Below are 60,948 nucleotides of genomic sequence, written 5' to 3' on the forward strand. Positions count from 1 at the left end.
TAACAAAGGGGATCATCTCATAACTCATCTAGGAACTCATCTGATAACTTATCCTGGCCACCATGGCTACAACCTACATACTTGTGCCCAGAGCACATCTTATCCACCGCAAGTGACTCACACACACACCCCTTGTTCATACCATCGGACTTTGGCCTAAGGTGCAGGACTTCTCATTACCTGTCATCTTTACCATAAGCTCCGTAGATACAAATACTAGCTATCCTGCTAGACAATTAATGTTCACTCCAGAACATTACTAATACTAATTAAGTGACCCCGCAAAGAAGACAAAAAAAAGGACTTAAAAGAAATGTGTGGGTCGTTGCTGAATAATTAAAAATCTGTTTAATTGAGAGAGAGCAAGTACAGGTGATTGTTTTCTGGTGGAAAGAGAAACAAGGTTTTGTTTTGTGGGGCTAATTCTTCAAAGAATCTAAATATCTAAAAAGGGAGCGGAGCCTTTGTTGAATCATGATCTCTTTGCTTCACGCGATGTATAAGATGGTGCGATGATCACTTTGTCCCATTTAAGTGTTTTGATACATCCCATATTGCCATGCATAAGATTTAAATTCAGCTATTCGTACAGTTGGATACGTATAGATCTTTAATTATATATAAATGTATACAGCCAGCAGTGATAGAGTGAGGGAGGAGAAAGACCGTCCAATACAAGTTGGTAATTGATGTGTAGTTGTGATGGGATTTGCTATTTTGTCACGCGAGATGTTATTAGCAGGATGATCCTAATGTTGTTGAGAGTGCTTAATTTGGAACAGTTGCAGATAGGCACATGCAAGATACTTCAACATTCAAATCAATATTTGAATGATGAGTTTATGTAATTGTGATAAGATGATCATACTTGGAATTTGAGCTTCTCTTTTATAGTAGTGACATGACTGCATGTTGCCTTGCTATTTCACCTTAGTATGGCAACATGTGCTCTAATGGATAGATATGGTGGTTTTGTTGGTCTATTTCGTCTGTGGGATGCCATTTGATAAGTTACATTATATAACCTTAGTTGGAGATTCGTGTCTATCCTTTAGCTATTGGCTATTAAGGAGACTTATAAGCTCTCGGTCATGGTAAGACTAATTGTGTCCTCCTAGGATCATATAATATAACAATATGTATGGATCATATTTTGTCTTTTTCTTTTTTTCTCCTCGTAATAGGTTAATATGTATTTCATATATTTTTGTGTCTGTATAAATTTAGCTCTTATGATATGATAAACATTAAATTCTTTATTTTGGTAGGAAAAGATATCCAATCTTTTTGATTGATACCATTAAAATAAAAAATCTAACAAAAAATATTTAAAGATGTTATCAATGTTAAACGAGATGATATACAAGCAATAAAAAATAATTTACAAAAACGGTTTCGTCTCCCATGGAAAAACGTGCTAGTTACGATTTACGAAATACTCAGACAAGTGAAATTCATTGTCATAGTGGAGGATATCTTTGCTGGAGTATGTACTCCTTTATTAAAAGTAAAAGAGATGATGATTTTGAGAAAAATAATTATATAAGAAAAGGTAAAATAATAAAATATATATATTTTTTCAAATTAAGTAAATGATGCATTAGTCTTTAGTACTCTCGCATTACTAAAGATATTTCTGTCATAGTGATGTGAGAGTGTTGCATTGAACTTAAAAATGATATAGAATTGCGTCATTTTAAATAAAAAAAACACATAAGCAATTGAAATCATAGAAGAGAAAGTAATTATTTTTAAATTTAATTTTTAAATAAGATATATTAATTAATATCTTTTTTTTACTTAAATTGACACAATTCTATATATCTTAAAAAAATAAATATTTCTTCCATAAATTAATAATCAAATTAATCAATGTTCTTAGTGAAGACTTGAATATAAAATGAACGTTCACTCAAATACAAAACAAAAAACAAAATTTTCACTCCAATTTAGGAAAAAGAATCACATTCCCTTGCAGTAACATTTCTTTCTTGTTAATTGGTGCTCAAAATAAGTATTTCATATTTTTTTTAAACCATTTTATTTTAACAATAAAAGATATCTAATATTTTTTTATTAATAACTGAGAAAATATTAATACAATAATGGTCAAGGGTGTTTGAATGATATTTTTATCCATTTGGCACTTCCTTAAAATTATTTTCCGGTGAGGTGCATTTAGTTTTGTCCCTGGAGAATATATATATATATGTATATATATATATATATATGGAAAAGTGTATATTATTTTAAAAGACATAAAATTATGTTATTTTAGGTTAGAGAAATAGATATTTCATAGGAAAAAGAGTAGGTGAAAAAAGTTTTAAAGGTGTGGGTCTCACTTCTTTGTGAAAGTGAAAGGGCACAAGATGTATCATTTAAAATGAAATACCTCCCCCCCCCCCCACACACACACATATATGAAAATATTTTCTTATGTTACGCATACAATACAAAAGTGGGGTCACAAAAAAATGAAAAGATAAAAAAATAAAGATGGGACTAGTTTTACTACTTAATTGGTTACTGATAGATCAATTAGATTACTAATCAGGTAGTAAAAATAGTAAGCTTAAAATGATAGAAGTATTGTTGGAATTCGATATATACACACAAAAACAAATCGCAAAATAGAAAAGAGGTAGAGGAAGAGAAAATATATATATATTTTTTGGCAGAGCTTAGACTTGATGGTCATAATGCTTCAGTTCTAGTGATATTAAGTTTCAAGTCATGTCCTAATGGGTTGCATCATTTTCTGTAGTTTTAGTGAAATAAGTGATCTTGTTATTAATTTTTTGGGAAAATTACCAGTAAGGTACACTTGAAAAAAAACAATTTCAGCTACTTATTAACTAACCATCATATTGGTGGTTAATTGAAAATTATTTCTGAACTGGAAATATTTTTACCATTAAATTCTTTTAGTAATTTTTAACCAAAAAAGTTTTTGAACATTGGTTCTTGGCACTTGATATATTAACTTTTAATCGAAGTGTACCTGTGAATTTGAATGGACTCAATTGCAGATATAAAGGTGCATCTTCTTTTTAATGGTATTATAGTGTCATCGAGGGCGAGCCTTGGGGCAATGGTTAGATTGCTCTGTGATCTGAAGGTCACGGGTTTGAGTTTGAGAAACAGCCTCTTTGCAAAATTGCAAGAGTAAGACTACATAAAATTGACCCTTCCCCCTTCCCTCATGAATTCAGGGAGGCTTATGCACTGGGATTAGCCCTATTAAAGAGTGTTATCCGATTTTTGTTAGAATCTGTAAGTTCAGTATCTTAAATTAAAACTTAGTCGTCTAACTCCTTCAGAATATATTTATGTTTGGTTATTGGATACTCTAGATTGTTTAACCAAGCAAAAATAAAGTTTGCATCTTCAAGTTTGAAATGGTATCATGATTTATTTGTAAGCATCATCATCCATGCATCTTCCCAGTCGCATTCTGTACATTTAATTGATTGATATTACCATTGTTGAATTTTCTATGGAGCTATAGCTGTCTGCAACCAACATGACATGAGAGGAGTGATGATAAGAATTTTAATATACAAATGCTACCAGCCTACCGAGCTTTTCTTGTATGGGTTTTGACATATAATAGAGCTGAAATTAAGTTAGTACTTCCCAATGAGTGTATGTTTTTTTTGGTGTTGTGGTAATTTGTTGGGAATGGAAGTGGGAGCTCAAAACTCTTTGTAAATGGTACATCCACCAATAGGCCAAATAACAAATCATAATAAGTGGGCCGACACCACATCTCAACCCAAAACCTTAAGATTGTAGGTTTATGAGTCTTTTTGCACTTATATAGTCATCACTTGGTCTATGTCTAGACTATGTGGAACTTACTTCACCACCACTCACCCACACTTGATTATTTCCAACATCGTGTGAGGCCCAATATCATTCTTACTCTAAGGTCAACTTCTGCGGAAGTTTTTTTTTCTCTTCAAATATTAGGGTCACACTACCCACACTTGATTATTTCCAACATCGTGTGAGGCCCAACATCATTCTTACTCTAAGGTCAACTTCTGCGGAAGTCTTTTTTTCTCTTCAAATATTAGGGTCACACTAGTCTTCTGCAGAGGCCTTCCAAACACTTGGCCCAGATCGTTAGCTCTGATACCACTGTTGAGAATGGAACGAGGGAGCCCAAAACCCTTTGCAAATGGTACATCCACCAATGGGCGAAATAACAAACCATAATAAGTGGGCCGACACCACATCTCAACCCAAAACCTTAAGGCTGTAGGTTTATGGATCTTTTTGCACTTATATAGTCATCACTTGATCTATGTTTAGACTATGAAAAACTTACTTCACCACCACTCATCCACACTTGATTATTTCCAACATAATTTTTGGAATACTACTTGTTCTAAGCATCATCATATTCTTGTAACAGGAGCATATGGAGTTAGAGAAACGATATCGGGAACTGACTGACCTTTTGGTAATTTTGTCATGGTTAAATTTCGTGCAATTACTTGTGATGTTCAATAAATTTATGCGTCATCTTCGTTTCAGTACTACAAACAAACACAATTAGAAACCATGGTCAGTGAAAAAGCTGCCGCAGAGTTTCAATTGGAAAAGGAAATTAAGCGTCTTGAAGAAGCACAGGTATATACTTAGGGTCCTGTGGCTGCTTGATTATGAGTTATGACTTCACCATGGATTTGACATCACTTCACTGTCATGTTGAACAGGCGGAGGCTGAAAGAAGAAGAGTTTCTCGTCGAGCATCATCAATCATCTTGGGAAGATGAGACTGAAATAAAATCCCTTGAGTATGTTTCCTCTTGTTTATTATATTAGAGCATCTATCTTATGTCTTTTATTGCATTTGATTGAAATGACCATAAACTTCAGCCTCAATAAGGTTTTGAATTCTTTGCTAACCGTGAGAAATTGCAACAGGTGTTTGTACATCTCTTCTTGATGTATCTCTTGCATCGGCTTCAGGTAAAGATCCTCAGCTGATTGCAATACAGAATATGTGACAATTAGTGATACATGCAGCCATGTTAACCCTATCCCTATGGATTAGCTTATTGCAATCAAATCTTGTTGACTCTGGGTATATATCTTTATCTCCAATGTAGGAACAAGCTGACAGTATGGCTGCTAGAGAAGTTGCAGAATCTATGGGACTTCCTAGCCAGAATTTACCGTGAATTATTTAAATATTCCTTTTGGGGGCCCTATGTCAGGTGTTAATCTTTTCCTGGCTATATATTTTTAAGTGTACATTACCGATGCAGCTGCTTAGGATGGCTTGATAATGGTTCAGCAAATTATTGAAGTATGCAAACCAAAACAGGAACTTACACACAGGTATCTTAAATATGTCTCGGTTAGACCCCAGTTCGGAATATTGGAATTTGCTTAGCTTAATGATCATTGAACATGTATTTCGGGGTGGAAGAAACAACGTTGTGGATACAAATTTCTTGTGATATATCCTTCTTTTTCTCTCTTATAATGGCAATTGTCAAATCTAAAGTATGTACCACGCTTGTACGAGAAATATTTATACTTGTTAGAACGTATTATTTTGAATGCATAAAGAAGTGTTAACCTTGACAATCTGATTGCGATAATATTTTGTGCTATATCGGATACAAATGGGGACTATCACAGCGTGGCAATTATAACAAACTTCGTTTTGTTATATCTCCTAAAATAGTCCGTGCCAGATCCGTTCTTCTATTTCATTCTTTCAAATAAAACAGTAGAAGGAAACATTGTAATAAAATGAATGGATATATATAACACTACTACTAAAGAAGAATTGAATTAATTGCTCCGCTTGTCTTTTCTGCATTCACTAAAAGCTCCATCTTTTGTTTTTTGTTTTTAATGTAAGTAAAAAGAGAAGAATTAATCCAATACTTAGACATGAAGTTATCCATTTCAATTAGAAAAGAAGATGAAAATATCATATTTGATATAAGATTGCACACAAAAATCAGTTTCTTAATATACTCATACTTCGAATGTCTTTTTATAATTAGTAAAAGGATAATTCATCGACCCAAAAAACAAAAGGATGGTTCATCGGAATTTTTTTTTTCTAATTAACAAATCTTTAGAAATGAAGCAAATCAAGGAGTGTCTTTTTTTCTTCATGTTAATCGCCTTTTTTTTTTTTTGGTATGTCATGTTAATCGTCTTTATTATCTTATTTTACAATTTTTGATATCTCACTATTTGCCCCTTTTAAGGCTTTATTCCTCTTCTATGACGAAATTGGCTAAACTCCTTGCGTCAGTGTTAGCAGATAATTACCATCCATACCAACATACATACAAGGCAATAAAACTAAGGAAACGAAATCCTGAGCAGTATAACTATTGGGTTAAGATTTTTTTTTCTTTTGCATGAAATATTACATTGCCATCGATTGATGGATATTCAAATTGCTCTTATCCTTTAACAAAAACTGTTTCCCTCGAGATATTAAGTAAGCCACAAGTACATTGATGGAGCTCAACAGCTCATAGATTCCAGGGCAAGACAACGGCGTATTAAATCAATTATTTCCCCAAGCTACAAAGATATTGTTTTGTCCAATAGCAAGAAGAGACAGCACCAAGCTACAAAGATGTCACTAAATAACATCTTCAAGCCCATTGATTGTTACCAAGCACTATCACTAAGCAAATGTCTAGCACCTACAATACAATACCCAATGGTTTTTTTATCCTCCCATAATCGAAACCAACAAAAATACTCAACTATCTTTTAGTTCACTTTTTTTTCTTCTTCGTTCACTTCATATTCCTCATCATCGTCGTCTTCGTCCGCATCCTCATCATCAATTCTTCTGCTTTGGGAGAGTTTGCTCAGCTCAATTCTACCTTCATCCCCCATGAAGTCAAGCCCAAAGTTTGTGTCTCGATGTTTAACTAGAAGCCAACGTAGTAGCCGGTCTTCCTTGTTTAGATAATGCAGCTCTTTGTTGATGTTGGGTGTAGCCATCATGCTCAATTGCATCAGTTGCCCCTACATCCATAAAATATAGAAAAAAATGGCAACACATTACATTACAACTGCATAATTTGCATTCAAACTTAAAAGAAGGATATGTTTGTTTTTCTCTTTCACCAAAGGCACGCTCTCAAACTAAAAAAAGTTAACTAAAATTTCATCTGCAGCATGTGGAAAACAGCACATGTAGTAAACATTTCACTGTATGGATTTTTATTCCAAAGTGAATAGGATGTTCCACTTCACTTTTTTGAGCCACGTCCGGTGGAATAGTAATTAATATTCATAATCTTTGTAGCATAAACCAACTTGCATAAAACACCACCTCAAACTAAGAGTTATAAGCAACATTTCTCCAAATTCTTTAACATACCACCAAAGCCATTTTTACATTGAACTATATTACATTAATTTGGTAACTTTTGTGGCATGACTCAGTCCATGACTAATACAACCCACATAACAAAAAACAGTTCAAGCATTATGATTTTGACTTAAAAAGAAAAGAAAGGAACAATTCACCTAAAATATAGTGGTTTGACCACACATTCACAAGTGCATTTTGATTATAACATGATGAGTAATCAATCTCAATCTCACCTGATAAAATCTGCCATCTAGCTTTTTTATACCATAGCCCAACTGAACTGTTCCAAAACTCTTAAGATCAGTGACAACCCCATTTCTTCTGTAGACATGTTTTCCCACCCTTGCAACTAAATCCATGAGGGATTCCTTCCTTGTATGGGGCTTAAACAGAAGCATGCAATCGTAAAGAGGCATCTTTATTCAATTCACCTAGCTACCTTTCTGCAACACATTACAATTAATCAGTAACGTTAAAAGGAATATTGCTAATATCTTCTTTTGAATATGAATGATCACACTATTGAACAAATGTTAGTTTATTCAGACCAAAATCATATACAAGTTTGAATGGGATAAGTTCTAAAAGTTCAATTTAATCATAAATCACACATTGAATCTTGCAAGGTATCATACTAAACGTTCAGCGATATTAACCAATCTTTTAAAGCATTGGTTATACACATATATTTAAAATGTTTACGGTGCAAAATTCAGTCCAGTCCAAGAAAAATAAAGACAGAGACAGTGAGAAAAATTCTAGGGAGAAAAGCAAATAAAACCCAGTGAAAATGTTAGACTAACAATTCACTGAAGCATTGAGATAAATTTAACTATAATATAACAACAGTCGCATCATGTCACGTAGAATCAAAAACCAGTGAGAACAACAAAGTTCAGGTAGTTCCACAACGAAGGATGGCAAACATTCCTCTTCTAATTGCATCCACTACATCTCAATCAGAGTTGAGGAGAAAACTTAATGAGGTAAAAAATGAGGGGATCTGAGTCAAAGCTACTAAAAGAAACAAATATATAAGACATATAAAACCTTCCTTATATTCAAGCTTTGAAATAATAAATACATTATACAGTTGTTGTAAGTAAATATTACAAATACAAAGAGGGTACATAGAAAACCAAGTGGGAAGGATAACACCCGAACTTAACTTCCTTAGATCAGTCTAATAAAATTATTATACATTTTGCCTTCTTAAAAATTAACAATTAACAAGTAATCTTGACCTAATTTATTAAATTCTTGGACTTGCAAGGTCAAGAAAACTTGAACATTATTCATAAAGTTGTAAAAAAGAAAATAAAAATATAATAAGAATAAGCTCAGGAGAGATACCACCATAACAATTACCACATTTCCATTTCTTTCTGAATTTTGTAACCTTCACCTTGAGGGGCCATGACAAAGAGCAATGAAGTCATTTTTCTGCAGCCAACAGGACAGGGTGAAAACCCGTAGACTGGTTGAGGAAAAGTTGAGCTGAGAGGGAGGGCTTCAGCTTTCAACTCAGCTTGAATAGTGCCATTGTGAAGTGGGAGGGAGTGTAGTTAATATATATAGTGAAAACTTATCAATGTCATAAAGAAGTGAGTGGTGAGTGCTTTCTGAAGTGAGCTAGCTAACTTTTCCTTCCATAACCAGAAAAAAAACTCTCTCTTTTGTTTTTCTCATCTTTGATCTGTTAGCTATCACTAGCATTAGCACAGACCCACACGCAGGCACGTTCAAGTTCAAAGTTCAATATCAAAATTATGTTTATGCATGTGAATCGTGAAAACATCACTAAGAGTTTGAGTTAGAGATCAAATTCCTTTCAGCATCAGTTCTAACTTTAGTACCATATCAAGCATGAGCTTAAAAAGTGCAACAAACCTGTGCATAAATAGAAAATATGGAATATGCATCCGATAAAGTTCACGAATAAATCAAAAAAACTGAATCTGTAAATTAAAGAACAAAAAATTGACCAGGAAAATTAATAGGATAACCACACAGGCCTTGCCCGTAACAAGAAAATCACTGTCTCCCTAACGTCTTTCCATTTTCTGCTCTCATGGATTCGGGTAACAGTAGTGGGAGTAAACAATTCACCATCGTCCATCGCTAACCCATCTACTAACCTCCCAAACTCACACCCACACCCACACTCAATTCAGTGTCACAGTTGAAAAACCAAAAAAATATCCTACAAACATCTCAAAAAGCAAAGGATGAGATCACCGATCTGAAAGTAAAAATTGCATAAGGAATAAAATTGAATAAAAAATAAAAACCTCGTCAATTTGTCCAAGAGAGACACCGATCTGAAAGTGTTGAGTGAGTGATTGAAGTCTTTAAGTTGTGTGTACCATGAAGAAGATCACAAAAATGGGACTCTTGGGAGGGAAAGAAAAAGATTAGGAGAAAAAGGAGAGAAAGAGCGTACGCGGCGTACCTAAACGAAGGAGCTCCAAGCAGAGGTGGCACGTAAAAGTTAGGCTTAATATTGCTACTTGTAACATAAAATAAATATTATTATTTTATTTTATTTTAATAAATTAAATAAGTCCGTGCTTTAGGTCAAGTTTAATAAAATTGAAGCTTACGGTCTATTTGTTTAAAAAAATTGTCTTGTAAGCTTAAACCTACTTTATTTTTTTAAAAGATCTAGACTAGACTCAATATAAGCCGGGCTAATCTAGTTCATTTACACCCTCAATCATATGTATGTATTATATCCATGTTCCCTTACTGATTAGGTCTTTATCTTTGAACATTTTGAGCTATTATTTACACCGGACCCTTCTTTGCATTTATTTACTTACACTATCACTTCATCATGTATTATCTTATTAAAAAAGTTTATCTCTCATAATAACTACATTTAAAAAACAATTTTTCAACAATATATCATCATGTAATTGAGTGATGGTATAAATTACACTCTTGCTACATCAAAATTAATATCTATTCCGAAACTATTTTATGTCAAATATTACGCTAATTGACTCAACTCTTTCTATAAAGTAAAAGAATTGCACCATCAGTTACAGCGAGAATATCATCATCGATTTGTGACCTCAATTTTTGCAGCAGACAATCAAAACTTGGCTCTATTTGAATATTGTGTTGTTTTGTTTTTTTAAAAAAATTGTTTTGAATATGTATTTTGAAAACTGATTTTGAGAGTATGAGAATAATAAAACTTGTTTGAATACGATTTGATTTGAAGTTAAAAAGATAATCATATAATATTTTGTTACAAAAATTTTATTAATGAACTTTCATAATTATAAAATTGTCATCGTAAAATACTTAAAATTTAAAAAAATTATAATTATTTACAAAAATGTCATTAATGAATCTCATAATTATAAAATTGTCACTGCAAAAATAATTTTTGAGAACATTAAAATAAGTTGTTCTGATGTTTTAGTTTTTAAAACTAAAAAACAGTTATTGTTTTGGGAGTTATTTTACAAAACAATTATTTTCAAACAAATATTTTTATTTTACTTTTTCTAAAAAAAATGTTTTTAGAAATAGAAATCAAGCTTTTTAGAAATGGAAATCAAGCAGGCTTTTTCCTTTTTGATTTCTCCTGAATCAAATGTAACTTGTGATTAGTCTTTTTGGAACTGGACAATGGACACATTTATATATGTAACAGGAGTGGATGATTTTACAAGGGCATATGAAATAAAGGGCGGCGATTAGTGTTAGTGAGTCATGTTCAGATCAAATCAATGTCTGATTTGAATATTGTTGTGGACAACATTAATATTGATCTATATTCTGGTTATCTGCGTGTGTTATCTTTATTCTTGGTGTATATATAGGGCTAGCTTCTGAACAGTTACCTCTATTATGGAAGTGGTGGGTACCATCGTGGCAGGCCCACTTATAACTCCACTACTTGTAATATTGGCTGACTCAATCAACGGCTAACTTCTCTACGTGTAATACTTACTGACGTGATTAACCGCCTATCCGGGTAAAGTATATCTGGGTTCCGTGTCCTTTACTCTTACGAGCAAGTATGACTCAGTGTATGAACCCGGAACAAATATAAATGTGATTTATGAATATTATGTTAGAAGATGATGCTTACATCATGTTACACTCACAATGCAAGTGGGCCCCACCATTTTCTTATTTTTTGTTTTTTGATAAAAACTTGTAGGACTCACTTGCATTGTGAGTGTAACATGATGTAAGCTTCATCATGTAACATAATATTCATAAATCCCAATATAAATACACTCGATCCTAATAAAAATTTATATTATTAAAAATTTTGACATGAATATAACCCGGTTATTTTATGGGTCAACACAAATAACCCGTCAATCTCAAAGTATACTATTTACTATTTTAGTCGATACGACACAACATAATGATATTAACACTAATGTTATGTTGAAATGTCATTAACCCTTGAGTTTGGAGCGGCAGACAGTGGTGAGGAGTGGGATTCTTTGATGAGCAAGGGTTGGTTGATGTAAAGAATCGTTGTTTCGTCTTTGTTTGATGTTGCTTTTGAGTGGATGTGCTGTGATTTCCTATTTTAATCAGCATGTTGATTTTGTCTTACATAACAAACAACTATGCGTTTATGAACGAAATGGGCTTATTAGGGTTTGGTCCCAAAGCCCAAAAACGCTTTCACGGGTCCAAATACAGTGGCGCCTACCTGCCATTCAACCGTTAACTCCCATAACTACCATTCTTCTTCTCAGTAACTTACTGAGTTTGATTTCCGAGTCATGGAGGAGCTGAACCAGAACCCACTATTCCTCTCTCGCCCTTCCAATTTCCACTTCCTATCGTTTCAACTCGGCCGATTCCTCTCAGTATACTCGGTCTCAACTCACCCGCCATGCTCAAAGGCAAGCTCAAGCTTCCCGTTCCTGACAAGGCTCGAAGGGTCTTCCCCGACCGGCTCGGCAGCTTGGTCGCCGGAGTTGATGAAAAGGGAAATGAAATCGGAGGATCCGAATCCGGCGAAGAGCTGGAGCCCATTCAACCCGGCGCATTAGGGTTTCTCAGAGAGAGTGATGATGGCGACGAAGCTATCGGTGATGATGATGACGATGACGATGACATGGACCAAAAAATCCGACAGAGACCGAATAAAGATGCTGTCACCCCTGTTTCGTTGTTGAAATCCATTTCGGTGGAGGAGAAAAGATCGGATCTTGAATACGAGGTTGTGATTGGAGAAGAAAATTGAAAATGAAGTGTGGATTATATGTTTATATGGTTAAGATTTCCTTTAAATTTGTGCTCCTTATTGTTCCCTTCACTTATCCCTTTCGTTATCTAGCTTTCTCAAAAGGAGATTAATTTGGAAAAGTTACAAAGAATTGCAAGCACTGGTATTCCCAATGGAGGAGGTTTGCGTGCAACGGCTTGGAAGGTAATAACTCCACAATGTAGGTCTAAGCTGATATGAATTTCAACACTTTAGTGCTTACATGTTAATATGAGAAATAAATACCTTCGTGCTTAGAAAATTTTCAACATTCTAGTAATAAAGATATTCGACTAGCACCAATACAGATTTATGTTCTATTTTCAAAAGCACAAATCATTTGATTGTTGCTATTTCTGCATACAAGCAACTTATTGTCCTGCTTTGATTTCCACTACCAGCTACTCTTGGGTTACTTACCTTCATCTCATGACTTGTGGGAGAAGCAATTACAAGAAAATAGACAAAAATATGCTAATCTGAAAGAGGAGCTTCTACTGAATCCGGTAAGATACTGCTGATTTGCACATTTTCACATAAGCAGATATATTCATATTAAACTTTTACCCGGCTATATCTGGTGTGATATGGTGTTGTAGCTCTTGCTTTTCAGTTTTCACTGACCATGTTGTTGAATCTAAGACAGTCAGAACATATCTGGAAGGAATATGAAGAATTAAGTTCCGCTAAGCAGCACGAGGACAGTGATGTTGATGGTCCCCTTAGGCGGCATGAAATTTCTCAGGAAGATCACCCTTTGAGCCTTGGTAAGGCAAGTCTTTGGAGTAAATATTTTCAGGTAAGTTTCTCCTCCATTTCAAAGTTACTTTTGACTGAATGCTTACTGAATAACGAAATGGATACTTATTACTGTCAGTCCTTCTTCTAGCAGCATACAGAGATAGTAGAGCAGATAGATCGAGATCTACAGCGTACACATCCAGATATGCCATTCTTTTCAGGAGAGTCATCATTAAGTCGGAAAAACAGGGTAACTGCGCCGTTAAAATAATCAACAGTTTTTTTAATTTTGGTTTTAGCTGAACTATTTATCAAACTCATTCTCCTCAATTTTGTTTTCAGTGTTAAGTAATAGATTTTAGGGGGTTCGTCTCTGATTGAAGTTTATATTGTTGCTGTGAAAATAGGAAGCAATGAAGAATATCCTCCTTCTTTTTGCAAAGTCAAATCCTGCAATTTGTTACGTGCAAGGCATGAACGAGGTCTTGGCACCAATATACTATGTATTTAGTACTGACACTGACAAGCAAAATGCTGTAAGCACTTTCTTCGCATAACTACTTATTATGTCATTCGCACCAGTTCGCATTGTTTTCCTTTCAATGGGTTTAATGCATGGTATATATTAATATGATGACGTATATAATATATGTACTCGGCAGAAACCAAAATCCATGGTTGAAGGAGGGTCTAACTTGTGTTTTGAATATTTAAATTTTGAGTATATCTTACTTTCCATATTGCTTATGATTCCAGAAACGCTTCCTCTATTTACCCTATCATGTGCAGATGCCTCAAGTTATACTGCTAGACAATTTGGACGTTTAATATCATCTGTTTTAGAGATGAACCAACACCAATCAAGCATAATTCAATGTCCTTTTTAGTATGTTGACCAGTATCCATTACACCGAACAACCATAAATTGTATAACTTTGCAGATGGGTTATTAGACTAGATCATCTTTAAAATACATAATTAACGTATACCAATTGTCATCCTCTCGTATCCATCACAATTTTGTTCTTGAGGATTGCCTGCATAAATATCAGCTGGCATAAAGGGATATAATTTCATCCTTTTTATTTTGGTAATAAATTCTATCCTTTATTATTTACTTTTTGCTCTGTTTTCTTTGTCTTAGGTGAATGCAGAAGCAGATAGTTTTTCTTGTTTTGTTCGAATCTTAGGTGATTCAGTGGATCATTTCTGTGAACAATTGGATAATAGTTCAAGTGGCATCCTTTCTACTCTTTCACGTTTGTCAGATTTGCTAAAAGTAAATGATGAGCAATTATGGCATCATCTTGAATTTACAACAAAGGTAGAATCTTTCGACTTTTTTAATTCAACAACTTGTATAGTTTCATTCTATTTAAAATTGATGCCATGGAGCCTCATGAACAGGTTAAACCACAATTCTATGCTTTCCGGTGGATTACACTGCTACTCACACAAGAGTTCAAATTTGAGACTATCTTGAGAATATGGGATACACTTCTAAGTAATCCTTTTGGTGTTCAGGTATCTCTCTCTCTCTCTCTCTCTCTCTCTCTCTCTCTCAAATGAACTCCTCGGCATTCTTTTAAAATAAAATTAATACTCAATCTACAATATTCTTAGTGTAGACTTTATTGTGTTTGGCTGCTTATTATGTCATTTAGATGATTGATAAGTTGCCTGGCTAAACTCTTTTTTTTTTTTGGTGCAGGATATGCTTCTTCGGATCTGTTGTGCAATGCTACTTTGCGTGAAAAGCAGACTCCTAAGTGGTGATTTTGTGGCTAATTTAAAGCTCTTACAACACTATCCTGATGATATCAACGTAGAATACCTCCTCCAGGTAGCTCAGGACATTAGTCCTGACACATCTTCATATTATTTATCCCTTTGATTTATTACGCATGCAGAGTTTTTGTATAATTTCATCATGTTATCATCATACTTGGAAAATCGGAATTATAATGGTTATTGTAATGTGCTTCCAATTTTCTCATTCTCTTTTCCTTCACTATTATTCCCCCTAAATTAGGGGAAAAGGAACTCAATTAGGAACAGTTTTTCTTTTCTTTATCTTTTTTTTTTTAGATGGCCATTTCATTTAATTAAAAGTAAGAAAAATCAAAGCAATCATGTCATTACAAATTGTTCTATTTTAAAATGTAATTGTGAACTAAATTAGAATCTTTTTATGACCTTAATCAACTTATAGCAATTCCCATTGAAATTAAATCATCTGATCCGATCCCTAAATTATATATCCAGTTGGTAGTTCGAATAAAAAAAAGGTCGCTTGCTTATTCTGTGTAATCAAAGAAATATGCATCTCCTATCAATCTTACCAAGAGCCATCGAACCACACACCCATTAACAGCAACGCAATCTAACCATTGCACACCTAGAAGACATTGCCACCATCTGCAATCAGTGACCAGTGACCACGTCTACAACCAAATGTGAACCACTGGGCCTAATTGTTCTAAATCTTGCAACATAACACTTACAACCACCATGAACAGAGAGTTTCCCAATAAGCCAATACCAAACAATATCCTCACAGCAGAAAGATACGCATTATCCCAAACCAGAACAACCCCTGCCTTCAACCCATCACCAGCGCCATCATTTGATTCATTTCGCCATATGGGCACACTTCCCCGGCCTCAATCTCTCGCAGGAATGGCTTGAGTTTGTGGGTTTCAAGGGAAATTTAAAAAATTAACTTCACAAACTTCCTTTTTCAATCAAATACGATAACCCCTCTTTACCTTTTGCATGGTTTCTATGATTTCTTCAATCAAGTTGCCAACTTGCTGCTAATTCTTTAAAGTTTGTGAGTGTTGTATCGGGAAGGAAAGAGTGGAAGATGGAGATTGTGATGCCCTGGCAGTCAACGCCAGTGCATAGCCTGCGAGAAGAATTATTTTATTTAATTTTCTATTTTGAACTATTTTTTATTTATTTATAAAGAATAATTGATGCGAAAGTTCAAGATTGATGAAGGAGCGGGTTCATAACACATCATTCTTCAATTAAATACTTTATTGCAATGATTGTTTTAATTTAAGGATTAAATTAAAATATATTTTATTTTAAGATAATTGATTTGCAAACCAGTGAAAGTTAAGGGATTTGGATGTCGCTGGAGCACCGAAGCACTTTCCCTTGGCACTGGTCATTGAAACAAATCTATTTGGGATTCAGTAAATTTTATAAGAATTATGTTGTAGGAAAAGTGATTGTGTTATGTTATAGAGATTTGTTTTGCGTGCCAATTTTTTTTTTTTTTTGCTGCGGGCCCCACAAAATATTGTGTGTGTAGAAAATTTTTTGTGATCATGTTAAATGATAGATGATAAACCCTTCATTAATTATCAAAAGGGAAAAGTGTCTATCATTTTAAAGGATATAAAGTTATGTCATTTTAAGTGAGAAAAAAAAATAGATAAAGGAGGAGAGAGAGTGAACAAAAAAATATAAAGGTGTGGGTTCTGCCTTTATGTGAGAGTGAAAGAATATAAGTTGTATTATTTAAAACAACAAACATTTTTCCTTTATCAAAATGCTGATGAAAAATGGAATACTCAAGATCTTCAACGTTTGAGAGTTCTATAGTATATAACCTTTAAAAAAATTCATTCTCTTAATTAATTCGAAGAGAGATTCGTTCCTATAATCGTCCTGGGTAAAACATAATGCAAAAACTCACCCAAAATATCATTATCTTAAAATAATAATGATGATAATAAAACAATTTGAGGTCACATGTTTTTTCTGCGAATTATGGACATTATCAATCCTACCGAAGTTACGTCAAAGGGACCAATATTGTTTGATAAAATATCTGATTATTATCCACCAATATATATATCTGATTATTATTAGGCTGCCGAATTCAAAGTGTTTATTTTTAAGAAAGAAAAGATAACATATATTTCTGCTTAATCGCTGGTTTGAGAAAATTATTGGCACTTGTTTTCAACTATCAACCCACATGATTTAATGTTATTTGACTTTAAAATGTTGAATTATTTCATCACAATTCAAAACACTATGATAATAATGAGGATAAAAAACACATGACATGTTAAAATGTTTGGAAATCTTGAATTTTCAATATCTTACATTGTCTTCGTTTTATAATATAAATTTAAGTATTTTAAACATTTAAATATCAATATAATATATACCGCTACAAAAAATCCATGCACCAGATTAACATCCTGGTGTACTATACAAGTGTACGAGCTAGTTTGTTTAAGCTTTTTCTTAGAAAAAAAATATATTTTTACTTAAAAGATTTTTATAAAAATTTATAATTAATTTATAATAATTTGATAAATTTTTGTAAAAAGGTAAAAATCTAAAAAAAAAAAACAATTTTGATACTTCTTTTATAGGTTGTAATAAGTAGTTTTTTAAAAATGCTTTGTGTGCCAACGCGCGTGCGTGCCTTTTACTTTAACTTCTAATGGATGAATTTTCCATTGAAATGATTATTTGAAGAACAAGAAGACTTTCTAGAAGGTCTTCTCAGATAATGATGGACCAAAATTTGAAGGCCGTCTATTATACAAATTTAGCTTTTGAGAATAGTCATGTGAATGTGATATTGAATAGAAACATGATTGCATGTTCTACTCGATGGGTGTGGATAACATTGAGTCGTACATGATTACAGATGCTTTAAGAATCAGCAACTTACAAAGTATGATCTATGATGTACGGACACTGGCACGGATCACAGAACACAACATGACATGTCAACACGTTAGTTTTAAATTGATAAGTTTAAAAAAAATTGCTATAGCCTCTATTCAAAGGGGAGATTTAAGCCTAGATATTATGGTGATTCAGAGTCATAAAGATTTGACTCTGAAAGGGTTAAAGAAAACTAAAGAATTCATGAAAAAGAGAATATTGATTATCGAACCAGTGCGTCTGTCTAGAAAAAACAACGAACAATTTTTTATGTATCAAACCACAAGTTTTTTCTTAATTGACACGTTTTGATATTAAATAAAAAATTTAATATACATAAAATAATTTATATTTAATACATATAAGAGGCTATAATAAGTCATATAATCAATAAAATATTTAAATTTCATAACATAAATATAAATATAAATAATTTTTCGTACTTTGTTAATTTTTCATGTCAAATTTCATAATAGAAAAAATTTAATTTATAAATTATTTTTTTTATATTTAGTTAATAAAATAAAATTAAGATTAAAAAAAAATGTGTCCGAGCATTGCCCGCGTGTTCAAAAAAGTTGACTATGTGTCTGAAAAACATGTCAGAATGTGTTGAAAAGTTAACCGCGTGTCAGAACATATCCGAGCGTGTCCGTATCGAACACGTGTCCAATACGTAAAATTTTGAAAATGTTCGTGTCCATGAAAAGTACACTGAATAGCTAACATTCACGAGACACGGACTTTACTATCACGATTTCAAAAATTATATCTTTAACTGCCACGTGTTCAAAATATTTTTTCAAATTAACACGCGGCGAAATTTGTTACCGCACGTAACAATTTTGGTGTGCCCACATTTTATGATGTTTAAGGCATCAAATTCGTGGCATGAAGTAGTAAGTTTGGTAATTAAAATGTCATGCTGCTCTGAGTTAAAATGGGACATATGACAATCAGCCTTCAAACTTGCTAGGGGCATAGCAAGTATGGTGCCAATTGTACAAAAAAAATTTGGAAGTTGAACACATGTCAATCAGCCACAAAACTTGCTAGGAGGTTTAGCATGTCTGGTGCCAGCATTAAAAAAAATAAATAGGGATGGCGATGTGTGTTTCTCTTTTAATGTTATGTAAAACGATTTATAGGACCTGGATAAATTATGCTCCGTGAAGACTCAGGACGCGAGGATGCATCCTGCTCCATGGATTAAAGTCCTAAAATAAAATAAATAAATAAATAATTCAACAAATATTCAAATACTATATATAACTTTAATTTTAAATATAAAATAATGTACCCAATATCCTAGAGTTCAATGTCTATACAAATTAATATAACAAAATTAACACATCATCCATCCTAGGGTTCCATATACTAACGTCTATCACTAATGTACAAAAAATAATAAATCCTCTTACCTAAGGTTTCAAATCCTAAAATAAATAATATTAAATTTAAATATTTAAAACATAAATAATTCGACAAATATTCAAATGCTATTTATATTTTAAATTTTTAAATATAAAATTATATAACCACTATCCTAAAGTTTAATGTCTATACAAATTAATATATCAAAATTAACACATGTCATCTATCATAGGGTTCCATATACTAATGTCTATTAGTAATGTATAAATAAAAAAATATTAAAAATAACCTTGCAAGAGAATAATTAAAATAATAATAATAAATCCTCTAACCTAAGATTTCAAGCCCTAAAATAAATAATATTAAAATAAAATATTTAAAACATAAATAATTCAAAAAATGTTCAAATGCTATTTATATTTTAAATTTTAAATATAAAATAGTATACCCATTATCCTAGAGTTTAATGTCTATACAAATTAATATAATATAATTAACACATGTCATCTATTGTAAGGTTTTATATACTAACGTCTATTAGTAATGTATAAATAAAAAATATAAAGAACTAACCTTATGAGAGAATAAATAAATAAATAAATAAAAATTCTCTAACCTACGGTTTCAAGTCCTAAAATAATTAAAAATGTGCCATGCCCCTTAGCAAGTTTTATGACTGATTGTCATGTGTCCCACTTTAACTCAGAATAACTTGGCACTTTGACCACCAAACTTGTTACTCTCTGCAATGAGTTTGGTGGCCTTAAATAACATGACATGTGAACACACCAAACTTATGCGCTATAACGAGGCTTTTTGACCATTGCAGCCATTATTTAATAATTAATTATTAAATTGACTTTGATTATAAACTATTTCGAAAATTTAACCTTTCCACAGAACATAACATCAATCTGCCATTGTTTGACCATTGACCATGAAGCCTACCCAGGTATCCCCCTCCCTACCCAGGTATTTTTTGAAAATTTTACCCTACTCGGGTAGGGAGGGTGATACCTGAGTATATTTCATAAATCTGGAAAAATGCTTGAATTATTTACCCGGGGCTACTCGGATAAATTTCGCGGGTAGGGTTTTAAATAACCCAGCAGCCCCAATTTGGGAAACCCACAAAGGGGTACCCGGGTAGAGCTGCTGGAGTTGTGCAATAACACGATTCCCACACCAAAATCTTGCTGAAATTATTCCTTTTTGTGATCATTAATTCGCGCACGTTACATTGCTGCCTTCTACCGATTGAAATCCATTGAAGGTTAATTTTTTCCTTTTTATCAATTGGGTTCTTATTTTGATATGTTTGTCACTTGGTATCCAAAAATTATTGTGTTTTTGTAGTTTGCATGGTTAAACATTCGATTATGACCGATTAATTTTAAATTACAGACTGTACCCCTAACCCTAACTGTTATGTTTCTGATTTCTGATTTTGCCTTTTTTTTCAGTTTCATAGTGTGACGCAATGGCTTCTTGACGTGTTTCAAAGATGCTGGTGGGGGATACCGAGAGGAGGACCAAGCGTCGACACGATGGGTCATCATCCTCTCAGCCCCAGACTGCTATGCATCAGGCTCCAGACTTGTCGTTCGAATATTTGTTTGAGGATGACAGTGTTACACATGAGAGGTTTGTGAAGTCATTCATGAGCCAGAAGATTTGCGAGCCGAAATCACTGTATTCAGCCTTCTTCAACTTGGAGCGTTTCGACACCGTGCCGCTTATTGAGGAGACACATTTGCTTGTGCTTGCGGAGATGCGGTGCCCAGGTTATGGTGATAGCATTCTATCAAAACCTCAACTATGTGCATGGCGAGCTGACTTCTTGTGTCTGTGGGATTGATATCATCATGACTGCTCCTATCTGGACAGAGCTACTGGGGTTCAACTTTGATGGTCTCACAGGTGCAGCACTATATGATGGAGACAACCATCATATATTTAGTGGTTATGACTGGGAGGCCATTGTTGCAGAGACCAGGAGGCCATCATTTTTGTTTTTCCTTCAAATCGGACACCGTTCGGACCTTCAAAATGTCTCCCATTGTAGTAAATAACTATAGGAACCATGTTTGGACTTGAACTCATCTTTCACACGAAAATTAGGTGTAGGTTTTGGGTTTTGATCTTGGTTCGGATTTTTGAGCACAAAATGAGAATGTGGAGGTGTAGTGCCAATGTCCTACCAAGATTAAGCTTTTTGAGATGATGAGATGAAATATATCTGTGATGATTCGGAATAGAGATGTCAAGGGAGAGAGATTTGGGGGGAAAATCCTATAACTCGCAACAATGGCCGAAACCTATTGATATTGGGGTTTCTGGCCGAAATTTACTCGGGTAAATAATTCAAGCATTTTCCCAGATTTATGAAATATACCTGGGTATCATCCTCCTTACTCAGGGGTAGGGTAAAATTTTCAAAAAATATCCGGGTAGGAAGGGAGATATTCGGGTAGGCTTCATGGTCAACTGTCAAACATGGGCAGATTGATGTTATATTTTTTGTAAAGGTTAAATTTTTGAAAAAAATTATAATTAAGTTCAATTTGATAATTAATTATTAAATAAGGACTACGGTGGTCAAAAAGATGCTATAAGGAATTTCTCTGAAAAAATATTTCGAACATATAACAATTTGGGATGTAATTTCTGAAAATGTGGCAATACCGTTTGTGTCTCACTTTGGTTAGAACATATAACATTCACTAGGTTAGAACTGGAGTTGTGCACATTATCATTTTTATAGGTCCCACTTTGGTGAAAATAATGAACTAACTTTATACCGACACGACCCATTGATTGCAGACAAATCAAACTGAATAATTCGCGACATGTAGCTACATGACCGTCATCATTACATATTTTTTTCTTCTCGGTTTCAGTTTATTCAATTGTCAATTTACCACTAGAAAGCGCAAAAACAATACAGTGTTTTTTTTTGTTTTTTGTTTTAGAATGGTGATAACGAGTGTTGAATTTATGATTATTTTATGTAAATCCTTCGAAGGTATTTGGCCTTTTTCAATTATTAATAAAAAATCAAATGAAAATATAAATAAATCATACATGGCCCAAAATCGGATCCACATGGATCACCAGAATTTCGACTATATATATATCTTCTCTGGTGAAAATCTCATATTATCCATATCACAAATTCCTGACCTATATATAACGGGATTGGAACTTGTTTCGCTAACTCTCAAAGAAAGTATTTGTTAATTGTAGTATTCGTTTATAATAATTACATTTGTTAAAGTTTGAGACCAAGTGAATCAATTTTTGACTGTGGATGTAAATATAAATATGTAATGAAATATTAGCGTAGGCTATCTTTGTCTTAAAATATGACAATAAGGAAAGTAAACTTTTTTTATTTCCAAAATGAAGTAAATCTCGTATAGAATAAGGAACAAATCTGAAACTGGAAAGTTTCAGTTAAAATCAACATCAACATCAACAACACTTTTATCCCAAATTAATTGGGGTCGGTGGTAGATGAACTCAAATGAAAGATACAAAAAGTTAAAAAAAGAAACATAAAAGTGCCTTAGTAATGTAAAAACACAGGGATGCGAATTTTTTTGAAAAAATCCATGATTCAAAAATTTCAGTACCATATAATTGCTGTTTTTAATTGAATAAATATCTCTACTACTTAATACAAATCTAAATACAATTTCAATTCATTTAGCCTTTTCTTAGTTTGAAAGATTGATTACTTAAAATTCAAGAATTTAGGAATAGGGAATAAAAATAAAACTTTAGATAATAATTAAGGTCAAATTTCACTTTAATAAGTTTCCTAGCAATATTATTATTATAATCATGATAGTTCACATAAATTAACTTGTCATTTGAGAGTTTGTATTCTATTTCAAGATTTTGTATAACCTCTGAATGTCATACTAAATGAAACAGTCTGAATTTTCGCTTTCATAGAAAACCACCTTTTGCCGCCTAACATTAGTGGCGAAAAAGAAAATGTTTATCACCGTATATAGATCAATTTGGTAAGGGATTATTTTAACTTAACTAGTAATTTCGAGTTTGAATTTTTGAAAATATAATTGTATTAAAATTTGGTATGAAGAGATTTGCTGCATATGTAATCCTACCTGACTTGAATCAAACTAATTGAGTAATTGTTGAATTTTGATAGATAATATAAAAAAAATACTTTTGTTCATGTGCAGATGATGTAGCCATGAGTACATGAACAAAGATAATGCACTATAGTAGGTAGATCTACGGTCTAAGAAGAAATAATCGTATATGGTCTTAGCTGGATCTCTTTTTGTGGCTAATCCGAATGTGCTATAGCTGTGGTGAATTTCGCCTATGTTACGGTTGAGAAATAAGTGGTGTGTTCATCTAAAAAGTGCTCTAAATAAGTGTAAGGGGTAAAAAGAGTACAAAATGTTCAAAGATATTTCTCACAGGATAAGAATGTGATATGTGTAAATGATTGAAAAATGTTCTAGAATGGGAATGCGTCACCAAACAATGTGAAAGTGAGTGAGTGTGTCAACTGTGGAGAATCACATTATAGGCTATAGCTAACGGAATGTGGTTATATCATCTTAGTTAAAATCAGAATTTTATCTAAAATTGAAAGGAAGATAAAAAATTGTAAAACGTAAAATACTAACGTAAAAAAAATCATAAAAATATAAAAGTGTTTGGAATTATAATGAAATCGTTTTGATTAAAAAAAATCGTAAAATCATAAAAACGTAAATTTAAATCAGAATTTTAACTGCCATGAGTTATATAGAGAAAAAGAAAAATATTATATAATATAGATATTTTCTCATATAATGAGATTGAAGAATGAACTACACAAAGAATACAAAATAAACATTGATAATTAATTTTAGGACTTTATTATTTTCAAATAACAGGAAAATAAAACTTTCTCCTACCCTCATATGATGATTTAACTGCTTTTTTTTCTTTTTTTTCTTTTAGTAGATCCCATTTTTGGTTAAATACGCATAAGAAAGTTTTATTTTCCTGTTACTTAATTGAAAATAATAAAGCCCTTAATTTTACTTTATAAACTTTAAACATTTTTATAAAAACCAACAACCAATAAATATTTAATAAATTAAAAAAACTAGAAAATTCAATGCTTTGATTTTATTTTTATTTATAAACATTAAATCAGACAGGTTTTGGTCTACCTTTTAGTGTTGTCAATTACATATGTCCAATTGAGTTTTATCAAAGCTTCAATTGGCCGGATTGACATCGATTCGACGAGAGACACAAGGCATCCCCTTTCGCAATTTAAAAATGACATCATGGGTAACATGCAGAGTATTGTGTTAATCTTTTTAATTAAAGTATGGGATTAGAGAAGTGTGTGACTATTGGTGAAGAGTGTGTTGAAACAATTTATAAGCATAAAAAATAAAATAAAATCCAGCCAGAGAGACATGTCATGGATGACAGAAGCTCCATTTTTCAACTAGACTCCAATAATTTCACAAGTCGTATATTCCTTCTCCTTTCCACCTGTATACAATATTCATGGATGACGTACGTCTTTGTTTTCTTTTCTTTACGGGATAACGACGCTAATGACACTTGACCTCACTTTTAGATTTACACTTAATTGTACATGACATCTTATTTTTTAAATTACAAGCGAACCCCTTACTTTATGGTTTAAATTTTGGGTAAAGTGTGTGTTATTTTAAAGGATGTAAAGTTATGTTATTTTAAGAGAGATAAAGAAATAGATAAATGAGGAGAGAGAGTTGACAAAAAAATAAAGGTGTAGGTCTCGTCTCTTTGTGAGAGAGAAATGATATAAATTATATCATTTAAAATGATAAACATTTTTCTAATTTTTTCATATATCAGCATATAAAACTATTTATTACTTATGTGCGAGATTTATATATTATCATATAGGAAGAATAGAGATAAAAAGAAAATTAAACTTCACACACTTTAATGCTCATTATATATATATATATATATATAGGTCAAGATATTCTTACACTGGTGTAAGATTTGGAAGTTATATACTCAATCTTGACCATTGATCCACTTGTATCCAATGGCTCACATTATTAAAAAGTTTGAGCCCTTAGATATAAGTGAAATTAACGAACATGATTAAGAGTGTAACGTACACGGGTGTAAAATGATCCAGACCCTATATATATATATATGGCAAAATGATTTCTGCAGCTGCTGTACCTACAACAAGCATGGATACACGTCCGAATCCTAGGATACGGCAACGGATCCTGAGTTTTTTTTTTTTTTTTTTAAAGTCGTGGGGCCCACTTTTTTGTGTCAGCTGTAGATAACACTATCTACGACTGCTGCAGAAATGTTAAGCCCTATATATATATATATAGAGAGAGAGAGAGAGGATGGATCTTTTGACACCAGTGTCAAATTTGAAGTTTGACACCTCATATGAGAGTCATTAGATCAAAAAAGATCAATTGTGTTACATGCTTACAAATCAGAGTCGTTGATCTTTTTTTATCTAACGGCTCTCAGATGAGGTGTTAAATTTTAAATTTGACACTGGTGTCAATGGATCCTACCTCATATATATATATATATATATATATATATATATATATATATATATATATATATATATAGGATCTTTTGATATAGGATATCAAACTTTAAAATTTGACACCAAATTTTAATCGTTGATTTTCATTAATCAACGGTCATCATTTATCGAAAATTAATAATTAATTAATAAGTTTGATTCACAATGAATAATTATCGTTGATTAGCAGAAATCAACAGTTATGATTTGGTGTCAAATTTTAAAGTTTGATACCGGTGTCAAAAGATCATGCTCTTATATATATAAGGTTTATCATTTCTCAAGTTATTTGAGATAATTTTATCTCAACTACTAAATCATAACCGTACAAAGATGGATCAATGATGATAAAGGAAAAGAGATAAAAAGGAAATCATAGCTATTCAAAAGTGAATCAATTAATATAAAAAAATAAATAAACAAAACAACTTAATTTTTAAGTAGATGGAAATAAATATATCTCAAACTGCTTGATATATATATATATGCATACATTCTCAATTTAATTGAATAAGTTTATGAATCAAACATAAAGTTTCAACCTTTATAATTCTATTTTTTGTAATCAATTTATTTGATGGGTTTAGTGTGTGTCATTCAAAAGGATACAAGTTGTGTTCTTTTAGTGACTTACGCAGAGTAAGACCGGTCATACTCTGTGTAATTCTGAAAAAGTTGTTTTTTTTTACTTTACACGTTAGCGATGCGACTGAGGAAAGAGAAAAAAAACAGCTTTTCAGATTTACACAAAATATGACCGATCATATTTGATGTAAATTATCTAAAAGGACACAACTTGTGTCCTTTTAAATGATAGTCTTTTTTCCCTTATTTGATTCCAATCAACAACATAGATTTTATAATCATATACACAAGGCTCTGATACCAAATATAAGATTTAAAAATTTAAGGATATGTATATGATTATAAAATACTCAAATAATATGAAATTAAAGTAGGAATTGCGCGTACTTTATTGAATTTTCACAAAGTTGGATGAAAGGGGAATTACATGCCAGGATCTGATATGTAAAACAAAAATTTCTAAGGTTCTCAATTTAATTGAATAAGTTTATGAATCAAACATAAAGTTTCGACCTTTATAATTCTATTTTATTATATATATATATGGATGAAATGATATAATGAAGGAAGACTAGATGAAAAAAATAATTAACGCTCCAGTTAATATTGTCGGTGTAGATTTGAAAATTTCGGGAATATCTGGTGTTGCCCACACACAGTAACACGCGGTAGAAGCGTGAAAACTCGTTACTCTATTTTAGGGGTGACAAAACGGGTGGCCCGTTTCGACCCGTCAAAAGTGGGTTGATCAGCTTTTTTTGAATTTGGGTTGAAAATCTCAACCCGTTCTGTTTTATGATGGATTGACGGGTCAACCCGTTTAAAAATAAAAAATAATAAAATAAATAAATAAATTATATTTATAAATATTATAATATTACTTATTTTCATATCATAATCCTTTTAGTTTTTTTTAATCTTATGTCTAAATGTATGCTAATATTTAGTCAGATATTCTTTACAAATTTGTTTTTATTTCCATACATAAATTACCTTTGTCATAAATAAAGTTTTTCTTTTATATTTTTTCCAAAGAGTACTAAGACAACAAAAAATTGGATATCACACAAACTTAAAAACAACTAAAACACTATTTAATAGTAAAAAAAAATAAAAAATTTGACCTGGCGCCCCGACCCGCTGCCAACCCGTTTTGACCCACAACCCAATGAGGCGGGTTGAGGCGGGTTGATGAGTTGAAATATATAACTCAACTCGTCCCGTTTTGGCAGGTTAACGGATTTATCTGTCGGGTTCAATTCATATTGTCATCTCTATTCTATTTTAGGAAGAAAAATTTCAATATGAACTCGATATTTTCTTTTATTAAAATAGATTTTTCATTTTATTTTCCTACCCATGTTTTTATTCGTTGCTCCGGTATATTGAAGTTTTCCTCCGTTACGGGATTCTTACTAAATAAATAAATAAAAGTTGTCACTTGGCATCACTTGCACCACCTGTCTCTGACCCCCAATTCTTATAAATGCCTCCAGCATGAGAGCTTTTTTGTTTTGTTTTTTTTATAATAAGAGTTTTTTTGTTATTATGTGAGTACCATGTTCTGTTCTAAAAATAAAAAATAAAAGAAATTGAAAGAAAATTATGAAAAAAATAAGAATTTTAATAGACTCATTTTTTTTTATTATAGAAAATAATTTCCTAATTATTGATGGTTCTGATTTCATTCCATTCTCACTCAAAATGTGGATCCCACCATTTCTTAAAAAGTAGAGTTATATTGATAAACTTTTTTTTTACAAACTTACAAACTACGTTATATTTGCCCGATAATACTCTACTTAAGAATTTCTTATCGGTTAGACATAATATAATTTGTAAACAAAAAATTTATAAATATAACATTTTCCTTTCTTAAATATGAAAAAATATTTATACTTCTCCTGTGAAAAAATATAAAGCCCATAAATAAAAAAATAAACTTGCATTCATTTTAGATTGGAGTAAGACAAAAAGGAAAAAGAATCTAAAATGAAATCTTCGCAATTAATTTTTAAAAAAGATCTGAAAGTTTTAACTTGGCCAGAATATAAAAGCTTTTTAAACAATTAGATTGAAAGAAAGGAGAATTATGTGATGCACGTCTTTATATTAATTTAAATTATTAAAAAATAAATAAAATAAGGGACTCATTTCATTTTTTTCTTAAAGTAAAAAAACAAATAAGTATGATCAAATTTTTTAAAACAGTTATATAATTTTTTCAATAAAAAACTAAAATTGTGGGAAAAAAACTTATAATTTTTTGCTCATAAATTAAAAAAATAAATTCTAAAACGTTATGCTTTAAAAATACTGTTTTTTAAAAAAGCTTATCCAAATACATATTAGAACATTATGTATCGAGTCAATAACGTACAATGTAACGCATAAGTTCCGGTCAATAGGTTCCAGGCCATAACACATCCAATATATCTTTTTAGTTGTTAAAGAAGTAATATTTCATTTGGTCTTTTGCTTTAATGAAATTTCTTTATAATAAAAAAATGTGCCATTTGATTCAAATATAATATTGGCTCTTGCAGGGTGCTGCTAACCACTAGTATAATATTGCTCCTCTGCACTCACTAAATTCCTCAGTCCCCCACTTCACAAACCATCTTCACATTCATTCCCATCTTTTTTCTTTCTTTTTCTTTTTTTTTTCCCATCAAACTTTCTCTTTCTTTTCTTGAGACTATGTCTTCCATGATAAGCGCACAAGGGGTGGTCTTAGCAACAGCCATGGCTGTTTCCGGCACAGTAATCCTTCTTGCTCTGCGTCTTCAGAGGTCTTTCCCATCTACCCAATTCGCTGTTCATGAAATTCCACCTTCTCCACCATCTCCAATTTTGCGATCTTGTATATCCTCTGGTGGGTACTTTCTATTCTACTGTTTCTGAATGCATACACATTCACAAGATGCAATCTTTATACTGTTTCTTTTGCTGACTCAATTGTGGGTTCTTGAGCAGATGGGAAGAAGAAGAAGAAGAAGAATAAGAGGGTGCACTTTGCAGAGGACGTGATGGACTCATGTGAAGATGGAGAAGAGTTCAGAAGGTCTATGAAGTCAAACTCACGATCAAAGCTGCAAAAGAATTTTAATGGCGGAACAAAGATCAGAGAAATTCCTGCTAACAGGGTAGTCTTGTATAATGGAATTCTTAGGGATCGTGTGGCCCAACGATTGGCCTACTCTTGCTGATTTGGTTTTTACTGTGAATATTCTGTGATTATGCCTCTCCCTCTTCTTCTTTTTTCTTTTTTTTTTTTTTTTTTTTTTTTTCTTTTAGCAAGTGTATTAGGAGATAGAACAAGCAGAGGCATGGTCCACAACAAGAGCTGATATGTGTAGTAATAGCTCTTTTCAATGAGGTGATTGGAGGAGACACGGTGGATTTTCTCGTGAGTTGTGAATAGGATTTTGTTTATATTTTAAGATAATTTTCTTCTGCTCTCTCTTCATAACTCCAAAAGCAATTGTGCCTTTTTTTCTTTCTTTTTTTCATATTCCTTCCCTTCTCTCCACTTTTGTACTAAAAACAATCACATTCGGTCCATCCATAATCCATTTATCTTCAATCCGTAGTTATGTTGTGATTTGTGACATGTAAATACAAGTGATATAATTTCTTGAAGGATAAAGCTGAAGTTGTTGTTTTTTATTTTATTTTTTTAATTAATGGGTTCGCTTTTTCTCCCGTTACTGCATATGAGTGCATATAAGTTATCAGTTATCTGCAATAAGTCCAATACGACGTCGTTTAGGGCGAAAATCATGATGTTTTTATAATTTTAATTTATTTCAGCTTATAATAGTCTTTGTATTTATAATTTTTTAAAATTTCAATACCAAAACGTATTTATTTTGAAAATAAATATAGATAGCTGCAGAAACATTTTCCCCTTAATTTATATGATAAAACTTTTTTTTTTATATATTTTATTTTACCTTTTTTTCTTTTATCTAAGGTTAATTTTTATTATGTATAGTCATAGAAAGCATATAAATATACCATTGCTTGGTGCTAACTTGGGGTGAAGTGAAGGTAAAAAAACAAAGAAAGAAGAACCGTATCAATTGGGTGAGATTTTGATCTGGTCCAAACATGGATGCCATTGCCAATTACTTTCTGTTTTTCCTGCATACACCTGCTGTGGGTGGTCCAATTTGCAGCATGCTACGTGCTTTTGTTTTATTATTATTATGCCGTTCATTTGATTACTTTATTAGTCTGATTTTTCCTATCAAATTATAATTATATTCTCGGAACTGAAAATTAAGATCATTCATTAAGTTGAAACAATCAAAAACTAAACATCAAGATCATTTGTTCAGCTGAAACAACCTTCAGTATTTGGTGGTTCTTGTACTTTTTCTTACGTAAGATATTGATGCCTTCTAAATCATGCAATCGGTAATGTGAACATGGACATATGCAAAATGGAGTTACCTTTCTGAACAAGCAAGCAAGTACATGAAGCCAACCCAGTCATTAAATAATGAATTGACAATGACCGAACCGCATAAACGTTACTCAACGAAACTCATACATTCAGTCATAATAATATTTTAAGATATAACAATAAAGAGTACGTTAAAGGGACTGTTTAAAAAAGTGTACTACAAGTATTTTTCTTTTGGTAAATACACAATCTCTCTTTTATTCTAGCAAGTAGCAAGTAGCAAGTAGCAAGCTTCAAGGCGCAAGTGAAACTCATACAGTTTTTTTTTTCTTCTTCTCACCAGGAATATAGTCCTATGAGATACAATTCTCACCTTCCCCACTCTGCAAAAGAAGAGAAAAACGAAAAAAAGAAAAAAGGAAAATCATATTTACTTTTGTTGTCTCCAAAGCAACCTTTAATAAAACACTTGGCAATTGGGTGTTGGAGACAGACAAAAGCAGCATAGGCAAAAGAAAAATTTGTTGGGTAACTTGGGTTGCATTCATGTCAGCTTCTTTGTCCCATTCGTGCTAACGCTGCGTATATCTGAAAGCAAATTTGGGAGTAGCAGCGTGTGGGGCTCTTGCCGTGTGTGTGCGTCCCATATTTTCTCACCCATTTTTTGTATCTTATTCCATTCAAGTTTATTTTGGGAGTGAATCCTTTCATATGAAAAAGTGGTCATGTTATTTGATCACAATCACTCATTGATGATGAAATAAGAGAGAGAAAAATGTATAATTCTTAAATGAGTGGTTGTGATCAAATAACATAATCACATGACCACTTTTTCACGTAAGAAGATCTACTCCCGATTATTTTAGCATTAAATTATTCAGTGTTGCTGGCGTGAAAGCAGTTGCATGTTCCAAAATACCAAAGGGTCGGTTACCCAACCAACACACCTTGAGTGTTTGACTAATAATACCAACCAATGAGATACATGAAACTTTGAACAGGTACCACCATGTCTACATCCTCTCGTCACTCCAACAAGCTTCGGCAATCATTGGACAACCCCATGTGAAGTTCTCACGGTATTGGTTAGAAGTTGAGCCAATCACCAAATATGACAGTAGCTCGGTTAGCTAGTAAATACGAGTGAAAACATGTGTTCGATACTATTCTCCTCAGTACTTTTTTGGGAAGGGTTTAAAGTCTTAATCCAAAATTGGTCTCGAATCCGACCAATTACAAATATCTCCGTAAAAAGAACTTGAGCCAATCATCTTTCACCCCAAGGGAGGGTGGACTGGGAATGCTGCAAAATAAAAAACATGTAATTGGGTTTTCTTGTAAATGACCCAGCATAAAGGAAACCCAGTTCAAGTGAGTTCCGGCCATTGAACCAACTTGCTGTTGAAAAAAGTGTCAAATGGGTTTATATTGTTAGCAGTGGTAATTAATATTGGTTCAGTAGTTACTAATTATGTGGTCTGTTTCTATTGACTTCAGTTTGATTTGGGTAATCATCCATCCCAAATTTTGGACCGAAATAATGTTAATAGCGATAGAATTTGGGACAAATTATCGCAATTTTTTTTTTTAACCTGCCCGATGGATAGTGGGGTAAAATTCTAAGAGATATCATTCTTCTGGAGGATGGAGAGGTACAAATCGAAACTGAATTAGTTATGTGCATTAATACTTGTGATACAATTCTGAAGGTAAGACAAAATTATGAATAAAATGTAATAAAAATTAAAATTGGGAAGCATAATGACACTGCGCCAATCATTCATTTTGAGTAGAAGGTAAGAAAACCATGTGATTTGTGAATATAAAATATTTTAAAATTGAATTTGGTAATCCAGCACTGGGAAAAGTTGTCAGTGTTGCATTAATATACTGTTCTTTCTTGCCTTGTCAGAATCCTCTTTATTAGAGTATGGTTATATGCAGGGGAAATCCCTGCAATTATGGAAGTCTCCCAACTTCTTTGTAGTTTTCTTTGATTTTTTAAAACATATACTTCCAGGGAAAAAAAAAAAGTTGATGATCAATGGCCAACCGTGAAGTCATATACTGGAAAAGAACGGCAATCCTAAGTTAATGGATGTGGGTATTGATTGGCAAGGACATGCTTTGTTTCCTTTTTTTTTTTTATCTCAAATTTTATCATAGTTGTATATGTTTGACAAAGTTACTGCCAATCAATATATGGATATACTTGTTAGCGTTGCTAGTGTAAAAATCTGTGTTGTTGGTTATGGACTTATGGTGATATCAGTAAAAAATAAAATTGTATATAATCACAAAAAATCAAGATGTAATATGTAAGATATAAAAGTTGCAGAAAATCAAATCCGAGCCCCAGTATTAGATACTGTGTTCTTAAGACAATTTTGTCCCTTCAACAGTGCCTAAGGTTAGTGGACAAATGCCTCTCAGGATAGAACGGGTTACCTTTGTTTCGACGGTAACACTACCAGAAGAAACAGTATCGGCGGACACAACGAACGATGATCAATCGTACAGAATGAACGTAAATTAATACAAAAGATTTCAAAAATCATTTTGACAGAGTTTCAGTACAAGAGAGAAATCAAAAAAGTCCTTGATTTTTTCTGATTTCCTTCCATATTTATAAATCATGACTGGTCACGATTAATGGTGTCTATTGGCGGTGAAGAGTCGTGCCTGTTCGGTAATGAAAAATCATATTTGTTCATTTATGAAAAGTCATGTATGTTCGGTAGTGAAAAGACATGTCTCTACACATTCAATTTCTTATTCATAACATTTCAATTCTATAAGAATTCCAAGGATACTTGAATGGGCATTCTACCGTGTCTGTGATCCCTTATCTATCATTCTAACGAGGGAAGCATTTACAGTCCACAAAGTGCAATAGATGGACGGGATCTAAGTAAAGTAATCCTAGAAAGTAGGAAACATATGTTGGTCTTATTTAGGCTGCTATAATTTGACAACTAGGTTTATAAGAAGAGATTTCTCCAAAATGGTGGTTTTCTAAGCAAAATGTGCAAGTGCACCTAATAATATGGTTTTGTTTTTACTCAAATCATCGGTGGTCATAGTGACCATTAAACTCGAGACCCTTAAATGGAAGCAATCTTCTTCATGGTTGGTCGCTGATCAAAGCTAATTTGGGTGGGGGGAAAATCTTAGTGCTCCTGCCCCTTACTTGGTGTGACACTTTTTTTTTTCTCTCATCTCTCCTAAATAGTTGTCACATTTTCATTGGTTTGGGAGCACCAAAAGCCTTCTCTTAGTGTGGAGCATGACACACACTCCCATTCACAAGTAACAAGGGCAGCCACAAAGCAAGATGACATCTGCAAATCTCACCTATACACATATTAGATTCACTTTCCTTGTGACTTCATCAACTTTATATATTTGTTTTTTTAGAAAGGAAAAGGAAGTTGCTGGGAAACATAGGGTTCTTTCCATGTGGACCATAATCTGTTTACGTGCCTCTCCAGCCGGTGAAAAAAGATCCAATTCTTTTTGCCTAAATGTAGCTCTCAAGTCTCAACTAACCATTTTATAATAAACAAAGCCCTCCCAATAATGCTTTCACTTCTTACGTCATTCTTATCTATGATTAAGGTATTTTTATCTGCTAAACAAATTGGTTTTCACTTGATTAAGAATTGATAATTTATTATATTATGTTAAAAGCGACCACAATTTGCATTTAAGGTTGTGAGGTGGGTGACTGACAGCGCCAAGCCCCTACTAAACAAGGCAAGTAGAAATTTTCTTTGCCATACGACTGTTAAACGAGGGCGGCATGAGATAAGGTTTGCGAATAATTTGGTGTGCTTGTACTTTAATGACATAAGTTGAAATGGTGTTTATATGTGCAGTTGCTATCCATGACCAATTATAATGTAATATACACATGGTTGTTGATATAATTAATTAGTGGCCATAATTAATTAATCAGTAATGGCTAATGTTCTAGTTCCAAAGTTCAATATTCCCTGTTGTAAAAAACTACCAAAAAATCATTTTTTTTTTCTACGTTGAATGCATGTAAATTATATTGAACATATCGTTTTGAAGGAGAGACCAAGATATTTTTATAATTATAATATATTTCAAGGTTATAATAATTTTTATTATTATAATTTTTTAATCTTTCAACTCAAAACGATGTTATTTTGAGAATAAAAATAAATAACTTATCTGTATTTATAGAAGAAACATTAAAGCCAATAAACAAATGAACAATAAAATAAAAAATACGATTAGATGACCAACACGTCTGTTATTCCCAAAAGGCAATATACAGAACGTTTCTTTTGAAAATGCTCAATTTCTCGACAGTTCTATCTATTTCGTTTCCTTAATAAGATATATAGAAAATCATAAATACCCATAAATTAGGTAGGTAATTGGATATTAATACGTTTTTGTCACGTGTGACGCAAAAATTTATCTTATAACTCAAATATTAATATTATTTCATGTCAATTTTTTTTTTTTTTTGGTAAATTTCATGTAAAGTTTTTAACCTGTATGCTATTTATCTTATCTCTATATGATGTTAATATTTATCCTAATAATTGAAATGAGTAGCTTATCTAACAACTGACCTTGAATCTTTGCAAACTCAGTATGAATTTTGTTAACGGTTTTGGGCAAATATAATTTTTCCTTTCTTAAAAAGGTGCTCAAATTATATTATCTTTTCATCTATTTTTAAAAATTACACTTATTTACATCAAAAAATAAAAATATTTATACTTTATATTTTTTTAATATAAACAAAATTATTAACAATGATAAGCATTGTCAAACAGCCTTTTGAGAATATAAGTCATTGATGCTTAATTTTAGACTTGAACTCGTCAACTGGATCGGTGATACTAGTTTAATGAATCACTTAGATGAATTCTCGAACCAAATTTATATAAAAATACATCATAAATATAATAATGAGAGTATTATGAGAAATAAATAATTGTGGCATAATGCTTAGTACTACTTTTGAATATTCATATAATCAGCACTGGGATTTTATTCAAAATTTCATTTTATTTTCTAGAGTCTAGAAGTTAAAATTTATGCCGAGAGTTATAGAGAAGAAAATTTTATAGGAGAATGTATTTCTAAAAATAAAAAATATATATAATTTAAACATCCATAAAAGAGTGAAATATTACATGTCTGTTTGATTGTGTTTTGATTTTTTTATTCTTAAAATTATTTTGTAGAATAATTAATGAAATAAGTATTTTCTACTTATTTTTTGTTTTGAGAGTTAAAAGTCAAAACATAAAATAAAAATAACTCAAATATGTTCTCTAAATCAAACAGGCCCATAATATACCATTTTTTTAATTTATAGTTTTATACCAGGAAAATATGTTTTTTATGTCATAAGAGAAAAAAATTTATTTCTTGCTGACACATCTCAAAGGTGGGCCCCGCATGTAGGTTGTGGGTCCAATATATTTTCGGAAAACTTCACATACGAATTGTGTCAGCAGAAAGAGAGAATTCCTCTCTTATGACGTATGAAACATAATGCCCTTTATATTACTAGTATATTACCCGTGCGATGCACGGGGAAAAAAGATCAAAATTTTTGTCGTCTGTCGTGGTTGTTAATCGCACTGCAAATCTTATACCTACAAAAAAAAATTGTGTTGCTATTTTGTTATATATTTCAGGTGGAAAAACTACGACATTGACACAGAACTTTGTAAATATCAACCACAAACAAAGATCTTCTATTCAGAGGGATCAATTATTTTTGCATACTAAAATATCATACTACACCATGTTAACATGAGGAAGGGATATAAAAAGAATAATGCATACCACTCAAAGTAACAATAACACCAAGCACATATGGAGTTCAAAGATCAACACTTACCAAATATGTCATTTGCTATGTGATTTATGTTCCTTGTGCCTACTTTGCGATACAGAAGGCAAAAACTCATTAAATAAGTTACACTAATATGTTAACACCCAAAAGTAATACTATCAGCAAAAAAAAAAATCGGTCGGTTTGTCCAAAAAAAACTTATCAAACTAGAAAAACAGAGTTACGTACCATTTTTACTATCACCAAGCGATTGTATAGCATTATAGTAAAAAAATATATATTTATCACAACACACTCAAGGTATTCATCCTTTTATAGTCAAAAATCAAGTATCCACATTTTGTATAAAAAATTTATTTTAATAATAATATAGATAATAAAAGCTTTTTTGCTTTATTTCTCAAGTTCCTTTCATTTTGATATAAAAAATGTGTTCTACAAATGCATTGATTTGGGAACAAATTAGATAATTACCCAAACGAAATGTGAGTTATGGTTTCAAACAATTTCTTTACGCCCCCACAAGCTTTGGATAAAACATTTCACCGCTGTCTAAATTGTTGTAAACTGTTTGTCTTATTCAGGGAACGAAAAATTTCAAATCCAAAATTTCTTTGATTTTGATCTTCACCATTCATCAACAGCATGCAATAAACATACTTGCTCATTATGACCTTTCAGTATTGCAGTCTTCAAGGGTTCAAGAGCCAACGCTTGCGTCTTTGAACTGGAATTTTTTTTTAAATAACTAACCAATCCTTCACGGTACAAAATGTCAGGGTTGTCACTTTCCCTGTAACGTTTTAAGAAAAATAATTGTCGTTATCTATTGAACTTTTACTATTGATTGAAGAAAATCTCGTACATTTTTCCTTTGTACACTGGTCGATTTTCATGCTCATAATTATCCGGTATTTGATGAATAATTTTTTTTATTGGTAATTCATTCCAATGGACCCGATTCAAACTTGTCTATCGAAGCATTTTCATACACGTAATCATTTTCTGCAAGCCGAAGAAATTCTTTGCAAGTAAGTTTAATGTTGGATATATCTTCGATGGTGGAGGTATAGACATGTAGGAACAAAAAAACAAAAAAGTAAACATGTTACTTGAGAAATATCTGGAAAAAAAAATAATTGTTTTGTTATATTGTGCTATTTTTGAAGTTGAAAAAACTATAGCATTCACACAGAACTTTGTAAGCATAAACCAAAAACAAACTCTGCAATTCTGAGACATCAATTATTATGCAAATCAAATATAGTTATGTACTCAATAATTCTGTCTTCAAATATAGCCACCAATGAACCTTCTCCTCTGCATTATTTTTCAATATGATTTTGTCTCGATGATTCATCTATACACAAAATTTGCTACAAAATAAAATCAATTAATATACATGAAGAAAAAATTTCAAAATGTTGTGCTGATTGTTCATTTTGTTTAGATGGATTTTTGTTTATCACAATCAAATTGTTCATTTTATTTAGATGTTTGTTTCTGAAATATTTACAGCAATAAATCCAATTACCTTAGCCACACAAAAATAGGTTTGTTAAACAATAGATATAAGGAAAAAAAGTGTTAGTGGGCAGGATAGTTGACCACTAACTATCAGCATTTTATATCAGCATGTAATAGATTTTCATATTTATCCACACAAAAAGGTTCTTAGCTGAATTGCATAAATAAAAAATAATTATTCGTAAAATTAGAATATATGTATATATATATATATATATATAACCATATATTTAACGCAATGTATTTAATCTCAATAATACTTTGTAACCAAGCCCATGTCTGTTGGCCCAAGGAAGAGGAGCTTACCAGTTTATTTGAATGGCTACCTATTGGGTTAGGTGATATAACAGCCCATAGGAATTGTTAGGGGATTAGTGGGCCAGAAGATACAGTAGCCCATAGTTATTGTTAGTAGTAATAGTTGTGATGTACGTAAACGTAAAGGGTTTATTTTAAATACTGAGGAGTAATAAGAAAAGATATAGAAAATTTCCACCAAACTCTCTCTCTTCTCTCTATTCTCTCAGATCTCCCTTCTCTCTCCTTCCCTAGCAACTTTCTACTGTTGCATTGGTGCTTTCATCGAGCTTTAATGGCAGAAAACACGAGACTAAAGGATATGGCTCAACAGATCCAAGATCTACAGCTTCAGCGTCATTCTGCCGCTGAACAATGGACAAATTTCGAAATTAATCAAGATCGACGCCTGGAATCCTTGGAGCTCCACCAGACCCAGCGTTTTGATGAATTTCGTCAAGAGTTCCGTCAGCAATTACATGACATCATGACTCTCCTACAGTCCAATCATGGTAATTCTTCACCCAGTAATTCTGGTGCAGGTCTTTTGGGTTCTGGTCCCACTCGTAATACTGGTGAACAGATTCGACCTCGTCCGATGAAAATGGATTTCCCCAGATTTGGATATGGAGATCCATCTAATTGGTTGTTTTCTGTTGAAAATTATTTTCGTTTTTACCATGTCCCACCTGATGAACGATTATTAATGGTTTCTATTAATTTGGATCCACCAGCTGCTTGTTGGTTTCAAAATTTATCTGAGAGTCATAATTTTCCCAATTGGACATCCTTTGTTACCGCCTTATACCAACGCTTTGGGCCCACTGAATTTGATGATCTTACTATTGCCTTAGCCAAATTGCAGCAATCTACAACGGTTGCTGACTACCAAAATGCATTTGAGCGGCTTGCTCGTAGGGCTCCAGAATTGTCAAACACAACTCGTAAGAGTCTATTTCTTGCTGGTCTAAAACCCAAAATCCGCAGATCAGTACTGATTCATAGGCCAGCGACTATGACAGAGGCTTTTGCCTATGCTAAAGTGTATGAAGAGCAATTACTGGAAGAACGCTCTGTTAAACCATGGTCTGTGCGTTCTACCGTGCCCCAAAATACTCATGCCCAAATAGTAACCCATCCACCTGACACTACTCTCACCATACGGCCACCCAATCCCACACCCAAACAATTTCCAGCATTACCTAACATCCCTATCAAAAGACTATCACAAGAAGAAATGGCTGCCCGAAGAGAAAAGAATCTATGTTACAATTGTGATGAGCGTTTTATGCCTGGCCATAAGTGTAAGGGGCATGCCTCTCTATTGTATCTGAAAGGAATAGAGGATGCACCTCCAGATGACGATTCTGTACTGCTTCAGACAGTAGAACCCTTGACTGAACCAAGCCCATGTGACCACAACCCATAACCTGAAATCAATTTTAATGCCCTGTTTGGCCATCGCTCCACTAATTCATTTCGTTTGACAGGTTTTATTTCTAGACAACATATGCAGATCTTAATTGATGGAGGCAGTACACATAATTTTATCAATTTACGCATGGCCTCCCACCTTAATTTGGTTTTGCATGCCATTACTCCATTTAAGGTGCAAGTGGGAAATGGCGATGCATTGTTATGCTCAGCTTCTTGTACAGCAATCACAATTACTATCCAGGACCACCCATTTGTAATTGACCTATTTGTGCTGGACTTAAAGGGTGCAGACTTAGTTTTGGGAGTTCAATGGCTGTCCACACTTGGGCCTATCCTCACAGATTATTCTGCTTTTACCATGACCTTTAATTATAATAACAACCAGGTCATCTTACAAGGGGATGTTACATTGGGCCCTCAACAGATCACCCCTTCACAGTTGTACAAATTGGTGGCCCAAGACTCCATTTCGGGTTGCTTAATGTGTCTATCTGGTCCGCCTACACTTGCTCATAATCGGCAGACTGATACAGGTGTCACTCACCTATTACAAGAATTTGCTGATGTATTTGTTATTCCATCCAGTTTACCTCCCAATCGGCAGTACAATCATCACATAGACTTGATTCCTAACTCCAAACTGGTTCAGGTGCGTCCTTACAGATACCCTCACTTTCAAAAAAATGAAATTGAGCGACTAGTAAAGGAAATGTTAGAGGCAGGAATGATCCGACCTAGTCAATCTTGTTTTAGCTCCCCAGTTTTATTAGTAAAAAAAAAAGATGGTACTTGGCGATTTTGTGTGGATTACAGAGCACTTAATTCCATCACTATTAAGAATAAGTTCCTATACCTACTGTGGATGAATTGATTGATGAACTACATGGCGCTACCATTTTCTCTAAGTTGGATTTACGATCCGGCTATCATCAAGTGAGAATGCACCCTGAGGACATATTCAAAACAATATTTCGTACTCACCATGGGCATTTTGAATTCGTTGTGATGCCATTTGGCCTTTCGAATGCTCCGTCCACATTTCAAGCTACGATGAATGAGGTTTTTTCTGCATTTCTCCGTAAATTTGTGGTTATTTTTTTTGATGATATTCTGGTCTACAGTTGCTCTTTTGCAGACCATTTATCTCACCTTCATCAGGTGCTAACCGTGTTACGGTCTCATCACCTATTTGCTAAGCTGTCTAAGTGCTCATTTGCCCAATCCTCTATCCAATTTTTGGGTCATGTGATTTCGCGTATGGGTCTCTCTCCAGACCCAGAGAAGTTGCAATCTATTGATGAATGGCCCTTACCGACTACACCAACTCAAATTCGTGCTTTTCTAGGACTTTCAGGATACTACAGAAAGTTCATAAGGCATTATGCTACCATTGCAGCCCCATTGTCCGATTTGTTAACCAAGACAGGTTTTACTTGGTCTCCAGCAGCTGAAGCTGCCTTCCAGCAGCTCAAAAAAGCCCTCACCCAGGCTCCTATTCTCAGGCTACCAGACTTCTCTAAACCGTTTACGGTGGAGACGGATGCTTCTGGGATCGGAATTGGGGCCGTGCTACTACAAGAGGAAAGACCGTTGGCTTTTTACAGCCGCAAACTTGCTCCTACTATGCAGGCTAAGTCTACTTACATTCGTGAAATGTATGCAATCACTTCAGCTGTTAGTAAATGGCGGAAATACTTGTTGGGCTCCTCATTTGTGATCCGCACTGATCACAAGAGCCTCCATCACCTGATGAATCAGGTTGTCCAAACACCTGAGCAACAAGAGTTTTTGTCCAAGTTACTGGGGTTTGACTACTCCATTGTTTACAAGACTGGCAAAACCAATATAGTGGCTGACAGCCTTTCTAGAATCTCAGAAGCAGTCAGGACAAATTCCTCGCCGCATCTGTTGGCCATTACTGGCCCTGTTTTAAATTCTACATCAATAATACAGTTCGAGTTACAGTCTGATCCCTATACTAAGAGGATTATTACAGACATTGAGAACAATACAAATACAGACAAATGGAAAAATTGGAGTTTCCGCAATGGACTTCTTTTTCTTCATTCTCGTATCTTCATTCCTGCTAATTCTTCTCTGCTGGAACACATCTTGCATGACATGCACACTTCTCCCCAAGGTGGCCATTCGGGTATCCAGGGCACTATCCAGCGTATTAGTATAAATTTTACCTGGCAAGGCATGAAGAGACAGGTTAGCAACTATGTTCAAAGTTGCGAAATTTGCCAGAAAATAAAACCACCCAATCATCCCCCTTTAGGTCTGTTACAACCATTGCATACCCCCAATTCATTATGGACAGAGTTAACAATGGATTTCATTACTCACTTACCTCCATCCATGGGACACACAGCCGTGTTGGTCGTTGTAGATCGCTTCTCTAAGGTTGCTCACTTTGTGCCGCTGCCATCCCATTACTCAGCACCCAAAATTGCAGAACTTTTTTGGAATCATGTGGGGAAGCTCCATGGTATTCCACAATCCATTGTCTCTGATCGCGATCCCATCTTCTTGAGTGACTTTTGGCGTTCCCTGTTCAAAATGCAAGGAACTCAGTTAAAATTCAGTTCCTCTTACCACCCTCAAACAGACGGACAAACAGAAAGAGTGAATCGATGTTTAGAAACTTATCTCAGAGCTTTTGTTCACTCTCATCCAGCTTTGTGGTCCAAGTTTCTCAGCTGGGCGGAATACCACTATAATACCTCCTTTCACCAGTCAACAGGAAGTACACCTTTTGAGATCTTGTTTGGGTGTTGGCCACCGAATCTCTTGGCTTATTGTCTCGGTGGTTCAAAAAATGAGGTTGTGGACACAACGTTAGGACAGAGGGTCAGTATCATGGCTACTTTGAAGGATAATCTGTACAGAGCTCAACAAATCCTGAAGGGACAGGCGGATAAAAAACGTAAAGACTGGAACTTTATCGTGGGAGAGTTAGTCTTGCTCCGACTCCAACCTTACCGACAGCTTTCGGTTCACCGCCGTTCGTCACAGAAGTTGTCCCTCCGATATTATGGACCATTTGAGGTACTGGAACGGATTTGTCCGGTGGCATATCGTCTCCAGCTTCCACCCTCATCACGGATCCACCTAGTCTTCCATATTTCCATGCTGAGACCATTTCACCCAAGCCGGTCATATCACATCCACACGTTGCCTGAGCAAAACCCTTCCACCATACTAGCTCATCAGCCCAAGGCAGTGATTTCCTCCAGAAATATCTGGCGCAAGGGACACATGGTTCCCCAAGTTCTAGTCCATTGGGAAGGACTCGGACCGGAAGACTCCACGTGGGAGGATAGAGTTTCCTTGCTCAATGGTGACTTACCGTTAACACGGGACACGACTGTGGGATAAGAGGCACAGCTCCGACCACGAGAAAAGGGGGTAAAGTTTCAACCTTTTCAAGGAGAAACAGAGGTAAGGGTAGACGGTATACAAGGAGAGTCTAAGGCGACGGAGGTAACAGATACACAGCAACTGAAGCCAACAAGGACAATGAATGCTAACTCTAACTCACTGTCCCAAATATCTACCTCCAAGGCTGTAATACAGCAGGTTGCCAAGTCCCTAGATAATCCAACGGCTCCAAACTGCCTTCCCATGTCGGCAACTTTACAGCCCTCCGATTCAAGTCACGTGCCTCGGGTAGCTCAACAAGTAGCAAATGACACTCCACTGTTGGCACGCTCCCCACCATTCGACTTGATTGACCACAATCACACAGTGGCGTCGCTTCCTAACCTAGCCATCATGGACGATGGCCCATTTGCAGCGGAGGGTAATGTAACCAAGCCCATGTCTGTTGGCCCAAGGAAGAGGAGATTACCAGTTTATTTGAATGACTACCTATTGGGTAAGGTGATATAACAGCCCATAGGAATTGTTAGGGGATTAGTGGGCCAAAAGATACAGTAGCCCATAGTTATTGTTAGTAGTAATAGTTGTGATGTACGTAAACGTAAAGGGTTTATTTTAAATACTGAGGAGTAATAAGAAAAGATATAGAAAATTTCCACCAAGCTCTCTCTCTTCTCTCTATTCTCTCAGATCTCCCTTCTCTCTCCTTCCCTAGCAACTTTCTACTGTTGCATACTTCAACTCTACCGACAATAATTTGGTTAAAAATATGAAAACGTGTTGCCGGGTGGGGTCGGTCGGCCCTCCGGGCCAACCCCATTTTGCCACCTCTAACTTTTAACATTTTACATCAACTATATATGTTTTCCATATTTATCCATAAAAAAAAGTTCTAATAGTTACGTCTAAATTACTATTTATATATGTTTTCTATATTTGCCTTTAAATCGATTTCCTGATGTGTGTGTATTTGTGACATATATATTAGATGAAGAGATGGCAAATATTTGAGTTAGTATGTTTAATAGTCTAACAAACATTTCATAGTTGAAGTTATCTGGTAATATCAAATGACCATTTATTAGCTTAATTGCATAAATAAAAAATAATTATTCATAAAATTAGAATATATATATATAACCATATATTTAATGCATTGTATTTAATCTCAATAATACTTTAGCTCTACCAACAACAATTTGGTTAAAAATATGAAAAAATGCTGCCGCACGCGGTGGGCCGGCCCTCCGGGCAGAGTCCATTTTGCTACCTCTAACTATTAACATTTTATATATCAGCATGTAATATGTTTTCATATTTATCCACAAAAAAAGATTCTTATACTTGCGTCTAGATTGCTATGCATCTATGTTTTCAGTAGTTATGACATATATTAGATTAAGAGTTGAAAAATATTTGAGTTAGTACGTTTAATAGTCTAACAAACATTTCATAGTTGAAGTTACGTGGTAATATCAAAAGACCGTTTATTAGCTGAATTGCATAAATAAAAAATAATTATTCATAAAATTAGAATATATATATATATATATATATATAACCATATATTTAACGCATTGTATTTAATCTCAATAATACTTCATCTCTACCAACAATAATTTGGTTAAAAATATGAAAACGTGTTGCCGGGTGGGGTGGGCCGGCCCTCCGGGCCAAGCCCATTTTGCCACCGCTAATTGTCAGCATTTTATACCAGCTATATATGTTTTCCATATCTATCCATAAAAAAAGGTTCTCAAAGTTGCGTACTATCTATATATGTTTTCTATATTTGCCTTTAAATCGATTTCTAGATGTGTGTGTATTTGTAACATATATATTAGATGAAGAGTTGACAAATATTTGAGTTAGTACGTTTATTATTCTAACAAACACTTCGTACATTGGGATTAAGTTATTTTCATAACTTGTTATTAACACTCTTCTATTTTCTTAGATTATTTTGAAATTAGTTTCCTTATTTTCATTTATCACAATCTGATTGTTCATTTTGTTTAGATGCTTGTTTCTGAAATATTTACAGCAGTAAATCTGACGATCAGCCACACAAAGCAGGGTTTGTTAAACAATAAATAAAAATAAAAATGTGTTGGGGGGCAGGGTGGGCCGGCATTTTTAACCGAGCTCATTTTGCCACTTCAAACTGTCAACATTTTATATTAGCAGTAAATCCAATAATCTTACCCACACAAAGACGTATATGTTAGACATTAAATATTTTATAAATAATGTCACAAATTTTTATAACGTAAGATATAATGAGTAATACATCAGAAATTTATTTCCTTTATACCTCTGTTTATTAAATTTTAATTTTAGGAACTTATATTTTATTAAATATTTTACATGTGTAATCATTTATTTGCTTTATACTTTGTTTAATTAAATTCCTGATAATTTCAATTTTTGCTTTATATTCTTTTTCCACCTATCAAGTTCAAAATACATATTTAAAAATTTGAATTTTAAATATTAAATATTTTCTCACCCAATAAACACAATCTTAATATTATTAATAGGTTTAATAATTTCTCATACAGAAAGTAGTGAGAAATATTAAAATAGTCTGTAAAATACTTAATTGCAAATATCTTTTTATGATGCAGGAGTTGGATTGTCATTACTCACTAAATGATCATTCGTTTTTATGGTAATTAAATTTTTATAATTTTTTTTAATATATGATAGATATCATTTTTTTATTTAGTTATAAAATTTATATTCTTTTGAATTAAATATACATATTTTTTAAAAAAATAATTTTTTTCCTTTTGATTTATAATTTTTATTTTTTTAACATTCGTTATACATATATATTTAGGGGAAAGATATACTTACCATAAAAAATTCTTACCACATTTACTTCCAATCTAATCACCGTTTATTTTTGTCAATCTAACGGTTATCATTTATTGGAAATTATTAGATCGCATTTATTAATTATTTATTATTTCCAATAAATGATAACTGTTAGATTGACGGAAATCCACGGTGATTAGATTGGTTGTAAAGGTGGTAAAATTTTTTGTGGTAAGTATATCCTGCCCCATTTATTTAAAAATTTTACGTTAAAAAAAATTAAAAATAATAATTGTACGATAACGTTTTTCTATTTTTGTATTATTTTTTTAAATTAAATTTTTTAATTTATTTTATTTTAAATTATGAATATGCAATTTCTTATTTTTTTCATTTATATTTCAAAATCAATTTTTTTTATCAACTATACATATATTTTTATTAATTTTAAATATTTTTTGTTTAATTTATAAACTATTTAAATTTTATTTTATTATATACATATATATTTTTTTATTAGAGAAATATTAAATGCTGAATTCTTTTCCCACCTATCAAGTTAAAAATTCAAATTTAAAAAGTTAGAATTTTAAATATTAAATATTTTTCCATCCAATAGACATAATAATAAATTTTCTATTTGTTTGTTTAGTTATTTTAAAAAAAATTAAAAATTAAAAATCCAATGATACAAAAGGCCATCATTAATAGCATTAAAATTTCAAACGTTTTTGGCTATCCTTATTTTTTAATCACCTCATTTTTAATGCATTTAATTACTTGAATGGCACGAACGAATGACCTACATTAATGGATTTAAAATAAAATTCAATTTGGTTGTTTAGTTTTTTTTAAAAAAAAATCAAAAACTAAAATTTCAAATGTTACAGAAGGCTATCATTAATAGCATTCAAATTCCAATTTTTTTTTTACTATCATCAGTTTTTAATCATCTCATTTTTTTAATGCATTTACTTTAATGACTCGACTGATGATCTTCTTTTCCTTTTCAAAGAAGTGAGATATTAATGCACATGTTTGCCACTAATTAATGCTTATCTCTTTTCTATGGGTCTTTTGGTTTTTCGATAAATATGATAAAAAGTATTCAATGTTTTTTAAAATGACGGTTAACAAATGTCATGTAGAAAATAGAGAAAATTTAATACAGTTGTTTCCCACTTAAAGATGTTAAATTCTTTTCCCATCTATATCAACTTCAAATTTCGAAATTTAAAAAAAAGTGGGATATTAATGAACCTGTCTACCACTAATTAATGTTGAACTCTTTTCTTTGGGTCTTTTGGTTTTTTGATAAATATAGAAAAAAGCATTAAATGTTTTTTAAATGTGGGTTAACAATTACCATGTAGAAAATAGTGAAAATTTAATACAGTTGTCTCCCACTAAAAGATGTTAAATTCTTTTCCCACCTATATCAACTTCAAATTTTAAATTTAAAAAAGATGTGAGATATTAATGCATATGTCTGCCACTAATTAATGTTGAACTCTTTTCTTTGGGTCTTTTAGTTTTTTGATAAATATGGAAAAAAAACATTCCATGTTTTTTAGAATGAGGGTTAACAATTCCCATGTAGAAAATAGTGAAAATTTAATACAGCTGTCTACCACTAAAAAATGTTGAAGTATTTCCCCACCTATATCTTGTTTAAAATTCGAATTTTTAAAAAGTAGTGGGATATTAGTACAGTTGTCTGCCACAAAAAACTGTTAAACTCTTTTTCTACCTATATCAAGTTTAAAATTCGAAATTTCCCACCTATAGCAAGATTAAAATTCAAATATTAAAAAAATAGTGAGATATTAATACAAATGTCTGCCAACAATTAATGCTAAACTCATTTCCAACCTAATGAAGTTTAAATTTCAAATTGTGCAAATGAGGGTGACTGCCTGTCATTGAAAATGAGGTACTGTTATTTCATTTTCAAGTGTAATTAAATAGTTGATAATAAAAGATGCAACTACTTGAAGTATGTGCTTATATGCATGAATGCTTTAATTAACCTGCACTCATAAGATCAATTCAATTAACTTGCGCTCAAAAGATGCAATACATTGATTTTTGTATTAAACTTATAGGCACTTTTAAAATTCCAATGTTTCTGGCAAGTTCTTATAATATCTATCAAGTTTCAAATTCGAATTTGACAATTTCCCACCTATCAAGTTAAATATTTAAATTTGAAAAGTTACTAAAAGATAAAAAATTGAAAGTAATTTCAAATGTGAATAAAAAGTGAATATTAAAAGAGAGAGCCATGTATGATCCTATTTAGACACATAATTAAAGGCTTTCTTAAAGTTTTTTTTTAAACACTTTCCAATTCCAATAATACACTTTCCAATTCCAACGTAGAAAGTAATGGGATTTTAAATGATGTGTCTGCCCCAAAAAATGTTCAACTCTTTTCCCATTCCCACTATATCAAATTTGAAATTCAAATTTTAAAAAAGTAGTGGAATATTAATATAAATGTCTGCCAACAATTAATGCTGAACTCATTTCCCACCTAATAAAGTTTAAATTTCGAATCGTACAAATTTACTAAAGCAAGAAAGATTTTAAATGGTTTATAGTGTGAACACAAACTTGAAATTGAAGGAGAGAGCGACACGTCAGCAAACTTGCCAAAGAATGACACTCCCTTTTAATATATAGATATAGATGACTTTTTCATGCTCTTATACTAATATAATCCTATTGTTATACGAAATTAATTTTAACTCAAAAAGTTTAATTTTATATTATCGGTTGATTTTTAAATATAATTATAAAACTAATAAATTAAAAATCTACTGATAAAATAAAGTAATTATTTTATGAATACGTAGATACAAATCATTTACATATAGAAAATATACCAATAAAGTATTAAAAATAAATATCGATGGTATGATTTTTTTTTCAATCAATAGTAAAGTATTAAATCATTAATATATTTCCAAATCTACAATTAAATAAAAAGTACTGGAAAAAATAACGAAGAAAACTAAATTATTATTGTTGTATTCAATTTAAAAAAAATAAATGACGAAGAAAACTTAATATATAGAAAATTGAAGGAGAGACAGAAAATGGCAAAAGATTTTCTACGCAAGGATTTGTAACACCATTGGAGGGAAAGGATTCGAATAGTTTGCTTGAATAAAAAAGAATCTCAACTTGTAAGAAGTCACAAAATATGATTTCTTTTAGTTGTTCTACATAAACAAATGTCAAAAAGAAAATTTTACGAAACAACGGGAGATGCTAACCGTGGAGAAAGATTTTCTACAAAAAATTTTGCCATACCTTTTGCGAACTGGGGAGGCAGAAAATGGCGAAAGATTTTCCGCGGAAGGATTTGTAACACAATTTGAGGGAAGGGATTCAAATATTTTGCTTGAATAAAACAAAAAAAATACTGAATTATAAAAAAATCGTAAAGAAGAATTTGTCACATTGGAATGAAAGGATTGAAATGTTCTTGTTGCATACAAATAAAATCCTATCAAGTTATAAGAATATTCATGTACGATTTATTGTTTGTTGTAAATGAATGACTAACGAAAAAAACTTACGTGATTACAAAGAGGCTGAATTTTGCAAGAGATCTTCTACCAAAGATTTTGTCGTACCATTTGATAGAAAAGAATCATTACAATTCTCCTTGTGCGAATTACATAGGATACTAACGATCTTGGTTTCTTCGTTGTTGGGAAGAAGTATCTGTATATGAAATAAAAAAATATGTTAATTTTTTTTTTAAACGGGATCTGCATTTATACATGGAGAAAATTTTCTTTAACCTTCCTGAACCTTATATATGTACCATTGGGAATATCACCAAGTATCTGTCTGTTGAAAAAAAGAAATGAAATATGGTCTTAACATTCAAATTAACACACGTAATTAAGCTTGTTTAGAAAGGAATAATAATGTAAAAAAAGCTTACATGCCAAAAGAGGAGGCAGATAATGGAGAGGACTCATCAATATTCTCAGGGCATTAATTCAGTAAGTTCTCCTTAAAACGACCTATGAGATGCAGAAAAGCTTTAACTGTGGCATGTATTTTTCCACCCTACAAAAGAGATACATTAATATATCAATGAAAAATAAAACAAAAAACATTAGCAGGACAAAAATCGCAGAAGCAAGAGATGAAGAAACATCAGGAGTTAGAAGAAAGAAGCGTCTGAATGGTTGGAAGGTTTTTTCAAAATATGAGATGATGAGTTTTCCATATTAAAATTTTTAAAAACCTTTCATCTTCCAATGCAATTTTTAAAAACCTTTCATTTCCCAATACAACAATTAATGATGGTGGGTCATTAATCATCCATTTCGATTTTCGTTTTTCATAAAAAGTCATTATTACGATTTTTTCTTTTATTTTTTTTAAATGTTAATGCAAGTGTGACCACACAGTGTGAACACACAATGTGAACACACAGCTGAACATGAATCAGAGTTTGACACGTCAGCGTTTTGAAGGGTTTCAAGTGTGAACACACAGTGTGAACACAAAGGGGATTTGCTTTGGTTTAACTTTAGAATATATATAGATTCTAATAAATGAAGCATGGCATGTACGAGACTCAAGGACTAGAAAATATTTTCTGTCTAAAAAAGTGCAGGGCATATGTATAAAACTTTTGAATGACATTTTTAGATACTTTTTTAGACTTATTGCCCATACTAATACTAAGTAGTAGCCAAAACTTTGTATTCATTTTCATGATATTATGCATGGATCAGATAAATACTCACGTCCGAGAACTCAGTACATCTTTTATCAAATGTGAATACTTTTATACCATCCTTGTTTTTATGTTTATTTCCATCCATATCTGAAACTTTTTTTTTTATTTTGGAAAAAGGAGTATGTGCTTGAAAAATGAGCTCCAAGGAAAATATTTTGTTTTTGTTTTTAGAGAATATGATATTGTGTCTACTTTTTATTCGTATCTACTGTATCTTTTCATTTTTAATATCATTAGATCAGAATCTTAAATAACTTTCATTTTTTGTTCTTTCTTCTCTAAAAATTCTGATTTAACAATATTAAAAAGGAATAAATAGAGTAAGTAAGAAAAGGTATAGGCACAATATTAGGAATCTTATGCTTTAAATAAAACGTTATTGTCACCTATATTAGCGATTGAGCAAATCTATTTGTTTGATTGTTCCAAAATTTTCGTCTTCCTCCTTGATCTTTCACTTTCAAAGCTAAGCACTCTCACACACACTTAACCACTTTCAACTAGGGGTCTAAATAGGTTAGGTTATGATTTAAATAAATCATATATGTGTAAGAATCTTTAGATCTTGTCTGACTTGTCAGTTTTTGTAGGTCCAAATTACAAGTCTAAACTGACTTATATTTAAAAAATAAAATTTTTGGCTTAGACCTATTTAAACCTATTAAACATTTCATAATTAAAAAAATAATTAAAATAATATTACATTATTATTCAAAATTATTAAAATAATAATTTTATTTATTTTAAATAAAATAAATAATATGATATAGGCCAATTTGTTGGCTTATAAGCCCGATATGTACAAAAAATTCTATGACCTATTTTCTAAATAGATTTTTTTAAAAGGTTAAGCTTGTTCTATTTGACTATTTATAATAAGCTAAGTCTGGCCTAATATTAGGCTAAGCCGTAAATCCCTACAGACCGACCTAGCCTATTTACACTGCTACTCTCAACTCTCAAGAACACCTGTTCACTTCCCAAATCCGCATCCCTTCTCTAGGAGCATACACCCACGCTACTAAAGGTGTGCATCAACCGATCCAAACCGATTCAAACCGCAGTGACCGAACTGAAAAAACCAAAAACCGAAAATCGAAAAAAAACCCACAAATTCTAATTGGATTGGATTGGTTTTCGGATTGGTTGACGAAAACCGATCCAATCCAAACCAATTAAATATATTAATTTCGCTCTACTTACTTGGGCCTTTCTCCAATCATATCTAAAAAATTTCTAAACCCAAGATCTATTAACTAAACCCAAGAAAAAGCCTAGTCACATTTCATCAACAAAATTTCATCTGTGTAGAGCTTCATATCTCATTGCCCTCCAAAAAAAATATATTATTGTTTACTGATACTTTTGATTTCAAAAAAAAAAAATTACAAAGTCAATATATACAAAAGATGTTATTTGCACAATAATCATGAAACAAATTTTAGAATTTTCAAAAAATCAAAAACCGATCCAATCCAAACCGAAAAAAATTGGATTGGATCGGATCGAATTTGAAAAAAAAAATCTAAACAGAATGGATGATTACATGATCAAACCGAAGGAATTGGATCAGATAATTTTTGCTTCCAAAATCGATCCAATCCAGACCGCGAACACCCCTAAACCCAAATCCTCAAAGTTCTGTTTCCTTTCCTTTTTTTAATTCATAAATGGCGATTTGCTTTGGCTTCCTATGAAAGCCTGATCATTTAAAAAAAAAATTCTTACATTAATTCTTAATTTTAAGGTAGGAGGTTAAATCCTAATTTTAAAAATTCTCAAATTGATTTTAACTATTCTCTTATTATTTTAGTACACAAAGGTAGTTATAGAAAATCTAGTTAATAATAAGTTTTTGAAATATATATATATATATTAAACTAGGGTTAAATTTTATTTTTTTATCTTGCTAATTTTAAGGAATAAAACTATATATATTAAAATAGGGTTAAATTTTATTTTCTTGAAATTTGAGTTTTCGTTATTACTTATAAATATAAAAAAAGTTACGTGAAAACTTACGATAAATTAAGTTATTTAAATTTCAAAAATATATTTAAAAAATAGATGGTGTTACAGATACAACACTGTCTTATAAATATATTTCAATGACACTAATTACAAACATTAACATGAGTAGCCCCCATTGTTTTCACCTTCTTAATATATCAAGATACTTAACAGCACTTTAATGACAATAATGACCAAACCAGCAGTGTTTTCCATGACCAAATTCCTCCTCCACATCACCTCTGCTGTAAATCCACCATAACAGATTACTCATTGAGTTCCCATCATCAAAACCTTTCAAGCTTCTCAACTTTTGCAATGCAGTTTCTTTATCATAAGTTCCTACCATAGCATAAATAAACCCTTTCCACCCTTCTCCAACACCTTTCCTGTTCAAATTGGGCAATGTCCATTCCACAAGCTCCTTCACATAACCAATATCAGAGAACAAGGCCTCAGTAATAGGCAACAAGGGTAAAACCTGAATACCAAGCCTACACTCTCTCCATTGTGCAGGAGCAAACCATAGTCCACTATCTCTCTTGTTAGCCCACACAACACTCACCACCCTATTCTCTTTTGTAAAATCTTCCCCATAAAGTTTATCTCCCTCTCTTACATGCCACCACATTTGAGCTGCATGAATTTCCAATGCTGCAAGTGTTGATCCTGTGGCAACAAGTTGTGTGTCACCATATGCCAAACCCATCAATGCTGCAGAATAATATGCATTAACAGCTTCACTAGTGCTCTCTTGATTTCTTCCATCTGCAAATTCAGTTAGCCCTCCAGCCCAAGAGTGCAATTTATAAAGATCAAAACACCTCAAACGTGTATAATTAGAGTTTGATCTTCTTCCCAAGTTCATGAAATCTGCCATAAGTGAATAGGCTTGAGGCTTATACTTCCTTCCCCAGGCTGGGTCAATCTTAGCAAGCACTGCAATTGCATATATGAAGTATCCTAAATGATAATGATGATCATTATAAATACCAAACCCAAAATCTCCAAGTGAATCTATAGACCCTTGTTCAGTAACAATTCCTCCCCATTTCCCATCATGGAGAAAACCATTTCCATTAAAAGTTCCATTCAACCATGGCTCAATGGTCTCCTTCAAGAACTTCCTAATTGCTGGTATGGCATCAAGAAAAGACACCTCTTCAGCAACCAATGCCAACCTTGCTGCCCTTGCTATCATCTTCCCATAAAAATAGCATGATGTTGTTGTCATTCCTAAGGGATTCAGAGCATCCACATCAGCAGAAAGTGCTGAACAAATTTCATCATGGAATTCTTCTTTGATACCTCTGGTGGAATGCCAAGTAACAGAAACAGGATCTGTTTTCAACAGCCATGAGTCTCCAACAACACCAACAAGCTCCCCATCAATGCTTTTATACTTCAAATCATGCAGCACAGTTACATCACAATCATTAGCAGACAAAAGTTGAAGATGAAGAGGGTCAGCAAGAATTAGCAACTCTCCCCACCCTTTCTTTTCCCATTTATACTCCACACAGAATGGCTTTGTGAATGCTGCATCCCCAGAGACAGGGTAACAAGAACTGAAGCGGTTGAGGATTACCTCATACTTGGGGTCAGAATCAGGCAACAGTGCTATCCTTATTATGCCAGAAAAGCCATCAGAGGTAATCTCCGAAAGGCTATTATTCAAACTGATTGGTGAGGACGTGAATATGAGCCATGTCTGGCCATTGTTGAGCTTCATGGTGTGCTTGGTGAGGGAGTTATTGGATGAGAATGAAAGGATGGCATGGATGGTGGTGATGGAAAGTGGTGTGCGACCAGTCACAGATGCTGTTAGAAAAGGGCTTCCCCTGACAAGGAAGAACCGCAGGTTAGAAGAAGGAATGTCCAAAGTGACACTGAGATCATTGAAGGAAGAGATGATATGCTTCCCATGTGAATCTGGGTTGGTTTTCTCAGAGGCAGAAATGGTGATATCAGGGTTGAAAACCTGGGTTGTGAAAGAAGAGTTGGAGATGCGAGAAGGGTAGGAGAAAGAGAGGGAGGAGCTTGAGGATTTGATGAGGTAAGGGTGAATATACTCAGGTGTGTCCCCATTTTTCAGAACATAGTTTTGGAAAAAAGAGTTTGTAGGGAGTGGTGATGAGAGAAGGTTTGGGGAGAAGAAGTTAGAAGGGTCAGGGAGAACAGCGGAGTGAGTTTGAGGGAAGAGAAATGGAGTATTTGGTTGCTTGGGAGGAGGTGGTGGTGGTGGTGGTGGTGGTGGTGGTGGAGGAGGAGGAGGAGGAGGAGGAGGAGGAGGAGGGGGTGGAGGTGGAGGTGGTGGAGGTGGCGGTGGAGGAGGAGGAGGAGGTGGTGGAGGTTGACGTGGACGTGGACGTGGAGGTGGTGGTGTCTTTGTAATTGCTTTTTCTATCTTTCGTCCAAGTTTCTTCAGCATGGTGAGTTTGGATTTGGATGTAGTAAACGTTAAGTTAGTTGGAGAGAAATAGAAGGTTGGTTATATTGTATTTTGTAATATTAGGTTATTGTACTTTATAGTGAACAGAAAACGGAAGCAGAAAAGAAAGGAATTTGGAATTGTATGAAGAAAGGAATTGTTTGAAGAAAATGTAAGCATGTTATGAGAATACCTTACACAACAAAAACAGAAAAAATGACAAAAGGAAGAAATGTTATTCCTTGGACTTGGCTTGTAAGTGGACAATGGGAGAATAAGAATCCAAGGAAGTACATAAAAAAGGTTTCTGTTCTTGAATGTGCAAGGAAGAGATTGCATGACGAGGTTGTAAAGAATATCATTTTTATAATTCCATTTTCTGAACAAGTTACTTTTGAATATTCTATAAACTTCCTCATCTTTTTTTCCTTGTGTATATTGTATACAATCCAAATTCAAAAAGTAAATAAATAAGGAATTACATCTTGAAAGGAGGAGTTTAAATACCCTCCTTACTGCCTACTTTTGTAAAAATTCTCAACTCATTCTATACAAAAAAAATGAAGACAAAAATTATTGTTTTGAAATATAAGTTTGTCTTTTTTTTTTCCAGTTTCCTAGGGTGTCCTAACTATTTGGATGAGACTAATCCCCTTCGTGATGCAGAGCATAAATATTTTTACCACTGACCCATGTTGTGCTCTTGGAATGTACACTAAAACAGAAATCAGTAGGAAGAAGGAAAAAGCTCAGAAAAAGCAGAGAGCTTCCACCTACTGAGACTTGAGAGAAAAGGATTAGGCAAAGAAAACCAAAGCTTATGCTAAAAAAGAGTGAGTTAATTGCATAAAGCTAGCACATGTGGCAGTTATAGACATATGTGCATCACATGGAACTTGTAACTGAGAATATATCAACTCTCAAGTAAAGGAGAACTCAAGCTTAATATGTGGGGATGAATTAAATTCACATTAATTAACGGGTGTAGTGAGTCTAATAATTGTTTATGTAGTATTGCAAAAAAATGCAATAAACTGATGATGAACTTAATTGTCCTCAGATTTTTGTTTGACTACTTGTTATAAATAAATGTGTTTTCCAAAACTCAGTTTAATGCACATCAGATATTCCATGAGGCATCAAAAGAACAATGGAAAGCTACAAATGTTGAAGTGAAATTTGGAGTTTTTGGGATAGCCCTGCAATCTGCACAGAGACTGAAATAGACAAATCCAATGTTGAGAGGCTGATTCTTTTCCATTCCTTGTCAGAGTGTGCACCATCCTGATCCAAAGTTCCAAACGTCTATTTAACGCCTCATGGCATATAGCAAGAGCACTGCTGGAAGAAGCCAAGCTCGTTTCGCACTTTCAGTGAAAAAGAATTTTTTTTTTTTTTAATGAGCAAAGACAGTGGCTAGGGGTGACAAAACATGTCACGACCCGTGGGCCGACCCGCGACATGACCCGCCAAAATACAGATTGTGTCGACCCATGGAATAAAACGGGTCAGGTGTAGGTTTGGGTAAATAACAAGAATTAGTGTCGTGTCGTGTCACAGGTTGACCTGTGTGACCAGCGTGTCAACCAGTAAAATTTTTAAAAAAATGAAATTTTTGTGATTTTTACATACCCCATTGCGGGTCACGGGTCAACCCACATATTTTATTCACTTTTTTCCTTTTATTTTTAATTCTTTTAGAAAAAAAATCAAATTATCAATTTTTGCGGGTCAACCCGTGTGACCGGCAACACGCATGGGTAGTGTTTGGGTTTCAATTTTTGACCCGCAAACAAAAACGGATTATGTACAGGTTGGACAATTTGATCCGCAGATCAGACTTGACACGACATGAACCCGACGCACCGACACATTTTGCCACCCCTTACAGCAACAAAGACATTTTTGGTTTGAATGGGAAAGCTCTCCCAGGAGTTTTCCTTCAGGATTTTGGAACATGGTTGTTTCTCTTAAACGAGGGTGAGTGTGGCAAAACTGATCCTTTATGATTGAAAAGTTCACGAGTTCGAATTCGGGGACAACATCTTTGAAAATATGAGCTGTGTATAAGGATTGCTCTCACCCCATCCTCTCTAGTTGGAGTTTAATGAAGAGTGGTTTGATACTTTGGTTGTTACTCATAACGGTTAAGTTGGATAATTTCATACATAAATGTTGTATTAAAAAAAGGTAAAATGAAGAACTTTAGACATTAATGAGAAACTTTCTAGGTTTTTAATTTACATCTTCTGATCAATTAATCCTTCAAAATTGATCCAAGAAAGAAAATGAAGGGAACAAGAGATCATTGATATCAGCTAAAACACAGATTGTCATTTTATTGTCACCTTGACACTGTTCAGAGATTGGTAAACAAGTTCTCATCACCAAAAACCTCTCGAGTTTCAGCTGCTATCAAAAGCACTGATATTTCAAATAGAAAATAAAAAAATGGCATGCATACCAAGCTTAGACATTGTTTATTTTCACTAAAGAAAGGGCTTGAAGTAGTCTTAATAGCTACTCATATTTTCCTTAATTGTACTTAATGCCTTTTAGACTTTAAAGGGCATCTATCAGCTAAAAGCCGCCCTCACTATTAAAAAGGAAAATGGAAAAAACGCACAATGCAAAAGTAAAGGGCAGTTACTAGCTGATGCACATAAACCACAAAGTCCTCATGACACATTAAAGACTGTGATAGAATACAAAAGTCCACAAACTTTAGTTACAAAGAAATTATAAGAAACAGACATCAATTGAATAAAGAAAAAGGTACATGGCATGAGATATCATAATTTGTTTTATTTTTTAAATATTTGACAACATTAATAATACCTAGTGGCAGTAATGACCAAACCAGCAGTGTTTTCCATGACCAAATTCCTCCTCCACATCACCTCTGCTGTGAATCCACCATAAGAGATTAGTCAATGTGTTTCCATCATCAAAACCATTTAAGCTTCTTATCTTCATTAATGCACCTTCATTATCATAAACTCCTTCAAGGGCATATACAAACCCCTTCCATCCTTCTCCAACACCTTCCCTATTCAAAGCAGGCAAAGTCCACTGCACAAGCTCCTTCACAAAATCAACATTTGAGAACAGTACTTCAGAAATAGGTAGTATGGGCAACAGTTGAATGCCAAGCCTACATTCTCTCCACTCAGGAGGAGCAAACCATAGCCCACTGTCTCTCTTGTTAGACCATAGAACACCTACTACCTTGTTCTCTTTTGTAAAATCTTCCTCATATATATTACCTCCCTCTTTCACTTGCCACCACATTTGAGCTGCATGAATTTCCAGTGATGTAAGTGTTGATCCAATGGCAACAAGATGGGTGTCACCATATGCCAGACCCATCAATGCTGCAGAATAATATGCATTAACAGCTTCACTGGTGCTCTCTTGATTTCTTCCATCTCCAAACTCAGTTAACCCTCCAGCCCAAGAGTGCAGTTTATAAAGGTCAAAACACCTTAGACGCGTGTAATGAGAGTTTGATCTTCTGCTCAGGGTCATAAAATCTGCCATCAGCGAATAGGCTTGAGGCTTATACTTCCTACCCCAAACTGGGTCAATCTTCGCAAGAACTGCAATTCCATAAAGGAAGTACCCCAAATGATAATGGTGATCATTATAAATTCCAAACCCAAAATCAGCACCAGTATCAGTAGACCCTTGTTTGGTTATAATGCCTCCCCATTTCCTATCATATAGAAATCCATTCCCATTAAAAGTTCCTTCCAACCACGGTTCAATGGTTTCCTTCAAATACTTCCTAATAGCAGGAATCACATCAAGAAAAGACACTTCTTCTGCTATCAATGCCAACCTTGCTGCCCTTGCAATCAATTTCCCATAAAAATAAGATGAAGTTGTGGTTATAGCTGATGAATTTAGACCCTCAACATCTTTCAGAAGTGCTGAAGCAATTTCATCACGTGATTCTTCTCTGACACCTCTGGTGGAATGCCAAGTTACTGAAACAGGATCTGTTTTCAAAACCCAAGAATCCCCAACAACACCAACAAGCTCCCCATCAATGCTTCTATACTTAAAATCATCCAGAACAGTGACATCACAATCACTGTCTGACAAAAGCTGAAGATGAAGAGGGTGAGCTAACAGTAACAAATCACCCCACCCTTTCTTCTCCCACTTATACTCCACACAAAATGGTCTTTCAAACACAGCATCACCACACACAGGGTAACAAGAACTGAACCTGTCAAGAACAGCCTCGTGCTTTGAATCAGAATCAGGCAACAAAGCAATCCGAATTACACCAGAAAACACATCAGAATTGATCTCAGAAAGGCCATGACTCAACTTGATCGGTGAAGAAGCATACAAAAGCCATGTCTGGCCATTGTTAAACTGAAAGGTGTGCTTTGTAAGGGAATCATTTGAAGAAAAGGAGAGAATAGCATGAATGGTGGTGATGGAAAGAGGGGTTGGTTGAGTCACAGACACAGTCAAAAAGGGGCTTCCCCTTACAAGGAAAAATCGCAGATTAGAAGAAGGGATATCCAAGGTGACACTGAGATCATTATAGGAAGAGATTCTGTGGTTCCAATGGGATAAAGGATTGGTTTTTTGAGATGAGGTGATGGTGAGATCAGCGTTGAAGACTTGATATATGAAGGAAGAGTTGAAGAAGCGAGATGGGTATGAGAGGGAAAGAGAAAAGTTTGAGGATTTGATGAGGTAAGGGTGAATATACTCAGGTTGATCACCGTTTTTGAGAGCCAAGTTTTGGAAGAAAGAGTTTGTGGGGAGTGGAGAGGAGACAAGGTTTGGGGAGAAGAAGTTGGTGGGGTCAGGGAGAACAGTGGATTGAGACTCTGGGAACAAAAAAGGAGTGTTCTTTTTGCTGAGAGGCATAGTTGCTGCTGGTGGTGATTGTGGTAGTTGTGATGATCGTGGTTGCGGCCAAGGTGGTGATCGTGGTTGCGGCCAAGGTGGTGATTGGGGTTTATAAGATTTATAACGTTTGGGGTATTTTTTGAGGCCACTGGTGAGGGCAGTGCTCAACTTGCGTCTTAATTTTTTCAGCATTTATACGGAAGTTGACTAAAACTAGGTTTATAAGACTATATTATTATTAACAAAGTTTAAAATTTAGAAGGAAAAAAAATGCTTGGAGGGGTATATTTGGTGATACCTGATCATGAAAACAAAGTATGATGAATGTTGGAGGGTTTGAGAGTAGTTTATGGCAATAGCTTATAGTCACAACTTTAATTTGTCAAATCAAACTCTTTTATAAATATAAATTCAAAGTAAGGCTTCTTTTACAAATAAAAAAAATAAGGTAAAGTGAGAGAAAACTTTATAGCAATTATATTGGATGATGGTTGATG

The 60,948-nt window shown here is 33.2% G+C and overlaps 5 protein-coding genes across 8 annotated transcripts; 2 read left to right on the forward strand and 3 right to left on the reverse strand.

Annotated features, from left to right (window-relative positions):
- Positions 1-6,382: 6,382 nt before the first annotated feature.
- LOC133291093 (uncharacterized) lies at positions 6,383-9,852 on the reverse strand. 3 transcript variants are annotated; one of them, XM_061489277.1, is made up of 4 exons: positions 9,670-9,852; positions 8,747-8,821; positions 7,612-7,821; positions 6,383-7,026 (listed from the first exon to the last, which is right to left on the reverse strand). In XM_061489277.1, the coding sequence occupies exons 3-4, from the start codon at positions 7,792-7,794 to the stop codon at positions 6,766-6,768; spliced, it is 444 nt and encodes a 147-aa protein (XP_061345261.1). In that variant the 5' UTR covers positions 7,795-7,821; positions 8,747-8,821; positions 9,670-9,852; the 3' UTR covers positions 6,383-6,765. The 3 variants fall into 3 exon arrangements, with proteins under 3 accessions (XP_061345261.1, XP_061345262.1, XP_061345260.1); XM_061489278.1 differs by having other exon boundaries at positions 8,747-8,906; XM_061489276.1 differs by lacking the exon at positions 8,747-8,821.
- A 2,286-nt stretch (positions 9,853-12,138) lies between these two features.
- On the forward strand, positions 12,139-15,324 carry LOC133291100 (TBC domain-containing protein C1952.17c-like). Of its 2 annotated transcripts, none has more exons than XM_061489288.1 (9): positions 12,139-12,584; positions 12,702-12,794; positions 13,031-13,135; positions 13,276-13,428; positions 13,519-13,620; positions 13,778-13,906; positions 14,515-14,694; positions 14,778-14,894; positions 15,082-15,324. In XM_061489288.1, the coding sequence occupies exons 1-9, from the start codon at positions 12,255-12,257 to the stop codon at positions 15,262-15,264; spliced, it is 1,392 nt and encodes a 463-aa protein (XP_061345272.1). In that variant the 5' UTR covers positions 12,139-12,254; the 3' UTR covers positions 15,265-15,324. The 2 variants fall into 2 exon arrangements, with proteins under 2 accessions (XP_061345272.1, XP_061345273.1); XM_061489289.1 differs by having other exon boundaries at positions 13,522-13,620.
- A 13,907-nt stretch (positions 15,325-29,231) lies between these two features.
- LOC133291128 (uncharacterized) lies at positions 29,232-30,165 on the forward strand. The gene is made up of 2 exons (XM_061489325.1): positions 29,232-29,512; positions 29,614-30,165. Exons 1-2 carry the CDS (start codon positions 29,338-29,340, stop codon positions 29,844-29,846), a joined length of 408 nt encoding a protein of 135 aa, XP_061345309.1. The 5' UTR covers positions 29,232-29,337; the 3' UTR covers positions 29,847-30,165.
- A 23,067-nt stretch (positions 30,166-53,232) lies between these two features.
- Positions 53,233-55,576, reverse strand: LOC133291101 (glucan endo-1,3-beta-D-glucosidase ARB_01444-like). The gene is made up of 2 exons (XM_061489290.1): positions 55,423-55,576; positions 53,233-55,359 (listed from the first exon to the last, which is right to left on the reverse strand). The coding sequence occupies exons 1-2, from the start codon at positions 55,574-55,576 to the stop codon at positions 53,324-53,326; spliced, it is 2,190 nt and encodes a 729-aa protein (XP_061345274.1). The 3' UTR covers positions 53,233-53,323.
- A 2,669-nt stretch (positions 55,577-58,245) lies between these two features.
- LOC133291079 (glucan endo-1,3-beta-D-glucosidase 1-like) lies at positions 58,246-60,592 on the reverse strand. The gene is made up of 3 exons (XM_061489259.1): positions 60,053-60,592; positions 58,691-59,974; positions 58,246-58,648 (listed from the first exon to the last, which is right to left on the reverse strand). The coding sequence occupies exons 1-3, from the start codon at positions 60,467-60,469 to the stop codon at positions 58,415-58,417; spliced, it is 1,935 nt and encodes a 644-aa protein (XP_061345243.1). The 5' UTR covers positions 60,470-60,592; the 3' UTR covers positions 58,246-58,414.
- Between the last annotated feature and the right edge of the window lie 356 nt (positions 60,593-60,948).

Source organism: Gastrolobium bilobum, unplaced genomic scaffold (assembly GCF_033153095.1).
Source record: "Gastrolobium bilobum isolate Gb01-03AN ecotype WA unplaced genomic scaffold, APGP_CSIRO_Gbil_v1 utg829, whole genome shotgun sequence".
Lineage (NCBI taxonomy): Eukaryota > Viridiplantae > Streptophyta > Magnoliopsida > Fabales > Fabaceae > Gastrolobium > Gastrolobium bilobum.

Coding starts and splice junctions, on each gene's coding strand:
- LOC133291101 (XM_061489290.1), bottom strand. CDS start 55,576: ATGCTGAAGAAACTTGGACGAAAGATAGAAAAAGCAATTACAAAGACA. Junction 55,360..55,422: donor CCCTCCTCCTCCTCCTCCTC/CTCCTCCTCCTC, acceptor CCAAGCAACCAA/ATACTCCATTTCTCTTCCCT.
- LOC133291093 (XM_061489276.1), bottom strand. CDS start 7,794: ATGCCTCTTTACGATTGCATGCTTCTGTTTAAGCCCCATACAAGGAAG. Junction 7,027..7,611: donor TAGATGGCAGATTTTATCAG/GTGAGATTGAGA, acceptor TTATGGATGTAG/GGGCAACTGATGCAATTGAG.
- LOC133291128 (XM_061489325.1), top strand. CDS start 29,338: ATGTCTTCCATGATAAGCGCACAAGGGGTGGTCTTAGCAACAGCCATG. Junction 29,513..29,613: donor GCGATCTTGTATATCCTCTG/GTGGGTACTTTC, acceptor GTTCTTGAGCAG/ATGGGAAGAAGAAGAAGAAG.
- LOC133291079 (XM_061489259.1), bottom strand. CDS start 60,469: ATGCCTCTCAGCAAAAAGAACACTCCTTTTTTGTTCCCAGAGTCTCAA. Junction 59,975..60,052: donor GCCCCTTTTTGACTGTGTCT/GTGACTCAACCA, acceptor TCCCTTACAAAG/CACACCTTTCAGTTTAACAA. Junction 58,649..58,690: donor CCATACTACCTATTTCTGAA/GTACTGTTCTCA, acceptor GAGCTTGTGCAG/TGGACTTTGCCTGCTTTGAA.
- LOC133291100 (XM_061489288.1), top strand. CDS start 12,255: ATGCTCAAAGGCAAGCTCAAGCTTCCCGTTCCTGACAAGGCTCGAAGG. Junction 12,585..12,701: donor GATCGGATCTTGAATACGAG/GTTGTGATTGGA, acceptor TTCGTTATCTAG/CTTTCTCAAAAGGAGATTAA. Junction 13,136..13,275: donor AGGAGCTTCTACTGAATCCG/GTAAGATACTGC, acceptor AATCTAAGACAG/TCAGAACATATCTGGAAGGA.